At 44.2% G+C, this 71348-nt stretch overlaps 4 protein-coding genes across 9 annotated transcripts; all 4 read right to left on the reverse strand.

The window, feature by feature from the left end:
- Positions 1-3184: 3184 nt before the first annotated feature.
- Positions 3185-18218, reverse strand: nploc4 (NPL4 homolog, ubiquitin recognition factor). The gene is made up of 17 exons (XM_012820044.3): positions 17242-18218; positions 15764-15844; positions 13051-13151; positions 12413-12646; positions 12031-12079; positions 11815-11909; positions 11247-11370; positions 10792-10971; positions 10317-10403; positions 9106-9177; positions 8800-8926; positions 8365-8525; positions 7614-7685; positions 6544-6636; positions 5818-5934; positions 4010-4112; positions 3185-3660 (listed from the first exon to the last, which is right to left on the reverse strand). The coding sequence occupies exons 1-17, from the start codon at positions 17254-17256 to the stop codon at positions 3503-3505; spliced, it is 1869 nt and encodes a 622-aa protein (XP_012675498.2). The 5' UTR covers positions 17257-18218; the 3' UTR covers positions 3185-3502.
- A 77-nt stretch (positions 18219-18295) lies between these two features.
- Positions 18296-22681, reverse strand: pde6gb (phosphodiesterase 6G, cGMP-specific, rod, gamma, paralog b). The gene is made up of 4 exons (XM_012820024.3): positions 22576-22681; positions 21218-21413; positions 20814-20854; positions 18296-20557 (listed from the first exon to the last, which is right to left on the reverse strand). Exons 2-4 carry the CDS (start codon positions 21346-21348, stop codon positions 20481-20483), a joined length of 249 nt encoding a protein of 82 aa, XP_012675478.1. The 5' UTR covers positions 21349-21413; positions 22576-22681; the 3' UTR covers positions 18296-20480.
- A 19882-nt stretch (positions 22682-42563) lies between these two features.
- Positions 42564-53651, reverse strand: gprc5c (G protein-coupled receptor, class C, group 5, member C). 6 transcript variants are annotated; one of them, XM_031561306.2, is made up of 5 exons: positions 53137-53651; positions 47321-48385; positions 45404-45510; positions 44676-44798; positions 42564-43567 (listed from the first exon to the last, which is right to left on the reverse strand). In XM_031561306.2, the coding sequence occupies exons 2-5, from the start codon at positions 48378-48380 to the stop codon at positions 43535-43537; spliced, it is 1323 nt and encodes a 440-aa protein (XP_031417166.1). In that variant the 5' UTR covers positions 48381-48385; positions 53137-53651; the 3' UTR covers positions 42564-43534. The 6 variants fall into 6 exon arrangements, with proteins under 6 accessions (XP_031417166.1, XP_012675481.1, XP_042559195.1 ...); XM_012820027.3 differs by having other exon boundaries at positions 45410-45510; positions 53137-53587; XM_042703261.1 differs by lacking the exon at positions 53137-53651 and adding an exon at positions 48606-48675.
- A 5439-nt stretch (positions 53652-59090) lies between these two features.
- gpr142 (G protein-coupled receptor 142) lies at positions 59091-68331 on the reverse strand. Its single transcript, XM_012820032.3, has 3 exons — positions 67377-68331; positions 62378-62532; positions 59091-60930 (listed from the first exon to the last, which is right to left on the reverse strand). Exons 2-3 carry the CDS (start codon positions 62514-62516, stop codon positions 59960-59962), a joined length of 1110 nt encoding a protein of 369 aa, XP_012675486.1. The 5' UTR covers positions 62517-62532; positions 67377-68331; the 3' UTR covers positions 59091-59959.
- Positions 68332-71348: the final 3017 nt, after the last annotated feature.

Consider the following 71348-nt stretch of genomic DNA (forward strand, 5'->3'; position numbering starts at 1 on the left):
GAAGAGTGCAGAGAAAGGAGAGGGCAGGAGTGATCATATTGATGGCCTGGGCCCACATGTAGAATATAGAGTTACGGTGCGCTCACGTGGTCCCCAGGGGTCAGAAGTGTTTGATGTCCACGGTGCACACTTCCACATTGGAAATTCCAGAACTTCATCTGCTCAGCATCTGTGATCCCAGAAAAGTCCACCTGAAGAATAAGCTGCTCTCTCCCTCACTCACACACAGAAAGGCCCAACTTGGCAAAGTAATGTTATAAGGAACCATGTCAGCATCAGTAAATATGGGACTCAGAAGAGTAAAACTATGGATTCCAAGAGTTCACAGATTAATGAACTGGATTGGAACTGCATACATACACACTTTAACTGTAGTTAATATCTTGAGGGGAAAATTATTTTCTGGGTAAGGGGCTTTTGCTTTAACAGTTAAACAGCACCACCATCTTTTATGAACAACCTGAAGCTTTAATCCTTTTGAGAAAAAGAGAAAGGCAAAAATGACTATTGTGTTCATCAGTAGGCCTGAGGTCTGAGGAAAAGTTAATATGAACTCCATAATAAGTCCACACCCATCAAGAGCACACTAAACTATAGATTAGACTTTAGACTAACTTATACATATACTATAACCGTTTTGGGACTTCAAGCCCAAAAGTCACTGTAGGAGTACCGGTTTGAACTTTAAGCTTTTTGACAAAATAAATGTGAACATATCATTACTATTAACAAACAGTAGAGACGACGAGTCATTTGAAAGGTAACCATTTTTATTGTTTAATTGGTATTTCTGAAAATGCCAACCCAACCTACAGCATACAATTGTAAGGGTCTCTTTCAGCTCTGTGTCAGTAAGCAGTGCAGTCAGCTTGCATTTCACCGGAGGGGTGGGGTGGGGGTGGGGGGGGGGGGGGCACAGCTTCTTCTCCGCCCGAGTGGAGGGTGGGTGGGTGGGGGACACATGGTTGAGCAATTAACCTTTTTAAATGTAATGTCAGGAGAAAAAAAAAAAAGAAACACAATTTTGCTTTTTGCACCAGAATTACTCCCAAGCACTTCAAGTTAAATGCAGAATTCATAAATCTAGCATAATTTAGGACCCATGGTCACCACACCTTAGTGTAGAAGTTTCATTGCCCATTACCCTCGCTCCCTCGGAAATAAATAGAACAGAAGGTAGCTTTTCAGAACACCTGAGTGCTAAGTGAATGAGAACAGTTTTGACATCATGGAGTACTCAAAAGACTTGAGTCCAGAAGACGTCTCCTCCCCTAGATATACTCTATATGCACAGAGAGCTGCAGAAATGTAAACCAACATGTATGAAGTGGATCATAGGGGTTTGTCTACCAGGAGTTTATAACCTCTTTAGAATTGTTTGGATTCATTAGAATACATTTATGCATCATATGTATTTTTCCCCCCCCAATAATGCTTCCAAAAGCAGCCCTGTCCAAGACCTTCTTTTGAGTGTGGACATTCCACTCTAGTATAGTGCTGGAATGAAGTTTTGGAGGTTTGTAGTTGCTAAACTTCAAGGAAAAAAACAAGTGCCTGTCAAATTCTCAGACCAAAAAAAAAAACCCACACATCTACTTTAAACCTGGCATGCTCCCTTTCCCTTGATCCCTCCCTCCTTCCCTCTCCTTCTCGTTCTTTTCTTCCCTCACTCTCTCAGGTGCTGCACACATCAGCCTGCTGGAGAGCTAACCTCGCCAAAAAGACTTCAGTCTGGAGGCTTTGAGGAAGGTTCTCAAGAGGCAAAATGATGAATGTAAGCACATTCACCACACGACTCTCGCCCTACACACACACACACACACACACACACACACACACACTTCAACTGGACTGGCGCCAGGTAAAGGGAGAGAGGCAAGATAATGAGAGGGAGAAAAAAAAAAAAAAAAACAGTCAGAAATTGTGGAGTGAAGGAGAAGAAAGAAGTCCAAGGAAAAAAATGCTGTCTTGAATAGAACAGGTCAAAGCCAAAAGAAGTAGGGTAACTTTGGAATGCAAACACTTGTCTGATTCCCTTCTGTAAAGGTGAACCAGAGGTGAAAGTGCTGTGGGTCCACCATACCCAAAGATGAGTTCTGAATCCAAATCACAGAGCTGAGGTATCATGATTGAACATCATACCGGCAAGTTGTATGCAAGGCATTTAAACGTCAGCTGCGCTTTGGCAAACGACCTGTCAGGAGGGTACTGGAACATAGTGATGATTACAGGCCTTGCTTCATTTCCAGCACAATAACCTCTCTGTGCTTTTGAAGTTAGATGAGTGAAAGCTGAGACTCGATTGTGTACCAAAACCTTTACGGCCTTAAGTGCCCCAAACCCAAGATTCAAACAAATCAAATGCGCACACGTACACTTTTGGATTTGTCAAACCCTGGTGAAATCGAAATCCAAAAATGCCAGTGCCCACATGGGTGTCTAAATGGACAACTTTATCCATTCCAATTGTATTCCATTATTATGAAAGGGTCATGGGAAAGACTGACTTTTATGCTGTATGCTGTATGCTGATAGAGCTGGGCACCAGGAGGGCTTGAGTGACTATGCTACTTGGTGTGGCCCAAGTGTCACTGGATGCGTGTCATTTCTGTGTATTCATGTGTGTGTGTGTGTGTGTGTTGTAAAAACAACGCAATAAGTCCAGAAACCCCACTGCAATTTCACTAAGAAAAATAGTACTGGTTTCAATATCTTGTACGTATCTATTACACCGTACAAGAAAAAAGGAAAGCAAAACAATGACATGAAAAGAAAGTCATATGAAATTAAATTAACAGCGTCATTCCTCGACTCGTATGTACACAAATTTTAAGGCCGAGGGAGAGCTAGAGATTGGACCGATTTGAGAGTGTTAGTCCGGATTCAGGAGGTCTTGTTGTCCTGATGTTCAGAAGAGGAGGAGAAGGACGAGGAGGAGGAGAGGGAGAAGGGGGGAATGCGGGGCTGGGGGTTAGCAAGAGAGTCTCACCGAGGTACTTTACCTAAAAACATCCCTGCTGAACTGCAAGAGCTACGAGTACACAATCATTTTTTGTTTTGTTTTGTTTTTTATGAAGTGATCAAACACTGCACAGTGTCACCACCTGATGGTTGGCCGTTTCGATTGGGTGCTGCCGCGGTTACCACTCACCCCCAACGCTGTCCGTGAGATGGGGGGGGGGGGGGGGGGGGGTGTGTGGCTATTTGGGCCTACAGAAAGATAAGCGGTAAAGGGAGGATGGTAATAGGGGAGGTGGGGAGAAAGAGGCAGAAAGAGAGAGAAAGCGAGAGAGATAGATTTAGAGAAGGGAGGGCAGTGAGAGGAGAGATAGATAGAGATAGAGAGAGATAGAGAGAGAGAGAGAGAGAGAGAGAAAGAAAGAGGAATGAGGAGGCGGCCCACTCTGGCTCCTGATCTCAGGCGCGCGGTTAACGGCGTAGCGAGGACGGGACGTTGATGGCCCCCCCCCCCCCCCCCCCCCCCCCCCGGTGGTGGGGAGGCCTAACTGCGGGGCAGGCTGCACATCTCGCACAGCTCGGTGCCCGGCTGGTTCATGAAGGTGCAGTGCTGGCACGACCACATGGACGAGGACGAGGCCGGTGCTGACGGACCGCCCATGGCGTAGTCCAGAGAGCCCGACTGCTGCCCACCCACAGTGCCTGAAACACACCCACACACACTTTTAGGAACAGCTCCAAATCAAACTGGACATAAGACACATTCGTGAGACAAAGACAAATAGCCTCGCAGCCTTTTCCCTATTCTCAGCCACAGAGCTTACTTTGTTACACAACGATGGCCTTAGTTGGTCAAATATGGCCAGAGTAAATAATTTTCAAGAGTATTATATTGATGTATAATGTTACACTCAGCATATTATACACCAATCTGTGTCTGTGTAGTTTCCCGTCATTCAGATCTGATTCCATGTAGGCCTGCAATTTATCTTTTAACACAGTTCAGTTTGGACTACGGTCTCGGACTGTGTAAGACAGCAGAAGTACTCACTACAGAGCTGCTCGATGGTCGCCCACTGTTCAGATTTCTTCCATGTCTGTGCCAGCTCCTCGTTGGAGGTTTTCACAGCGTCCAGCAGGAGACCAATACTGTCCTGTAAAAAACAGACACACACAGAGGGATGAGAGAGAGGAAGGGAGGGCCAATAGAATGGTAGTCTCCAACATAAATAGGGAGAAGGAAAGTCCTGAGAGTCTCTTGAAGTCCTGTGGGGTCTGATATACATTATGTTTTATATTTTCGACAACAGTTTAAACCTGTTGGAACCTGGCTTAAGTGTGGGTGTCACATGAGAGGACTGGCTGAAAGAGATGTCATGAGGTCATATTTGGGGGGCCACATGAAAGTCTCATGAAATCATGCAGGGTCCGATGAACATCAACTTCCATGCCTGAGGACAACAGTTGAGATTTTTGTTTAGGAAATGTCAAAGTCAAGCCTGAACCCAAAACGCAATATCCCTGATCGTGTACAAACGCTGAAGACGGTGCCAAGCATTCTAACACCAAAATACAGACGCAATTCGTAAAAACTAAATCCCTATGTGGTTGTGTCCATTATGCAACTTGGACAAATAAGTTGTTGCCCGTTATTACACAACGAAGCCAAAGAGGCATAAGGGCCCTAAAGCCATCTATGCTCGACATCTGTAACACAGCAAAACAGCGCACAACAAACACACACAAACAGCGCTGGCAAACACACACAAAACAGCGTACAACAAACACACAGCAAAACAGCGCACAACAAACACAGACAAACAGCGCTGACAAAGAACTCCCTCATGACTCAAAGACGACTGTCCACCATCTGTGCTTCAGGAGAGAGCTCTTGGTTGTGCCTTTTTCCACAATGACAGCGGGTGAAATGTTACGCAATGTTTTGGACTTCCTCGATTAACATCCTTCATCAGAAACAGCACTAGAGGCTCTAGTTTATGAGCTAAAATGGCAACGCGTGTGCGCTGTTGCACAAAAAAATACAATGCTTCAGAGATAGGGGTTAAAGGTGTGGTGGTCACAGGCTCTAAGTGGGCAGAACCAGGCTGAAGGTAATTAGTGAAAGGCTAGGTTACATTAACATTACATTTAGCAGACGCTTTTGTCCAAAGCGACGTACAAGGGAGAAAGCAGACCAATCCCTTTAAACTGAATGCGTCAGATGACATTACAATGTAAGAAGATGGCAATATCACTTGCAAGAAATAAACCATACCGCTTCTAGTGAGACGACAATATGTCATTAGAAACAAACATTTGATTATTTTTCAAAAGCCAGCAAGGATGTGTATATACTTCGAGGATATCCGAGATAGATCAATTCCATTAACCCATAACACGGGTTTGCTTCAGTTTCTTGCTAATGATAGCGTGATCTTTTTTTTTTTTGTTGCCAGATCAGAATTGGGCAATGAATTGTTTTGCGAAATGTTCCCCCCTCAGAGAAGAAGGTGTCGCCACGCCTAAAATCCACGGCTCGGCAGAAGTTGCCAGAGGTTAAGACAAGCTGCCCGGGCAGAATAGGTGATTCCCCCCCCCCAAGTTTCACTGCTAGGGCCCCACATGTTCATTCAGGAAAGCTTATGAGGTTGGGGAGGAGGTGGTGCCATGTATCATGTGAAGACAAGGCCAGATGGCTGCAGCCCTCCACGTTTTCCACAATGGAGAACACGTGGCAACGATGAATTCCTGTCACGGTGTGATGAGCAAAAGTGTGAGTGTGAGAGAGAGAGAGAGAGAGAGTGTGAGTGTGAGCGAGAGAGAGTGAGTGTGAGTGTGTGTGTGTGTGTGAAAACTCACCCGTAAAGGCATAACCTCGTTAGTCACCAGGAAGAGAAGAATGTGGAAATCGGAGACTATGTCCAAGAACGACGAGGCTGAACACTGACCGAGGTACGTCGCCAAACTGTGGAAATCCTGCAGTCCCAAACACACACACACACACAGAAAACTCATCTTAATACGCCCAATAAAAACCAGATTGCTTTATAATCAGTCACACGCATAAAACATCAGTGCAAATCTGACACAGATGCACTTTCAAAAGCTTTTTTTTCAATGCCTGCATAACAAACTATGCATAACCACTTGAATACATGCCAACAATTCAGCTAAGAATTGGACAAACAACAGGACAAATAATGGTTTACTTTGGCTCTGAAGAGCATAGCTTGGGCTTAGCATTACCAAAGACACTTATGCTACAGCAAAGAACATCTGGTGCGAGACTGAGCTGTTATTGTAAATGTACCTTTTAAATGTAAAATGACCAGTTCAGCTCACTTTTACATAGTTTTTCAATGCAATTGTGAGTGAATCATTTTATATGTACTGTCTTCCATTCACTTTCACCAGTGGGTATCTTTGCACTGTTATGTGTCATGTTGATGTTGATGCGGACTGAACCTTCTATGGAAACACAGCTGTGAGAGAGAGAGTGCTGGTGCGTGGTGTGCACGGTGCCGGGCGTAACACAGCTGTGAGACAGAGAGTGCTGGTGCACGGTGTGCACGGTGCCGGGCTTACCTGCGTCTCTCCCAAGGCCTCTCGGTTCTCGATGGGGAAGCGCAGCGAGGAGGAGAACGTGTACTGTGGGTCCTTGGGGAATGTGGTGGTGATCTGAGGTCAAAGGGCAAAGGTCAGTAGGAAGAGAGAGAGAGAAGAGATCATGATACGTCTTCAACTGACTTATACCAGCTCACTAAGCTCTTAAACTTTACCTTCACATGGTATGTTTTACTGTCTTAAATGGCTACACTGTATACATGTCAACATACTGTTAAAAACATATTCCAGTAATCATGTTATCTTTATTGACATTAGCCTAAATACTCGCTGGGTACGTAGATCATTAATGAAGGCTGTGATTCATAGTTTGATGCACACATGCATAGATCATGTTACGTCCTGACTATTGATTCAAGATGACCAATTCACTTGATATGTATTACAAAATGAAACAGCATAAATGGACTGACACTGGCTAATGCTACCATAAAGTAAACAGCATAAGTCATTGACAAGGCCAAGTCCCTCAGCTTGTTTTTGGCAGTTCATTAAATGACAGCTATGGAGCACAGCCTGGCAATTGATGGCACTCTGGCACCAAATGGAGGTACATACTGCCAAAACACAGCAGAGCCTTTAATAACTGGCATGTAGTGGCCCTTCTGGGCAGACTCATTCATGCCCCGAGTGAATTCCTCATAAGTGAACAAACAAAATGTGCTGCTGTGCTGTTGTTGTTTCAGTCACAGAGATATGTGGACCTGTCCAAACACTCTTGTGTTGGGAGGCTTTGTTGAGAGAACAGTTTTGGGCATGCCACAGTACAAACTGCTGCATTCAAGTGCAAGGTCACAAATCAACAGGCAACATGTTGACAGTTTCAACTCTGGGGGCTATGGCAACCAAAAGAAAACAAGCCTCCAGCTACATGTGTTAGCGAATGAATGCACTCAATACAACTGAAGAGGACTGTATGGAAAAGGAACCATGATTGACTGCTCTTCATCCTTAATACATTTCCTTATCCTCCTAATTCATTTATTCTATTGTTTTTTTATTGTAAGTTGTATGTTTATTTGTTTACTCACGTCTATGATAAGGTACTCCACAGGTAGGGGACGGGCTAAATATGTGATGTCATTGCCAAACTTGTCTTTGTCCTGTGGAGAGAGAAAAAAGACCGAAATAAACAAACAGTTAGATAGCAGACAGACCAGGGAGACGGGAGAGCTCTTTGGCAGTCTCTCAGATGGTCACAGGTGTACTCCGGAGCCAAGAGTGCAGTGAAGCGGATGATTATGAACGGGGAACACTTGTGTGCGTGAGACGAGGGGGGAACGGGGGTGGGGGGCCTCACAAGAAGATCTAAGGACACTCTGTGGTGCCTGAACACTTGTAAACGGTTCTTGTCGCTTGAAACAAGCACTAGGCCAAAGGGCCAGCAGTCAGTGGAGACGAAAGGACAGGGTGAGAAGATAAGAGCTGTGTGCAGCACTGGCCAACATGTCCTACTCCAAACCCAAGATAGAAGTAACAACTAAACTGGGATAAGAGTGTCTCAAGGCCCTAAGGGCCTTCAATTTTGTCAATGTGTCAATTGAGTATAGAATCTGAGCTTAGTGATAAAAAATAGCATGGAATTGGAGATTTTTTTATACAATTCTGTAGCTTGTAGAGATTCTTGAGGACATATTTCTGAGCCTTGAGCATTTGAGTATATGTTTGCATAAATATATGCACCCGCTGCATGTACTTCATCCCTTGGGGAACTACAGGCACAGAGCTTAGCGTGCTGGCCTAATTTAGTATGAATACACGCGAGTATGCGAGAGAACGTACCTTATAGAAGACGTCAGGCACGTACTGCTCGGTGCTGGACTCTTTGGCGTAGCCGAGCTCGGGCGCGTCTCTGCAGGGCAGTAGGCACTCGTCCCGCACCAGGGCCATGCACTGGTTGGACACCTGGTAGCCCTCAAAGTGCACCTGGTTATCTGGACCACCTGGGACAGCAGCAAATGCACAGGTTAGCAAAATGCTAACAACACCAGGGTCATGGGTTCAACACCCAGGGAGAACACATGCTGATATCTCATTATTATATTAGTAAATGGAACACACATCTGCCATGTGACAATGTAAATGTAAAAAAAAAAATGTATCGGTAAAAACGTTCACTTTCAAATGAACTTAATTTTAATGTAAGCAGACTCAGCAGAGGCCAAAAGGGGCACTGGGGAACACAGCGAAGACAGTCATGAAGGGGAGGGCATTTACCTGTGGCTACTACTGTGAAAAACTTGGAGCCAAAATGGCCGTCGGGGGAGAGGCGGCAGGCGTTGGAGTGCTTGTTCTGGAAGTCTCCGCTTGTGATGCACTCCTCAGCACTCAGGAAGTACGAGTCCTGCAGAGGCGGGCCGAATCATTTGGTTAGACCAACTGAACAAACTGATGGCGGACAAAACTCCAGAAAACAAACACACATACATCTGTTCTGATAGTGAAGTGGCACACAAACTGTCCTCTGAAACTATTCCCAAACCAGTACACAATTCCACCCTAGTGGCTCTGTGGAGAACGTACTTTATTCCTGGTGTAGCGGACTGTTCCTTTTCTAGTGTCCTCCGACAGAAGGTCAGTGAAGATCCAGCCCACCTGAGGAGAACGCGGAGAAGAAGAAGAAGAAGAAGAAGGGGACCATCAGTGAGGAAACAAGCGTCTGCACAACCTGTTCCATGACACCAAATGTCACCTTCATCACTGCATATGACTGCAGACCTGATACACCCATCAACAACAACACCAGCGACCATACAGACGTAGAATGCAGATAAGGCTAAGCTAGAACAGCAGTAGCAAGGACAGACATGTGTTCAAGGGTGTGAGGTTACCCTGCCTGTTATCTACCACACACACACACACACACACACACACACACACACACAAATAGACACAAATAGACAGAGAGAGGGATTGCAGAAACCAGGAGTGAAGAGAAGGGAATGCTATAGACACACGCACAGACACACCGTCACACACAGACACATGTGGAGGTCATTTAAACTCCATATGGAGAAGAATTAACTCGGGGAATGTGCAGTTAGAGATTAGTGCTGCTGGGGGGGGGGGGGGGGGCACATGCAAGTAACAAACAACCAAAGCTGTTGGCCGGATTTCCTTCATGTCGCGCAGAAGCTTGACAGGGGCCCAAACACTGTCTCAGACAAAAAACGACACATGCTGAACTATGGGCCGACAGATGCTGACAGTGCTGTGTGTCTTGTACAATGAAATGGCCGGGTAAGCCAACAGCTGGGTCTTTATGTGAGGCTGCTTGACAATGGAGGCCTGCATGTGAACACAGAAAAGCCTTGGAACAGTGCTGTGGTTCAAATCAGAGACACAAGACAGGGATCCATAGTTCTGCATTCAACACACACATTTTCAATGTCGTTCCAATACACTACATTAATCTGGGCACGGGGGGGAATTATACTAAACGGGGTATAACACATACTTAAGGGGCCAGTAAACTGTTCTGAAATTGACGCAAAAGGTAGTGGTTCAGGTTATATCAACTCAGTCACGCATTGCTGACTAACACACACTCCATGAACAGCAGGTGATCGTGCAGTGTGTGTGTGTCTCTGTGTGTGTGTGTGTGTGCGGTACCTTGCACAGGCCCAGCACTAACACACACTCCATGAACAGCAGGTAATCGTGTGGTGTGTGTGTGTCTCTGTGTGTGTCTCTCTGTGTGTGTGTGTGTGTGTGTGTGTGTGTGTGTGTGGTACCTTGCACAGGCCCAGCTTAGCGGCGATCTCCTCCACGGCTGCGGCTTTGGGGTCCTCCATCAGCTCCAGGCTGTTCTGAGTGCCGATCTGGGCAAAAATGGTGGTGGTGAATAGATCTCAACACAATAGGGATAGAAAAAGGCAAAAAAGAAATGTAGATAATGCAATACTGGGTATCAGAGTCTGTCTTGTTTACTAGGCAAATGGTCATGGTCAGCCAGACTATTACAGCTGCCATGAACATATTTACTTGAACTGACTTCAAATGGTGCCTGCAGTGCACTTTGCTCTTCATTAACATGAAGATAGCGCCATCTAGTGCTACAAAAATGTTGCTACAGATAAAAGCGTGCCGACATGGGAACCTAGTCTGGATAAATATTTATCTACCCAGAAGAAACCGACCATTTTGTTCTGCTGAAAAACCAAAAGTTTCACTACTGCATTTCCCCCTTCGTAGTCCTCCTTCTCTCACCTGTGGGGGCTCGTAGATGGCTGCCACCTCGGCCCGGATGCCCAGGGGGATGTCCTTGTGCTCTGTGTACCTGCCGTACAGGTAGCCCATGCGCTGGCTGCCCGTCTTCCTCCAGAAGTCCAGGAAGCGATCAGCGGTGGTGTGGTTCTCAAACATGATGTTGTCCACGTGTCTGTATTTCTGCAATACAGTACAATCACTGAAGTTGTCAATTTACACAGGAAGCTTGGGATGAATGTGTAATGATTAAGCCTTACAGTCAAACCAATATAATCATAATGGTTGACAGAAAAGCAGCAACCGAACCTCGGTAATAACATGATGGCTGACCTAATGTAGTCTTACCACTTTATCAGACATCAAGAAAATATTCACTTCAATTTATCTGTGGCCAGCTTTTTCAAGCAAAGAAAAGTCAGTCTGAGCCAGCATTCAGTGAGGTGGTACACACTTACTTGTCTGTTGAGCGTGATGGCACTGGGCTGGCATTTAGTGCAGATGCCCTCGGGCCAGGGCGGGTGCCCATCGCAGCCTAATTTGATCTTACAGCTGATGTTCTCCAGTGCCACAAACTTGCCCCTGTGGAACAAGAGGAAAAGAAAATGGCACACAAACACACAACAATGAGTAACGTTTTATGCCTCACCGTTCCTAACCATTTATTGCTGATCTAATTCTTATTCTGTCGCAGATGGAAAGGTTAGTGAGTTCGATATAAATATGCAACAATCTACAAGTCTCAGCTCTCAAGCGAGTCAATAGCAGTAGGGAGAGCCTCAGCTATAACTCAAATACCCAGACGGAAAATCTATTAATAATTCATCAACTGCAAACTGGAGTGCAGAAATGTAAGAGATTGCATCACGACAACTCTCCAAATATGTACCCTGTGGTAACGTTTGAACACTTCAAAATCAGCCTCAGAGTACTTGGGAGGGTGACTACATATGTGTGACAGTCCCACTGTGTAGTGCCTTCCCGCTCCACAGAACAAGTGATTGGCCGACAGCGGCCGCCACTCACTTGTCAGCGCCGCCCGTGAGCTTGCGGATGTAGGCGTGGAATGACATGTGCTTGACCGGCGGGTCCAGGTGATTCAGGTAGTCCTCGTCAAAAGGCTAAAAGAGAAGGAAGGAGGAAGAAGAAAGAGAAAGAAAGAGAGAGAGAGATTAATTGATGCTCTGTTTACTGGGACAGAGGAAGAGGATGAAGATAAACTGATGATGAAGAGGAGCTTACCTCTAGCGGTACGCAATGTACACATTTGCCCATCGCACCATGCCGACAGCTGCAAGGACACAGAAGTAGTTGTTAACAATATAGTAAGACTATTGAAGACACGTGGCACAAGACAGAGAGAAGGACCTGCAACTGAGTTACAACTGAGTTGTGTGTGTGTGTGTGTGTGTGTGAAACGGAGAGAGTGTGAGAAAAGGCGTGTGTGTGTGTGTGTGTGTGTGTGTGTGTGTGTGAGAGAGAGAGAGAGAGAGTGTGTGAGAGTGTGAGAAACAGGGAGAGAGAGAGTGAGTGAGTGAGTGAGTGAAAGAGGGAAGGAAGAACTAAAACTGAAGAGAGAGAGAGAGAGAGAGAGAGAGAGAGAGAGAGAGAGAGACACACTCACAGCTGTGGGTCTTTGTTGCGGTAGATCTTGCCATCCTGTTTGGCCAGGATCTGGTCGATCTCGTCCTCGGGGATCTGTGGCGACGAGTGCGAACGCGACATGGAGGAGGAGGAAGAGGAGGATGAAGATGACGTGGAGGGGATCGAGAAGGACGAGAGTGGCGTCGCAACGTCCATCACCTCGCTGGACGATCCAGGGGAGGATGAGGGGTAGAGGTAGAGCATGTCGCCATGTCTACGGAGAGAGAGAGAGACAAGGATAGAGTGAGACAGGCAATATGGAACACCCATGAAACCCTTTTAAACACTTACACAAACCAGTATACACAGACTCGCACTTACACAAACACATAAACAGGTATACACAGACTCAAACAAACAGGTATACACAGACTCAAACTTACACAAACACATAAACAGATATACACAGACTCACACAAACAGGTATACACAGACTCAAACTTACACAAACACATAAAAAGGTATACACAGACTCACACAAACAGGTATACACAGACTCACACTTACACAAACACATAAACAGGTATACACAGACTCACACAAACAGGTATACACAGACTCAAACTTACACAAACACATAAACAGGTATACACAAGACTCAAACGAACTCAAACTCACTTGAGACTGAGGGCCTTGCTCTGGGACAGGATCTCGTCGGTCTTGTTGCGATTCAGGTATATGGAGAAACCATTGGAATTAAAGCCATACTCTTTGGCTACCTACAGTAAGGGTAAAGCACAAAAACACAACCAGTCACACTTTCAGCCATTGGACAGCTAAATCCAAAGAGAGACATTAAGTGAAAACACCTATATTCATCTGCGCTCGCCTGCTCTGGCAATTCAAACCCTCCACCTTGATGTCTTAAGCTCCTTTATCTACAAGTTGAGCTCTAGGGGTTCCTCATGTACGCAGCACTGCTGTGCCATCTCTTCACTAGGCTGTGCAAGGCGACAGCTTCAGTCAGCATCACACCCAGCGCAGGGAACACCGCCTGTCTGGTCCATGATGAAATATGGCTTTTAAATGGAAATGAGCTCATGAAGTTCAAAGACTCTTCTGAGAGAGAGAGAGAGAGAGAGAGAGAGAGAGCGAGCGAGTCTGACAACAGTCTGGGAATGTGGGAATATGAAACTGGTGGTGAATATCAATGATGACACCTGTAGTGCATCGGCGTGTGTGAGAGGCAAAATTGAAAGGAACAATCGCATTAAAAGTAAACACTGCGATGACAAAACAAGCCCCATCCAGGTGAGTTTCTGACAATCCTAGCCAAAGCAGAGCTAGCGCTGCGCGTCACTGCCAATCTGGACACAACGCCCCGCACAAGACAATGCACAAGAGAAAACAAAGGCAGCATCATGGTCGGTGAGCAACAGCTCCTGCATGTACAGAACAAGACTAAACAGACTTCTTTTTTTTAAGGTATTAAAGGCCAAACGGGGAGTGTGTCTGTGCAGCAGAGCTTCTGGAGTGCACAGCCCCATTACAAATCAGTACCGCATTTATTTCAGGACAGCAGTTTCTGGGATCCATTTAAAAAAAAGGCAGCGTAAGAGCAAATCACATCGACAGGATGCCCTTCAGTCAGTCAGGAGCACTAAAAGCAGTAGCAGCACACTGGCCTGGGTCTGCAATGGCTTTGATGGCTTTTCTAATGGCTCCACAGAATGGTATGGTTTATTACTAGAACTGACAACTGCAGCTGCAAACAAAGAGGTTGAAATGAAACATCACGGGGGAGGGCAGTCATCTCTGGAAAGGATCTGGCCCCTGTGTCAACACCATTTTGGGGGGGGGGGGGGGGGGGGGGGGGTCTGTTTCCAGAATCAGCTTGCTACTGCTACTGTGCTTCTCTGAACTGAACCCCAGTTGAACTCTTAGTGACGCCTCCTGCACGGAGCTCTGGTTCTCCATCTAAAGCAGGGGTGTACATTTTTAATGGCACTGCCGCAGTTTCTGGGCTTTTAAAGAGTTTGTTTATTCCTCCCCACCTCCGCCCCTTTCCTCCGGTCCGACCCACACTGTGAGGGAGCATTGAATCGGCGTGCAGTGCACATCAGTGCCACGCTGCAGGAAACGCCCAGAGAGAGGCAGAGAGAGGCGCACAGAGAGAGGCAGAGAGAGGCGCACAGAGAGAGAGAGAGAGAGAGAGAGAGAGAGAGAGAGAGAGAGAGAGAGAGAGAGAGAGAGAGAGGTTTGCTGGGGTGTGTTTGAATTGCTCTGCATCAGATTAAATAACACCAGAGTGCTGACAGCAAATGGTGTCTGCCTCAGCACTGGGGAGGGAAAGTAACTATGATGAGGAGTTATCAATCTATATCACTGGGAAAGGGGTGGGTGCAGGGTTAGAGAGGGGGGTGTGTGTGGTTTCCCAATGACTACCTGGCCGGCCTTCTGCTGCAGTGGGGCTATTTATAACACCCTGCTACCCTCCATCTCTTTGAAGCCGGCCTGTGCACAAAGCTCCACGCTGAGGCAAACGGAGTAACAGAGCAGTGACTCCTCTCCTCTCTCTCTCTTCCCATCTCTCTCTCTCTCTGTCTTTTGCACAGCCTCATCAATAAATCAGCAGTGAGCATCTTTCGCAATGAGAACCGAACGAGACGGACCCAAGGAGTGGAGTCGAATGTCAGGGGCTGAGTGGTTGGCCTCTGTGCTGTGAGTTGAGGTCAGGACTGTAGCCGACTTAGGCACATATAACAAGGTGAGGTGCTCTGGTGGTCCCCTAAACAAACCAGTGTTCAGCGCCAAAAATGTGGTCACCAAAAGCAAAATATGGGATACAGTATTATATGTTTTACAGTATTGTATTGCAGACATGCTGTGGCAAAAGCTTTTGGGCAAAATTGTGGAGCCAGACATGACATGATAAGGATGTGTGGGGATATTTGAGATTGCTGGGGGCCAACTCTGGCTATTCTTCCCCAAAAAGTGGTCAAAAAGGACCACATACCATCACGGTTTTCTGTTCAAGTACTTCGAACACTGCCTTTGCGTAGCTTCAGATGCACTAAAAAAGGATAATCATTCCCACCCACATGTACACCAAAGTCCCCCATAACTGACCCAGATGGATTAGGTAGCATACTTCAGGGTCTGTCAGACCACCATGTAGGTGTGTCTCCTCTGTACAACAAGTGACATTCTGAAAGCTTGACCTCTAGGCTGACTCTTGAAGTACTCTCGGACACACTGCAACAGGAGGAGCCTCCTTATCATGCACAGGTGTCTGAGAGGGATGGAGACCTGCACAGTGAATGGCAGTTGGAATGGAGTTGAGCAATGGACTGAGCAAGACAGCCCAGCAAATGAACTTTTACTGTGTTACCTTCTTGAGAAAAGCTGCAGCTGTCTCCCTTTTGGTGGCGCTGAGTTTCCTCATCCCGTCGGGGGACTGGATGCGGACAATCTGTGTGAAAGTCAGACATTAAATTCATTATAATCATTTTAGTGCTGTGAATGACAATGATAAATTATTTAGATGCCAGAATTATCCAAATAAAGTCTCTTCCACCCTTACTTTAACCCACATTGAAAAAGTAATCAATGTAAGATACGACAAAGAAAGGTTCATCTGACAGCAGAATGTATTAACAATACAAAGAGTAAGCTTTTCTTCAGTTCTCACTGACATAGCTGCGAAAAGGATGAGGGGGGATGTAGTTGCAGAATTTACATTTGTCGTTTACTTTGTATGCTGCGTGTCAAACTTGAGGATATATAGACATGACATGTGTTTACTTCTTTGCACATAAACTACTGCGGCAAATAGTTTTAGTGGAGAACTAGCCCGCTAATATTTCCGAGCAAGCCAAATGAATGCATAACTGTCAGATGACAGCTGACAAACAAAAACAAGTTTTAACATCATCCTTTTCGAGTAATTATGTTTACAGATAAAGTTTTCTATTTTTTTTTCTGATACGGACAGACTAAAAAAATTCCAAATAATGATGCTCCCGCTAGCCTATTTCAAGTTAGATTTGTTGAGGCCAAGTTGAGTAGACGTTATAAACAGACGGTGGCTGTAACTGCAGTTCTAATGTACAGTTAATTAAAGTTAATCTGCATCCGAAAATAAGAAGGCTAACGTTACGCTCGCCAAATTATCTTGAGGTTTCTTCGTGGCAGGCTACATGGGCTAAATAGCTACTAGATAGCTATCTGGATAGTGACAATCTAAAACATTGACGTTTACAGTTGACGCCAAATAGCTATCGTTATAATATTAGCTCTTGGTATTAAGTGTTCCCAGCTAGCAATTATAGTTAACGACAGTTAGTTGACTTAGTTAGCTAGGTAACGGCACCTGACGGCAACTATAAATTAAACACCCCATAGTAGCACAAAAAGCCGGGTGACATATTATTAGCAGACTAGAAAGGCCGTCTAAATTAGGTTAAAGTTACTAAGGTCCACTAAGTTACAAGCTAGCTAGCTAGCTATCTCTGGAGCTGTCAGTGAGTTTTCTTTGTCAACCATGTGTTTTGAAACAGGTCTCGCCTGTATGCGTGGCTGACTCAACAATATAACATATCCCTAGAGGAATCTTTAATCATGAAACTATGCCCTGACTCATGAATTGAGAGCCGAATCACAACTGGCGCATAGCTGCTCACAGTTTAGACAGGCCCTTAACTAACGTAAGCTGGCTAGTAAGCGAGCTGTCCTAGCTTGCTCCTGCCAAAAAAGCTAACTAGCTTGCTAGCTCCCCGGCTAAGAATTCTGCTGCCTCATCACTCGAGAGACTTCGTTGGTATTACATGTATATGAAATGTCAAGAAAACATAAAAGCTTATAACTCACAATGTTATCTGCCATATTGACCGGGCTTACGCTCCCGATGTGCTTCTTAATGAGACGAATGGGGCCACTATTTCGGCGTTTACTGTCTTTGACTTAGCTAACAACAGTCAACGAAATGAAAACTCCATCCCACGGCACGAAAATACTAGGTGCTACACTTTTATTGTTCCGTGTATATCAGGTATCGCACTTGTCTGTTCTACCTGAAACATTGCATTAGAATAGAAGGTTCCGCCATCAAATCAATAGAACGCCTGAGTTGGTGCTTTAAAGATATTTGGCTAGATATTTCACTAAAATTATAGAAGTAAGTAATTCAATAGATGCTAATGAAATATAAAACTGTTACTGCCACTTCAAGATAAAGCAACGTTAATGGGTTATCACAACCCAACAGTTCACTTCACTGTGTAGGAGAGATGACTCATCTACTGCTGAGAACAAAAATGAATGCAAGTATGTGTATTTTCCTGGTAAATGTTTCATTGTTGTAGAATATCTGTAATTGTTCTTATATTTGTTCTTTCAATAAAATTATTGAATAATTAGATGAATACTGTTATATGTATATAGCATCTGTCTGTTCACAGTTCAGTGTAAAACAATATCAAACAAAACCTGTAAAATAGAAGAAAACATTCATTAAGAAGATACAAAAAAGTTAACAAGTTTACAATTTGAAATATTCAGGCAAAAAAAATAAAATATTGACATCCTGTGGATGGCTGTCCTTAGATTCTGAGTGTGTAGTATAGTGTAGAGTGTAGTGTCTGAGAAACCTGAAAGAAAATGTGTTCTAAAGTGTAATCTGGAGCCAATCCAGGAAGTGCTTTGTAGGCAATCAGTAAAACCTTACGACTGATTAAAAACTATTTGAAATCCAACTTATGGAATCTAGGATATTGTTGTTGCAATATATATTTGAAATTAATTATGTATTCAGTAGTATGTAAGTCTTTTAAATCAAACAAACCAGCTTTTTTACTCAAAATTGTCATAATGTTGTATATGTAAACATGTTGTGCATCGTCAACAAAAAACCACACAGTTCTGGTTTTTTTCCCCTTTTTTTTGCATTTATTTGATCTCATCCTGTAGAGAACACCTGCCATGTACAATGATGAAATAACTATACATTTCAATCTTTCAGTAAATGTACTCGTATCTCTCTTGTTTACATAGCAATAACCAGTTGCAAGAGCTCTCTAACACTATATCAGAAAATTCCAGAAGAAAATTCTTTGTAATAATTTTACCTGGTATGAAAACCAGGACACTAGAGGACCAACTCACCATACATATTATGTGTGCAGTTGTGCAAAACAGCCATTGGACTTTGCATGGTGAGAGAGTTGTACAGTATGTACTCAGGAAGGACAACACTTTGCGGTCAGATGATTCTAAATAGTGAACCTATAATGAATACAAAGGCGTGAAATGACATCTAGATGAGAAGAATGACTGATGGAAGATGAGAAGAAGTAACACAAACACAGAACTCTATAGGATGAAATGGGCATGAAACAGGAATCACTGATGGAAGATGAGAAGATGTGAATATATGTGGGAAGTAACACAAACACAGAACTCTATATGATGAAATGGGCATGAAACAGGAATCACTGATAGAAGAAGTAACACAAACACAGAGCTGTATAGGATGAAATGGGCATCACAACACAAATGCAAACAAATCAACTCACACATTGAATGAGGCAAACAAAGAAACACACTGAGTTTCTTAGATGCATCAAGACTAAAATTATCTAGGGAAAAAAATCATGCAACCAACATCAAATTGGATATAGATCATGAATCATATTTTACAATGAGATTTACAAGGGCAATGAAAATGGAACTAGAATGTGTGATAAAAGAAAAGGATGACGATGGCGATGATAATGATGATGATGATGATTATACTACAAATTGAAAGGAAAAATTACGTTCAACATAAGAAAAATCAATGAAAAATAAGAAAGATGAATCAATAAAACTAGATAAGTGCAACGAAGTGGCTATGATGAAGATGAAGATGAACAGTGCACCACAAAGTGTTAAGAGGGGGTCCTCACTGTACTACTGTATTTCCCTTCAGCCCAACCCGAGTTAACCCAGCCCCCCAGACGTGCCTTTGCTACAAACAGGAGTGCCAAAACCCCAGACTACACTCACTGAAAATGGGGACGAGGAGAATCCGGTGGAGGATGCATGGAACTTCATGCCTCTCACATTCAAACCTCGTCCGCAAAACTTTTGGCCTATCCCTGAGAAAACATCTTTGTGACCATACACTGCGTGATGATTCTATGGAACATTTTTAAACAAGATAAGGGAGAAGTACATAGAAAGTTGAGATATTTGGAGGATTATACCAATGTTGATTTTTGTGTGTGATAGGGATAGAGGGAGAGGTTGAGGGAGGTAAAGAAATATATTTCATCTATAGTGTCAGACGCTCCACTCGGCAATGGTCAGCAGCATACCCTGTGAGCTCTACAGGACTCTGATCGTTTAGTTTTCTTTGGTCCGAAGCTCGGCTTAGGTGGAAGTGCCTCTGAGGTGACCACAGAGGCGCCGAGACGCATGAAATGAGAAGCCATGCATTTCATGGGTGCACCACTTGTTTAGTTTGTTCAAACTCATTTTGAGGCTGTTTGGCTTGCGTATGTTCTGTTCCAGAGGAAGAAGAGGGGTTGAAGAAGAAAAGAGAGGAGAGAAGAGAAGGAACGGAAAAGGACAAGACAGGACAGAAAAGCCTGCTAGAGGAATAGGTGGAGAGTGGAGAGTGGGGGACGGGGGGGGGGGGGACGGGGTACAGATTGTGCTGCCGTTCTACAGATACAGTGAAGAACTGACCAAACAGTAGTCACTCCCTAGTAGCAGCCGACCCTGAGCCGAGTCTGGCCCAGCTCAGGGCCAGATGTGTACCAGAGCGAGAGGCTATCTGGGGTAAAGAGGAAGAGCTGAGCCACTACCAATGAGCAGATGTCGAGTTTGAGCAATATCCTGCAGAAAAGGAAAAATTGAAACCCGAAAAAAAGAATAAGATATATTTTTTTGTGCACTTTTTTTCATTGGATTTTTCTATTTTTATAAACGTTGCCGTCTTGATGTATATTTGTATGAATCGATAGTTGCATGAGAGCGTTTTGGTCGGGTTGGAGCCCATAGCCAGGACTGAGGCAGTTGGTTTGGAGCACATGGTGGGCATGCTGGGAGATGGAGTGTGCCTGGCCTTAGATGATGCCGTATTGCGCCAGCTCGTGAAGCTCCAAATGGTTGAAGGCCTCCCATGGGCAGATGACAGTGATGTCTGTGGAGCAAAACCAATTAGATGAGATCTCAAATCTGCAAATCTCAAATACATAATCAGTTGTGTTCTTCCATTATCCATTTCCCCACTTATTCCATTCTAATGCACTTCTGAGCATGTTACAGTTTCCTTTTAGTGTGTACCTATTTGTTGTTTGTTTAAGAAGAGGTGTGAAACAACGTCTAATGACTAATATGAGAACAAAAAGGTTTGTCAATATGTTGGTTAAATGAAAACAAATAACTATTTTACTCACCAGTGCCTAAACCTTCCATTCCAGGGATATCATCTCCAAAGCTGTAAGGCGCAACAAAGATGACAATTCACGCTTAATATTGTCAGCACACTCTCCCACATGATATCAAAAGTGTCTGCATACAGCCTGATATACTACTAACAGTACGCATTGTTGTATGGGGTAACACACTAAAGGCTTAACCCAATGAGTAGACTTATGAGGTTTACATTCTGCTTTCAGTTCTCCAAGCATCCATAAATGTTATATAAATGTTATATAAATGTTAACACTAATCACAGAGCACCTCCTTCTTTTGACTTGAATGAGTGCCTCATTCCCTCGTTTTAACAATATGAGTGAATGCTATCCTGATATCCTATATTGATAGCAATAGGAATTTCCACACAGCGTGTCAGGCTTACCCCTGGATGCCCTTCTTTGGGGGCTTGCTCTTGAACTGACGGGTCTGCCTCTGCTTGAACTTGGGCGGTCCCTTGCGGGGTGTGGCGGGGCCACCGGTGACGCGGGTGGCCGACAGCTTTCCGGGGTCCATGGTTAGGGTGCCTTTGGTGGGGTTTAGTAAGGAGTCTCTGTGATGCTCTCACTCCCCGATGAAACCTGTGGACACCGTAAAAAAAGGGGAATGCAAAGAATTATTAGGGCACACCAGTAGATTCTGTCACAGCACTTCCGTGCTGCCTAGTGCTAAGAGGCCTTTTTAGTCTCTGAGGTGTGGGGTAGCTTTGCGGCCAACCAGCTAACATTTTACAGCACGGTACAAAGATCACCGCCATAAGATTTCCAAAGGGTCCTGGCCAACCTTGACTGTATGTACCTTCCTTCCATCTGGATAATACTGGTGAATGAACTGTGCGTGCCATGGTTTCAAACCATTGAAAACATGCATCAAAAAGGTCACCTATACTCCTCAGCAGCCTTGGTCCAGATGACCCCTGCCATTACTATTACTATTTGCCAATCAACCCAGTTGTGTAATCCGTTTCCAAGGAGCCACCAGGTATTTACATTTACAATCATACTCTGTTATAATTTAATGTCTGTCCCTCTTCTTCGTCGACAATGACAATATGGCTGAGGTGATGACCCATTTTTTTTTTGTAATCCCATGCTCAAGATAATAAATGCCCGATGCACTGATGGAGCCAATCCTCTCTGGAGATAATCCCATTAAAGCAAGGACACGATGAACATGCTGAGGCTGCAGAAAGCTTCCAAGGAGATTGGAAGGAGAGCCCAGAAGTGCCTTCCAAAATGACAGTGTATACATGTCAAGTGTAATGTGTATGTGAACAGAGAAGTTTGTAAGTGATTTGTGGTAAGTGAAAAATCACTTTTTTCAAATTGCCATTAGTTGAGTTCCAATTCCAATTTAGTTCAGTTGCATTTCAAATGTGTTACCACACCACTCATATTCATCATGTGGTTGAACTGAAATAAAGTTATATATAAAATACATAATGATTTAAAAGACATGTTATAACAACAACATCAATTTTACAACAAAATTAATAACAATAAGAATATCAAGAAGAACTAAGAAGATTTTTTTTCAGGCCCTCTCCTTGAAGAGAGAAAAGTGAAGAGATGTAGTCCTTTCTCACAGATTGGCAGTAGCATTACTGTTAGCATTACTGTTAGCACAATGGCCAATTCCTATGTTCACCAGTCCAAGTCCATTATAGCAAACCATGCTCAAAGACTTCAGCACAAACCTAGTTCAACCCTGTTGGAGCTAAGCAGTGATGGGATCCAGACTTACCGACTGTTTGGTTGACTGACAGCGGGTAGGCGCGGTTGCGCTCTCTCTCTTGCTAGCGCAGGTGAAGATGACTGGGGCCCATAGGGATGATGAAGCGCTTAAATACTCTCTGGCCCTCTGTAGATTTGGGAAGGGCCGCCTACCAACCCTGATCCCCTGTCATGGGTTAAGGGACTTTTAGGGAGGGGCTGGGGTGGAGGGGAAAGAAAGATGGAGGGAGGGAGGGCGGGGGGGGGGGGGGGGGGAACAGCTCTAGACAGGTCAATATCAGGGTTCTGAAGATAAAGTAAAGGTGTCCTTCACAATAGACTTCAGAAATGTGTCCTTACTGTATGGGAAATAGGAAGTGGTCCAAAGACAGTGGTGTCAGTCAAATGTCCACCCACAAAAATTAGGTTACCGTTTGGCTTGTAGTTGTTTATACTGAAATCAATATTATTGATCAAATGATTTCTTTGTCTTTTTTACTCTTGTACATTGTTCAGAATTCAAATGTTACTCCGAATCTTCTATTCTATTCTTGGGCTCTTTCCATCAACAATTTCTATGCTTATACAAATGCTCAGTCAGAGACTTTGTTTACATACAACATGAAGAAGAAGTCGCAGGTAAGATGACGCGGACCAACTGAAATTGTAGGCTGTGAAATTTTCAAGAATGCTCCACAATCTCTGGGGATTATGATTACATAAATAGATTATTCAAATGTGTCATAGATTACTGAAAGACATTCTAGAACAATTTCTCACTTATATTATTATAGTATTATCAGGTAAGGAAAGAAAGGTAGTGAACTGTCTGGAAACTACCCTTCTCTCTCTCTCTCTTTCTCATAGCTACTATTATGCAATGGCCTTATCTCCATCTGTTAAGGAGGTTACACCCTCAATCTTAAGCACCGTCAGAGATTGATTAGCTGCCATACTAAGTGTAATCCCACCTACAGCTGTGGTTATGACTTGGGCTGGGTGCTCAGCCACTAGGCGTTCAGAGGCTGGATTAGCACTACCACCCTCCGCTGCCCCTCACTCCACACATTCCCACCTCTCCCTCCTCCATGGTCCCAAATCAGTGCAGGGGGACATGGGACATGGCTCACTGACCAAAAACAATTACTCCAAAACACAACAGATTACGTGGGCCCATCTGATTAAGTAATCACATTCGGCAGGCCCACTGGCTGGATTATTCTGTCATCTGTGTGCTGTGTTTTTGTTTTTAATTGGCTGGTGTCTTACAAAGTGGTTCTGTGCTGATAACCAAGTCCTGCATTGTTGTGTAAACAAAAAATTGCATCTACCCTCAAATTCAAGTTGTGGTTTCTAAAACTGCAAACTCATTGTTTGGATTCCAACAGATATGTACATCTACATCTAAAAAGCGTATACAGTATAACATTATATCGTATTACTAAAATGTGTAACTCCAGTGATCTGTGGTGTTGAGCATGACAGCCAATTCACATTTCCTAAATAATTTACTGTTGGAGAATTTATGTCTCAATATGTCTTGTGATGTTAACTGTGATTGACTTAATCTTTAGACGTTCATTTCAGCTTACATTATTAACCAATGTTGTTTTGATTGCTTTAAGTAGCAGTAAGCAGTTTTGGTCAGAGACCAGCAATCTAACTGAAAAGGCATGCAAAAACCTTCCCCACCGAAAACCAACAACAGCCACTAATAAAAGGCTTGCTAGCACGCTTACTTAATTTCTTAACTTATTACTTAATGCTGTGAAAGCTTTTTTGTTATTCTATTTCAACACCACATAACTGCATAGTGCATACCCTAGGGTTAAAACGACGATGTTTACTTGTCCTCCGCATGACCATATACCATGAAAATGTATCTGAAGATGATACCACTACTAGTTGTTTATAAAACGTGCGTCAAAAAGTGGCAAATTGTAGCATACTGTCTCTTTAAGGACATACTATATGATTCACATAGGCACTGTAGTACTAGACTAGTATGTCATCCCATGTTTATATGATTAGACCTCACCATTATAAATTCGTGTCACCACTCATCTCTCTGCCTAAGACTAATGTCCCCGTTCACCTCTACCTCCTCCCACATTAATGCCTGTCTGTGGGCTGATTGGGGTTTGAAAGGCTGTGATTTGAATATGGGTCAATGCATTGTGAATGTCACATTTACTTATGGGGTTGATGCAGGCCCCCAGCAGGAGGTCACAGGACAAAACATGCCTTGCGTTCAGTCTGAGGTTAATGAAGCATGAGGCCTCCGCAGGCCTCACTCTAGAGTTCCCTCAGCCAGGGGGACTCAATCAATCACAAAGCACAATTAACTGGAGGGTGGGTATTCATATTGACACATGCAGACAGTGATCAGTGGATCCCATGAAGGATGTGAACTTCCTGCTTTAAAGTTGTGGCGTGTGATGTTGCTTTTGTGGGACACCAAAATCACAACAGTAATCTAACAGATACATTGTATATCAATGATATGGATAAGGGATGCTCGAGCTGAAAATGCAGAGAAGCAAACCAGATTCACACAAGAAAGAATGTGCACACACAGGGATACAATGTTTCTAAAAAGTCTATTTCTGAAAGGTTGCCATCAGTTCAGATCTTCATTGTTTGGACAAATCCGAAAAAGTCTGTGACCTCCCTACATCTGAGTTGGTGATGAGTTTGGATTTTGCTGTTATGTCTACTGCTGTAATGCATACATTAAAACAATGTATTGTTAGTTTGCACTGTTTATCACTGTGATAACTATGTCTACTATTCTAGGCCTAGTTGCACCAGTAACAGTTGCCCCGAAGTATTTGGAAACACATTAGATGTAGTTCAACGCAGGTGCATGACCATTGTAACAAGTTGTAGTTACATGCACCGAAACAACAATATGCTCCCACTGACAGCATGGCACAGTAGCCTTAGCATGGCACAGTAGCCTAATTAGTCTGGACATGGTGAAACCAGTGACGCCACTGTACGAGAACATCCATACCGAATCCATCTAAGACACTTCTGTTCATTCCCAAGCACGTCATTAGCCGGGCCGCCCCGTCACCGAAAAAACGGACACCTCATTTGTAATCCCCCTGAGTCAAAGCATAACTCTGCCCTCTGTTTGTGGTGCGGAATGCCTCACGAGTGATCAAGCTTAGCGCTGCTGACTCACTCTTGGTCACGGTCGCCACGGAAACCACGGTCCGTGCACCCATGCCGACTCACGTTCCGCGTTGCCTGGCAACACTCTGATGCCCTGCTCGGAAGCGTGCGGTGTGTGTGATTACTGGCACAGCATGAGGCCAGAGATGGAACATAGTGGCTTAAAAGCCTGCTGATGCAGACGAATACATTGTAGCTTGGGAATCAGAATCGTCCCATCACTTAAAAATGGATTATGAGTAAATTGTAAATATTAACTGAATGAGAGGTCAAGAAAGACACGGACATAAGGAGGGTTCCTGTATGGATCAAGGAGTTTGTGGTTATGCTTTACATAGGTTTAAACATTATTAAGTCCCTAAATTATTTATGAAGACTCTATTGCCACCCTGACTCTAACAGCTTAGTTTCACTGGGGAGGAAGAATCTCAGCAGTTTGTCTGGTCACAAACTTCTTATTGTTTTCAAATTGTTCAGTGGTCCTGCACCTGAACCAGTTTCAAGTGTAACCCTTGCAGTGCCCACAACAATAGTTCCAAGTAGTAGGAGCAAACAAAAGTTGAATCCCTGTCAAAGCAACAGTGCAGTAATTTACAACTTCTTGAGTTATATTTTATATACAACTAGTTTTGGTATCTTCAAATTAATTTTGATGGTATATGGTCATGTGAAGGACAGACAAACATACCTGTCGCTTCCACTAGCCCACTATTCAGTTCTGTGGTCCGGGTCAGAAACGTCACAAAAATGTGAACCCTTCACCGCACTACATTCAGAGTATGAATTGTGAAACTTTTCGTTTACACGGATATTAGACATTACAACACAGTTCAAAAAGTACACAATGTGTAAATGTTTCAACCCCCCAAACCATTACTTTTGCTTTCTTTGGAAGGGCGAGAGTCTTGAAACCCCACCACCATGACTACATTGCCAACTACATCACAAAAAGACACCAGTTAGCAAGCTAGTATGCTTTGCATATCTTTTAGGTACTTACTTTTAGATTAAAACAATTTACTGCTGTTTTAAATAAACAAGCGTAAAATAACCTGGTCAATTTGGTAAAAAAAACTCAATAGAACAGGTACAAAAGGATGACGCACGTAGGAAAAAATCCAGGTTGTGGATGGATCTGCGTAAAACTCTTTGCATCCTGTAGCTGCAACTCTAGTTAATCTGCCCTGACTCCTGATGGGGAGCGTCCAAAGTGCCAGGCCACATGTTGTCTTGTGCTTTGACCCCCTCTAGTGGTAGGAAAGAGTCTACAGTAGAAGGTCCCTTATAAACACTTACAGGGTTTATTTACCTATTTTTGCTCACAAGATTTCACACTGCGAGAATTCAAGTAAGACATACATAAAAATACTCATTCCATATACATATACAATAATGATAAATACAATTGTGCGTTCTGTACTAGAAAGTGTACATGATCAGTCAGTCAGTATGGAATTCTCCAAGTCACAGTATATTAAGGGAAAGGCAACTATATTACAATATTGTGATAATTGGTTTAATTTTTCATGTGAAACCTTACAACACCGAGCATTCAAACCAGTAATGCCAGCTAGTTTACCAGTTTATCAAGCATTGTAGCACTTTAATCATGTCTTGCTTTTTGTTCAGTGAGAAAAATTGGATTTGAGAGTGATTCTGAGAATATGTTGGCCTCATTTTTTATAATGGCACTCTTTTGCGGTTTGGCAGTTTTTGGGCAACAAACTACTGAGTTGAGGAAATGAATGATCACAGCTTGGGAGTGGTCAGGGTGCTTATCAGAGAGTGGGGCCTACTCCATCTGGAGCCTCTTTCTCTGAGCCAAAATGACCCACTTCAGTTCATCCTCACATTTAAACACAATCTTGCCATTATGCTGACCAGGGGAGTGTTCCAAGAATGTGGAGTAGTGAGAGCTAAACCTCCTAATAGAAGAGCCCTGTGGCTTTGTTTTGCTAGGAGAATGAAGCCATTGGGCTCTTCCACTAGGAGGTTTACCACTTGCTCTGAGTTAACTTAGCCAGGTTTGGCACTAAACCATTTTCTTGGAATACCCCCCAGGGCTCCACATTTAACAATAAATAACAAAAAGAACTATACAATGTGCAAATGTAACTATGTTAACACGGTTTTGCTAATAAACATATGACGCATAAATACCCAGTAGTGATTCATATTTGAACTAAGGGTAGACTATGATGACAGCACAGGTATCCTACTATGAGCCTCTTGTGATTACTGGTTGGTAAATGGTGCCTTAATGATCACTGGCTGTGAAACAGATGAATTACATCAATTTCATGGTTGATGCTAATCCACAGGGCTGCTGATATACAGATGACAGCAGTGTTAAAGTGCTGTTGTAAAGGTATTCCTCCCCAGTCTCCAAACCATGAGTGACCAATTCCACATTGTGACAGTCAGTTGTCTTCAGCGGTCTGTCCTCAGTTTTGCATGTTATGAAAACACAACATACACCGCACCACGTACACACACACACACACACACACACACACACACACAAAAAAAGGTCAATGCTTCTTCAGAAGCCTGATTTCCATTTTCAGATACGTTTTGAGGTTCTCATCTTGTATGTTCTCCTCAATGGCCGCGAGGGCCTTATCGCCTCCATCGTGGTAGTATTTGAGAAGCTGCTCCGCGTGCTCGATCCACACGCAGTTGTGGCAGCCGCTCATACAGCAGCAGGTGGGTGAAGGCGGCGGCCCAGGGTCCTCTGACTTCCCCGTTGTGCTCTGCGCAGTGTCTGGGCTTTTCCCGTCAGATGTAGTGCTTAAGGAAACCTGTGATTGAGTAGGTGAGGAAAGAAAGACCCGTCCACCAAAAGGTCTGTGGCGGTTACTGACATGATGCAGAAGTCTGACCCCAGTGGCTGGGAAGAGGAAGGGGAGAGTTTTTCCCAGATGGGTGGCAAGGCAGAGACTGCAGATCTAAACAAATAAAGGACGAATGAACAAACAAATAACCAACACTTGATACACACAGATAACGCGTGACAGTGTGCCTTTATGTACAGACAACGCAACGCAACTCAACACAACAGCACGACCAGGACACTGCTCTTACTTTCTAGCAGCATCTCACGTCAAAAATGCTATTGTTTTGGTTAATCTCTGTCAATCTCAAACCAAGTTGCCAGCCTTGATCAAACTAGCAAGCCATCACACAATTAACTATTTTGTAAGTTATATGTTACCATTCACTAGACTTGTCTTCCTATTTAAAATGTAATTATCAGCATTGTTAGCTAGTTGATACATTTCGAACAGAAAATAGTTCATTAGTCTCTTCTCTTTTTCGTCTTCTGTTGAGAGACCGTGGAGCTCAAGATTCTGTCCAAAGTAACAACAAACGATAAATCATTCATTTCTGTTAAAGTGACGTTAACTGTGCCTAGATAGCTGCTAAAAAGCTACCTGGCAAGTAACTAAAAAAACAACCTAGCAAACATTAGCTAAATTAGCTAGCCAGTTAGCTACTTGGTTACTAACCTTGTAGAAACATGACGTCGCTCCCACGACCTTTCCACTTAAAATGGACATCTTATTTATCTCAGCAGTTACTTACATATCTACACAGCAGTTATTTCCTAAATAGTTCTGTATTTTATCAATGGGACGGTGTTCTTTCAGCTGTCAAGGCTTAGCTCACAAGCGTTCGCTTTCAAGGAGGAATCCATGTTTGAAATTGACGTCATGTTTGCAAACACACCAGTATCCAATCAAAATGAAGAGACATTTGGAATGACACTCAAACCAGACTGCAGCAATATCGGCAAGGCAGGTGGGAGGTATTTGCAAGCCTGCAACGGTCAGCGTATCCGGTAGATGTCAGTGACAGCGTTACAAGAGAAGTATACAGTGTTAACAGATGGGTATGATTACCACACATCGCCTCCTTGCCAAGCTATTATTGATTCAATATCTTTCAGACAACAGAAGCGTAATAAATATAGAATTTGAAACATGACTGACCCAGTGTTCATCATCATCATTGTTTATTCAGGGAGAAATTGACTGAGCACAGGGCTCTTTTGCAGCAATGCCCTGATTGAGGCCACATAGTACAGAAGAACAATACATAAACAAACCACAACAAAACGAAACAGACAAAATAAATTTTAAAAAAAAACACACCAAACAACTCAGAAATTAAGCATAAAAAATAAATAAATAAAATAACATAAAGTAAAAAAATTAAATCAGAGAATCATTCAAAACAACAGCATTGAGGCACATCCTTATTATCTAAAAGGCTCTTAAATTGGTTGACAGACAAATACTTGGTTAATTTCAACTCCACTTGAATAGTGTTCCATTTATGGGAAGCAAAGAACTTAAAAGCTATTTTACCTATATTAGTTTTTGTAAGGGGGATTTCAAGGGAGATGAGGCTCTGTGACCGTGTATTATGACAGATGGATTTTAATTTTAAAAGTGACATGAGATAATTAGGCAGTTTTCCCACTAAGGCTTTATAAACAAATAAAAGACAGTGTTTTTCCCTCCTGTCTGCTAGAGGGGACCAACCAACATTCTTGTATAAGTTACAGTGGTGGGTCCTGAAAGCGTCTCCTGTAACAAAGCGAATAGCACTATGGTAAACAGAGTCCAGGAGTTTTAAGGTAGAGGGTGCAGCATTCACATAAGGTAGAGGGTGTTAAAGTGACCATTCATGAAAGTCTATTTCAGTAGCCTATATGTATAATTTTTTCACCAACTTGTTTTTCTACTACATCACAGAATAGGTCAGGGATTACCATGAACTTCAATAAAGGGGTTCAACTGACCCAGTTTATGGCTAATCCTGTACCACACAGTTAGCATTTAAGAAGAATTATAGCCTGAGAAACCAGGGCTCTCTCTGGTGAGTTAAACAGGACCATTATTTCCCAGTGGACAACAGGTCCTTTGAAGTTATGTATGCTATAGTCCAGTGGTTAGCCACTCTGTTAACCATGTTTTGTCTTTACTGAAGCATGAAGAGGAATGTTGAATTGAGTGGGTGGAAATAGGAACAACAGCAAGGTTGAGATTCCCCACAGTTCTTACTGAGTGTTTTGAGTGCTGGCTCCATGGAAACAAAACAGGGTGACATTGCCACCAGACACAGACCTCAGTCCAGTTTGTCTAGCATATGGGGTGTGCCGTGTCACAGCTTATCTAGGTATTCATGCATTTTTATAACTGATAGTCAGTAATAAAAGGCTAAGGTGCTGAAATGATGCCTCATCAGTGGCTTATAGTGATTCTGAATCAGTTGATACCATGTAAATACAGCTGAAACGCTGCTCACTTGCTTGTTTTTCAAATTTCTTTCTTCACTGTAAAAATATTTTGTACAAAATGCTTGGGAAGTGCTGAATAGAAAGTTATTATTACATTATTATTATTATTATCATAAGGTCAATAAGCCTACAAATAACTTGTGGTGATTACAGCATTCATATACAGTAGGTGTGTCTGTACACTCCCAAGATATGTGTTTGTCACCTACTGTAACTACTGATATCTACATGATAGCTCAACCAACTGTCAAGATGAGTCAAGAATTCCATCAGCTCAGGAAACGTCACCAATGGATCTTATCTGGGATACTTTTGTAGTGTTATGGGAGGGCTCCCTGATTATTCAATTCAATTCAATTGTATTTATATAGCGTCAATAACAATTGAAATAGTCACAAAACGCTGTACAGAGCCCAGAGCAAGCACAAAGGCAACAGTGGCAAGGAAAAACTGCCTTTTCACAGGAAGAAATCTTGGGCAGAACCCAGTTCATAAGGGGGAACCCATCTGCTTGGAGCCGGCAGGGGTAGAGAGATAGAAAAAAAATGGGTGGGGTGGGGGGGTGGGGCAGAAGACAAGGGAGGAGAGGAGTAGAAGCGAGAGTCACAGCAAGCAGATACATTCCTACACTCATCAGGGTTAGCATACATGCTGCATATATACATGCAAGATTACATGATACATACTAGATGGTATCTTCATGATACATTCCAGATTGATAATGGATAAAGATGGAGAGAGCCAGTATTCAAAGTGTTTGGCTGTAGAACAGCTAAATACCACACAGCGTGTTGATAATGCCAGAATGCAATTATAATGGTCATACAACATAATGAGGGTTGCAATGTACTCATGGGCTTCCTATTAATAGAATGGGCAGATGATTGTGAATATATTAGCAGAGAAATTGGAAGTTAGGCTGGCAATCCAAATATGTGTGTGATGCATTGTAGGCAATGAAAAGTAGAGCTTTTGACGTGATTGTTAGGTGGGAATGGGCAGGGCACAGCCACACCTTACAGTGGATAGTCTAAACTGAGAGGAGAGAAAGAAGATATGAGATAATGAGAGAATGGAAACAGGTATTGTAATAGATTGTCTAATATATGTATATGTAAACGTCATTATAATAGTGGACAACAATGGTCATGGCCATCAGCATTGGGCAAAAGTCTTACTATAGGGAGAGAGAAGAGACGAGTCCTACTATAGGGAGAGAGAAGAGAGACAAGTTCTACTATAGGGAGAGAGAAGAGAGACAAGTTAGTACACAATTTAAAAACGAAGCTACAGGAGGCTGACATCAGAGAGATGGGAGAGAAAGGAGGAGGGAGAAGTTGTACGACACATGAGAAGGGCAGTATAACTAAGGGATGGTGCATGCTGGTCCAACACCACCACAGCGATGGTCTGTAGCTGACTGTACCAATAACGACTGGCAGGCCAGTTGCTGAGAGGCGACAACAAAGGCAGCCCTTTCCACCAGAGGCTCTGTACTGAGTGCTGGACCTCCACACACCATTCCAAACTATGGGGAGTAATAAAGAGGAAGGTTTTAACAGAAAAAAAGGAAAGAAGATTATTCCAAAGGAGGGGGCCTGCCTTTGTGGGACGTCAGAAGGTCTATTTCATAAGAAGACCGTTTGACAATATTCTCAATTTCATAAAGGGAACACAATAAAAAAAGAAATATTTTGAACATTTACTTATTACTCAAAAGATTTTCGTTTTAAAGCATGTCTGATATGTTGTGAGCAAGTAAGTGAGTGTGTGTGTGTGTGTGTCTGTGTGTGTGTGTGTGTGTGTGTGTTTGTGTGTGTGTGTGTGTGTGCGTGTGTGTCATGTCAGTGAGTATATTGAGGCTGAAGAGCCTACATATTTGTCTATCAGTAAGTATGCCTGGCATGTTAAGTGTGTGTTATTGTTGAGGTCTCTCTCTCTCTCTCTCTCTCTCTCTCTCTCTCTCTGTGTATCAGTGTGTTTGTGTGTGTGTTTTTATAGCCAGTCCAGTCTCTGCAGACGCTTGGCCTCTGTCTGGATTGCATTTCTTTCACCACCTGTTCCCATGGAAACTGTGGATCCTGAGTTTACCGCACACAGGTATTTCCCAAGATGCTTCACTCCAGAGAGAGAGAGAGAGAGAGAGAGAGAGAGAGAGAGAGAGAGAGTGAGAGAGAGAGGGCCAGGTTCAATTCCACGTTCAAAAAAAGTGATGTTGTTTTTCCAAGCGATGGCCAGCTACAGTGAATTAAGTTCTTTAAATGTGTTAATCCTCATCTAAAGAGGGCTCTCATCTAGTACAATGGGCTGGGATCACTATCTGACAATGTCTGCACATTCCGATCATTGAGCTATGTGACCGTTCTCATCCAGCCAGATACAGTCCCATCGAGCGATACAGGCATACAGGCTTTTTCCGACTTGACTAAGTATGCTGTTAGTTTTACTCTGACGTCTGTTTACCTGCACAGCAATCACAATAGAAATGGTTTTCTGTTCAGTTTTCAAAAGGCTTTCTTTTACAGGTCATGGTGATGGATGAAACAACCTGGCCTTTCAAAAGTTGTGATAATGGCAGCCAACAGTTGGAACGCTGGAACTGATTTATCTCTTTGTCAAACCTTATACATATCAGCTTTTTTGACTTATGACAGGGGCTGGGCTTTCCCCTACCCCCCCCCCCCCCCCCACACACACACACACACACATACACACACACACTTACTGGGTGAGGCGACCATTTAGCTTTCTTTGTGTTTTGTCAGCTAATGCATGGGCCACTTCCTCTTCAGATGGACCTCATCCATTTGCCTCGACACCTTAGACAAACACCTGACCTATTCCCCATGTTCCCAAATTACAGCAGTGCCATTCTCTACAGCTGAGTCACCAGCCTCTCCCACTCCCACTCCCACCCTACTCTGGAAGTGTCCCAGTTCAATAATGCGCTGCTTTGACCAGCCTTGAGTGATTTCACACTCATTTCTCACATCAGCCTCAGGCTGGTTTCTACTCAAGGTTCCCTGGCTTTTCCTCGCCACTGTACCTTTGTACTTGTTCCAGGAGACTCAGGTGTTCTGATCTGGGACCTGCCTTCTGAGTTAATGACTACTGAATATAACTGAATTTAAATAATGTATGGCTGCTGGTGATAAATCACATAGAGATTGAGAGAGTAGTTTTCCTTACTATAGTCTTCAGTGCAGGTGTGAGTAGGCCTGTTGTCAGCTGTGTGTATAAGTGAGGTTGTGTATGTGTGTGTGTGTGTGTGTGTGTGTGTGTGTGTGTGTGTGTGTGTGTGTGTGTGTGTGTGTTTACCTTCTCTCAGCTGTGTGTATAAGTGAGGTTGTGTATGTGTGTGTGTGTGTGTGTGTGTTTGTGTGTGTGTGTGTGTGTGTGTGTGTGTGTGTGAAGGGTCACATCCCCCAAGCATTGGAGGCTGTCGGAGACGGGAACAGACGTTTGTTTGGAGTGTTCTTCAGATGCCCTTGGTCCTCAGAAAGACTCCCTCTATATAGTGTGGTGGAAAGGTATACCAACATGATGTAGCACAGGTTCAGCTTTGTGCTGAGCTCACAATGGCAGCTCTGTTCATCAGTTCATCCTCCCCTGGAGCAGCTGGAAGACAGCTTCAGAATGACACCTTTGTGACGGTCCATACCCTTCACCTGTCCACCCACAGGCAGTCCTGAAGGAAGGTGTGCCAAGGGCATAGGACAGACACCAGGATGTCACCTGAATCAGTGCCTTTTGTGTGATTTATGATTGCTCAAATGACAACACCTAGCATATGTTCAGCTCAAGTTTCATGAGTGTTTCAACAGTATTGCAGGTATACTAGTTGAAGTAAATTGTTTCCTTATTTTTACAGTGCATATAAGTCACTGTCAGAGAGCATGATATTTGCTAAGCATATGATGGGGCTTTATGCTCCTTAGTTGGTTTTGGTTTGAGGAGGTGTTTTGTGTAATGGTAAATGGCCTAATCCAACACACACACACTTAATCCCGTAGAGAACCATGTCCGGGAAACCAGGCAAACAAAGAAGAGAAACTATATGAGGCTGTTCCAATTAGTAGGGCATGAAGAGAGAGGGATGGGTGTCTCGGGGACGCTGTGGCCTTTCCCAAGACGATGCACGTAGAGCAGCATCCGTTCAATTACCCAGAGCTCATGGCTGAGTCATTACCAAGGATCTTAGCTGTTAGCACGCTATATGACAGACAAACAAATTGTCCTCTTTATTTTGGAACAACTGAAAGACAGAAGACAGAAACTTTTGACTTTGTTTGACTGTGAACACATTTAAACTTGATGATACATGGTCAGCATTATGCTTAAACATAGTGCAATTTAAATGGCCTCTCCTTCACCAACAACCACTGTCACAGAATGGTTTAGTTGTGTTGTCAGTTTTTTTCAAGCTCACTAACCTTTGGAATACAGTAAATAGCTCAACACACAGTATTTATGTGTTACTCAACTGGTAAACATCAAAGAGAGTTATACCTTTCAGCATTTGACTTGGAAGTGACTCAATGAATCTTTTAACATTTGTAAATGACGTCATTAACACCTCCGCCATACATACAGAGCATTTCCTATCTCCATTTTCATCACCTATTACACACCTCTGACCAGTTCACTTCAACTCCTCCTTCTTTTTTCCCAAGCATACTTTCATGATTTCAGAAATCTTTTTTTCAGAGACATTTTGTGACCTTTTCATAACTCCCAATTCTTCAGGTCAGTTTCAGTGTAGCTCCATTCAGTCGGTCGATTGTAGAGTGTACATATTGATGTCATTTATCATTTATGTAATAATCATGACATTGAAATGAGTTCCTGACATTCAAGTGGTCAGAATATTGGGATCATGCTCATTGAATGATTGCCCACACTAATTCTTTGGAAGCCACAAGGTCCCTAGCCATGTTGTTCCCCCTAAACATATCCCTTTGCCCTGTGCTGAGAACAGCCAGTGCTTTGTGAGCGTGAGAGGCTAACTATGGGCCGTGGCTCAGAGCACAGGGGGTTGGGCTCGTTAGTAAATCGGAGTGCTGTCCAGCCCAGGGTCATTGGTTACCACTCTAATTCCCAGCAGTGAGGAGCTAGCCAGGAAAACACTGGTTTGGAGTCAAAACAGCACTCAGGACTCACACCTCTACACTGTCACGCCTTCTTGTTATACACAAACCTGGAGAATGTTTTCTGGTGGGGACTTCATACTCCTTTAAATACAGGAAGTAGACCATCAGCTAAATGAGGAAAATACAGCATGACATAACTGGTAAACAGGGACGAGTGCTGAACTAATTGGAGTGTGTGTGTGTGTGTGTGTGTGGGGGGGGGGGGTTTCGTCCTGAATGGATGGATGGAGGCAGTATAAGAGTTGTATTCTTATGTGTATAGATTTCAGACAGATATGCTCCAATTAAGATGTCATGAATGAGGCCATGAGGATGGGTGTATCTAAGTGTATCTAGACTCTGTACTCTATTCATGGGTGCCAGAGAACACATAATATATGACTCCTTATGGAAGGAGGTCACCAGTGGGTCAAGTGTGTTTACACAGGAGGACTGCCACCCCTTCCCCCCCTCTGCACCACCCCCACAATGATGTGGCTACTGAGCTCAGCCCTGCTGTAAGTTATGTAAGGTAGGTTTTTGGTTAAAAAAAACAACAACAACAACAACAAAAACATCGTTTTTAGTGAGCTGCTCAAATTACTTGACAGACAAGATCACCATAGTCTACAATTGTTGATGGAGATAATTTGCAAACACTGTTAATTACTTAAGAATGTATGAATCATGTGCTTATGAAATGGCTTTTCTGTGTGTGCGTGTGTAACTTAGAATATTAGGTGCCACTTAGTCTGCATATGTACAAGAGCATGTTTAGACCAGAGGTGATAAGAAGGGTCGAACTGTGCTTCTTCCAATCTTGTGCAAAACTTCCATCCTTGCCTCGGACGTCAGAAATCCACCACGTGGTTATCCCTGCTGAACGCTAAACTTCTGTCTATATAAACCTTATGCAATGTGTTTGTCATTGCTTCACTTTCAGCCTTGTGCTGGGAGTGAGCCCGATTGCAATTGTTGTTTGTCTAATAAATATACTTATATGCAGCTCCGGAGTCCTGAGGTAACTAGGGTGAAATTTCACCTAACAATTGTAACCTGTGGTACACCATAAAAAGAAACCATGCCATGTTTGCTGCTCAAGTGAACAATTAGAGAGTCACTCTCTCCACAGACAAGCACCCGTTTCCCCTTCTCTGCGTTGTCCTCCCCCTTTTGACAAGCTCTCTGGTCCTGCCTGCACAGTTGCATGCCTACATATACAAGACAAACGCACATACATACACACACAGACACAGACACACACACACACACACACACACACACACACACACACACACACACACACACACACACACACACACACACACACACACATATAGAGGAGTTTAAAGATGCACTTTGAGCTGGAGGACTCCAGACCTGAGATGTTTATCTTGGCTGAGTAAGGGCCAGGGATGGTGAGATGTGAGGGCTGTTAATGTGAAGGGAAGCCATCGGGCCTCTGACTTGGCCCCGGTGGGTGTTTTTCCGTTTGCCATGGGGCCCTGAGGGTGCTGGTGGTAGAATGGGTTTAGTGGGGGGGGGGGGGGGGGGGGGGTTGTTGTTTTTCCGCTGGATAGAGAGGCTTTGACTGAAGGCCCCATGGTGCCAGAGAGCTCAGGATCAGGGCCAGATCAGAACTTGCTGGATGGAGTTCATCAGTCACAGAGATGACACACACACACACACACACTCTCACACACCTACACAGTGTACATACAGCACTTCTAAAGACACATACTTACAGAAGGGATGTGTGGCTACAAACAGAGCAACCCTTTTGTAATAACAAACCAGACATTCATAATTAGAGGTACAGTGTCACACAATGGGTGGATAAATCACCTTTCAGACAGCACTTCCTATGGGAAACCATACCACTGTGAATGGTCCTGCTTTGAAGAGTGTATGGAGCTCTGAACTAAACTTGTCTTGGTGGCTGACTATCTGAACTTAAAGTAGCATAACGGAACAATTGCTAATCGCTAACGATATGCTAGTGGCTAAAACTAACGAAATCTCTTGAAATGTGCTGACTTTGACATTATGACAAACTAGTTAGTCAACAACTGTCCTAACACAGTCAAACATCAAGCAAGTGCAACACAAGACAAAGCAAGACGGCAAATAAGCTACTTACTAGTTCGGCAGACAGTAGAAACCGGGCGGCTTCAGGCAAACCTACATTTAGCAGTAATATGCCTACGGACCCTGGTATAGCAATGGCACGGAGGCGATTCTCCATATTAAAAGTCATCGTAGCACCTCAATTTTTTTAAAGCTGTTATTTTAGGGTAAAACTGCTTATCCTAACCCTAATCCTGAAGTACAATTTCTGCATAATGCCACTTTAAAGGGGCCAAAGATTTGCTTCACTATTTTGGCTGTGGGTCTCAGACCATGTAGTCTGTGCTACCCTGCAGTAGTGAGAAATGGATGTTGACCACATTATGTACTTTTTATAAATCAGTAAGATTATTACAGTAAGTAACCACTGGTGTTCTCACACCATGATCAATAATCTTATCTATTTTTGTTTCTCTTTTTCCCTTTTCTATTTTGGAATACTTGCTGACCTCATTGAAGTCCCATGTTTGTACGGACAGCAGATGTATCCTGCAGTGTGTTGTTTATCTTTAAAGTAGACTTGTCCACTTAAATTAAAGTGCAGACTTTGCCTTATTTTTTACGTAACATGTGTTAACTGTCTTTCTAAGGCCAGTCATCTTTATTTATGTCTAACAGTGGCAAGAGGGTCAACCTTTCTGAGAGAGTTTTCAATAAAATACTTTTTTTAGGGCACCGCTGGCCTAGAAATGAAAGCACAAAAGAAGGCTTACTGCCTTACCTCCCTTCCCCTGCAACATGTATCATTGTCTAAGAAAGATGGGGAGAAGGGGAAGAGAGAGAGGAGAGAGAGAGAGAGAGAGAGAGAAAGAGAGAGAGAGAGAGAGAGAGAGAGAGAAAGAGAAAGAGAGAGAGAGAGAGAGAATATGTCCTATTTCAGATGTTATCAGAGAAGATCCCCGGGAGGTAGAGACTCATAGCCATAGCGTGACCTCTGTCTATGGACTAGGGGTGAGGTCATGAATCTCTCAGAATATATGTGAAGTTCATGTGTTTGTGTGTGTGTCAGAATCTTCTGAATGTACTGTGCTGTACTGTGTACAGCTGTTGCTCTACTTACATCGTCTAATTATCTTTGCATGCAGGTTTTAATTATATGCAATTAAAATGTACTGGCATTCAGTGGGGTGTGTTTTACAAGACTGTTTGTTTAATCTATTTCTTGATGTTTGTTGTTTGATCGTTTGTTTTGAGCTTATTGTCATGTCACGTTATTTCAGTCCTGTTGTTCAGACTTAGATAGAATTCTGGTCAACTTTGAGGACTTGGTGAGGAGCTGTAATCACTGGCATTTAAAGAGTAAAAGTTGTTGTTGACTCTTTAGATACTCTTTTTAAATGTAATCTTTGGTGAAATGGATAACTTTCAGTTCCTGAGCACCAAGACAAAGCAACCCATTGGATACTTCTTGAGTTTATATAGCTCAACTGGTAAAACAAGTATCAATGCTCATATCTCAGATAGAGAACACCTGTCCAATGTTACAGAAAACTGTATGTCTTTTTCCCCCCTGAGGTCATCACCTCAAGCTTTTCTCCAAATGTCACATGAAGCCATGACGTCTACATTGCAAACATGTGGTGATCCATTGGACACTTGTGTATCTATCGATATCATCCTCACTGGTTGTGTGAGCGTGGAATGCTCTGCAGTGGTTGTCTTTCAGTCCTGAAATACCAATCAGGTTCATTGATCACTCGCTTTTGTCTGGTCTACCAAAAAAAGCCATTAGTCAACTACAAACAATACAGAATGCAGCAGCGCGAGTCCTCACTAAAACAAGACGGAGAGCGCACATCACACCAGTATTAAAATCACTGCACTGGCTACCTGTTAGTTTTAGAATAGATTTCAAGGTTCTCCTACTAGTCTATAAATCACTCCATAGTCATGCACCTGAATATATAACAGACATGCTCTCAAGGTACACACCCAGTAGATCCCTGAGGTCCTCCGGCACTGAACTTCTAACAGTTCCAAAAGCCAGGACAAAGAGACATGGGGAAGCAGCTTTTAGTTTCTATGCCCCCAACCTTTGGAACACTCTGCCAGAATACCTAAGAATGGCCGAAACGGTTGAAACCTTTAAACATGCACTTAAGACATACCTCTTTGATCTCGCTTATCACTCACTGTAAAATGTATTTAACATTTATGGAACATTTATTTATTTACTTATTTCTGTCTCTTTTCAAGTATTTGTACCCCCCCCCCCCAGCAGCTGTCTCTTAGTTTGACGATAACTGTGCTGAGCAGTCCTTTATGGTGCCAGTGCGGTTAGTACGTCATTTCCTGTTCATTTATCTCTGGCAAAATCTGTGTCTTTTTATAAGTGTTTTGTAACTTGTAAAATGTATTTATTTAACATTAATGTAACATTTATACATTTATTTACTTATCTGTGTCTCTTTACAAGTGTTTGTAACCCCCCCCCCCCCCCCCAGCAGCTTAGTTTGACGATGACCGTGCTGAGTAGTCCTTTACGGTGCCAGTGCGGTTAGTACGTTTATTTTATTTTATTTATTTATCTCTTGAAAATCTGTGTGTTTTTTTACACGTGTTTGTAAACCCCCCCCCCCCCTTTTCTTTCCTACTGTGAGGCGCATTGTGTTACTTCCTTGTATGAAATGCGCCGTACAAATAAAGTTTGATTTGATTTGATTTGATTTGATTGATCATAGAGTCGCCGACCTACTTAAACGGAGAAAAACAAACAGAACATTTGTTTACGATAAACACTTCAAAACAGGGAGACCTTTTTTTAGTCTCTCCCACATCCCATGTGTGTGACAAATAATGTTCCATGTTCTGTCAAACATAAATCACAGCTAGATAAGACATAGTTCACCCTCTGAAGACATACCTGTTAACGCTTGTCCTGATAAGAATAAATAATGTGTGTATCCCAGAGTCAGTGTGGTAGGCCTGGTGATGCTATCTGAGGTGGCCAAACCTTGCTTAAATTATGCAAACAACTTTGTTTCCATTTGTGTCAATGCAGCTGAGATAGAAGGTTCCGGAAAAAGAACAATAGCCCTTCGGTGATAGAAAGAGTCAGCTCTGATGCTACCAAATTATGCAAATTCATGCAAGTATAATTTTTCCACTGAAAAGCATCCACTGGTATAACGAAACACTGGATCTTTTCATTGGCAATACATTCAGTTTGAGAATTTTCCCAAGCCTAACCAAACCCAATACCTGTGTACGCTATGAGGAACTATTTGTTTGTCACTATTTGGCACAGCTCACCATGCTGTGATCCCTCCTCGTACAGGCGAACATTATTGAAACATGCCTTTAGTCTTATCTATTCAAATGGACAAGACACTTGTACAGGTGACCTCTGTCATCTGTGTAATTGCAGGCAAAAAAAGGAGCACCGAAGATGACTCCTGCCGTCACATTACGAATGGCTTCTCTGTCTTGTGAGAAGCTGATTGTGCTGAATTCTTGGATATTTCATCATAATAATCAATCACTGTGGTCAATAATCAATCACACAATCAAGTGGACACGGAGAGCTTTATATGGATCACAGATAACTGAGAAGCACACAAAATACACAAAAGCCAAACAAAATACAGTCTCTTCAACAACATCTTTTCCCATTGCAAGCTGAATGAAAAGGGTGTGTCCAGAGTCTCAAATATTTCGTATTTATCTCCCACCCATCCCAGAATTCACTTATATTTGGTTGAGGATGTGAAATTAGATGTTTTTTTTCATGTGCAAGTCGCTTTTTTGTGTGTGCTTTAACCTTCGGAGGGCCTTCCGTGTGGAACTTTCTAGCTTCTGCCTGATTCACGGTATCCACCCCTCTGGGTGAAACGCTGTGATCTTATCAGGACATAGGATGCAAATAGTTAGTAGTCGACTGTGGAGGGGGTGTAATTTTCCATTCGGCGTACACTTCCCTTTTCTGGGGACCGTAACCTTAAGCAGATAGGGTGACTCTGGCGCGTGTCTGGCACGGGTCTGGCGCAGGTCCGGCAGGTCTAATGACCGAAGAGAAAAGAGGACACCACTTCACCTGATGTGCCATCGCCCTCGCCCTGACCCCTCGGCCAGACATTCCCAACAGACCATCAGAGCAGAGAAGAACAGAGAGAGCGGAGAGGGGGAGGGATGGAGCGAGAGAGACGGAGAGATAGAGAGATAGAGTGCTGTTAATGCTGTTGATGGGTATTTGTAGTTTTTCAAGTTTGAAAAAACTGGATATGGCAACATGAAACTCAAAGGCAACCCTTAAAATGAAAAAGGCAGATAACAAGCAACTTGTAAAAAGATGTTTTATTTTTCAATAAATTTAAAAGGAAATACAATATAGATCCTTCATGATCTTTTCAATCTTACTTCCATTTATATTAACTCTGGTGCAGAAATGTAGACATTTTTGAGTGAAATTATATATACATGATTGTGGATGGTTATACCAAGTTCTAATGATGTGTTAGCACAAGGTGAAACAATAGCTTGCTCATGCATGCAATTTCTTAGTAAACATCAGATCTACCTAAGTCTCAATATATACATATACGTAAGTGAAATGTCATTTTTAACATATTCCTTCAAACGATAATGAATATGGTCTGTTAAATAAGGTCAAGCAATAGCCAAACAAGCTTCAAATGCTTAGGTGTGTTACTGTATGATCCGCACATAGACCATGCCTCATGTAGCCTCTCAACATCCACAATGTTCTGTTGTTTGTGCTCCTGTTCTTTTAATGGCGGTTCTGTGTGTGTGAAGAGTGCGGGTGTTTCACATTTGTATCAGTGAGTGAGTGTTTGGACAGATTTGGACAGATTTGGACATTTTGACGCGTTATCACCAGAGGCTGGTATCTGTGGAAACGCTGAGCCGTTTTGCCAGCACCAGTGTTTGCGTGCTCTGTGAATAGCCAGGCTTATCTCTCAGAGTCCAGTGCCAGCCTGGTATTCTCAGGCCTGCAGGTTCATTCAGCGGACAGGTGTTTTGTCCTGTGTACTCAACCTGGTCTTGCTCTTAACTGCACCCCGCTCCATGGGACTCGACAGGGTGCTCAACAAAGGGATCGGCATTCCACGTCTTTGGGTGGAGATTGCTGAAATGGTTGAACATTGATCCGGTCACCACAAAAACAAAGTCTTGTCAGTCTTTCCATTCGTGGCCAAAACTCCTTGAAATAACAGCAGAATGCATTCTGAGGTTGTGGAAGAGAAAATGTCCATTAACAGTAGATCGCATGGCAGGTTCTGTGTGTGGATTTACCACTGGGCTTTCTTGTGTAAGCCATTACCCTGGAAAGAAGAATAATGCAAGAATATAAGATCAGGCTATCTACATGAATGCCATATAAGAGAAACATCTGTAACCTTTCATGGATTTAACATGGCTGATTGCATGCAGTTTACCAGAGTCATGTTCTCAAAGCTTCTAGGATCTAAGGAGCCCCTTGCAAAACTGTGTGGATGGTGAATGCTTTGTACATTATTTACTTCTTGTTATACATTATACGGTGGATGTATTGCACATTATCTTCTTCTTGTTATACATTATATGGTGAATGCATTGTACATTATCTTCTTCTTGCTATAAATTAGATGGTGCATGCATTGTATGAGATCTACTTATTGTCCCTATTTGGAAGTTCTGGTGGTGGTATTCATCTGTACTGCACTCTCCAGTTGGAAGGATTCACTAGTGCACAAGTCCCTGCTGTGAGAACATGTTCTTCTGATAAGTGACTGTGAGAAATCTACGGCTCACATGAGATTATCAGGCCAGTCGAAGAGGCAGAAAATAACTGAGGAAAGCACTGAGACTTGCCACAGACACATTCCAGGAATGAAATAAGATATACTGTGGAAGAATGAAGAGAGAGAGAAAGAGGGCAAGAAGAAGAGATGGAAAGTCCCTTGGGGGAAGAGATCGGGCAGAAGACTGAAAGTCAGAGAGAATTCAATAGGCTTTGAGGAGGGAGAGAGAAAGAATAAACATGAAACCGCAGTACATGCTGAAGGGCAGGAGAGATTTCCAAAGCTAAGTTCCAGAAAGTTAAAGATGGAGTTTATGATGATTCTTCATTACTATTCAGAGATGATGGATAACATTGTTGCAGTCTGGATGGGTATATTTTTTATAGCAATATAAAAAACAACTGCACCATATGAGTGACATCTGCATAATAGATATAAAGTTTATTGCCAATATTATGTGAGTGAAATTTTCATTGATCTTTTTTTGAGCTAAACTATTTAGCTATTCAGCTTTGCCAACTTGACTGCAAAAGGTCATCCATGTGGAGTGAATGGAGGAGGGAGAGTGAATAGTGGAAAGTGAAGCTGGGACAGATGACCAGGGGACAGTGGACGTGCTGGGGAGACAGAGGACGGCCTCTGGACCTACAGTGCTGGCCTGCCGCTGGTTGGCGGCCTCCTCCGTGTGGAGGGAGGGGCTGCTGCTGCTCCCATTCTGGGATGGGGGGGTGGCCGTGGCGCGGGGGATGTCATACGACTGCACCTCTGAATGCTAAGAGGGGAGGGGAGGGTGTAAGGGGGAACGGAGCACGCCGGAATGAGGATGTTAGGGTCAGAGAGGTGCAGACACACACACACACACACACACACACACACACACACACACACACGTACATCCAGACATACCTCCACCACCACCACACACATTCAAACACAGGTAGTAGTACACTTTCTCCAGCACATACACACCTGTACATATACAAACAGGCACAACCCCACACTCAGAAATAGAAGAGAATATCACACACACGTGTTTTTCTCAAGAAATACAAAACTGAATCATTGTCAAGATCATTGATAGTGGACTACATAATTTTGAATTTTGTTAGGTCTTTAATATTAACTGAATTTTAAAGGGGTAAATCGTGAAAGCCAGTTACAGACACACACACACACACACACACACACACACACACACACACACACACACAGGACCTTCTCCAAACATAAGAGGTACACTCACACACACACACACACACACACACACACACACACACACACACTCACACTCACACTCACACACACACACACACACACACACACACACACACACACACACACACACACACACACACACACACACAGAGTGAGACGTACACTCACAGTGCTGACTCCTTTGCTGATGAGGGCTAACTCAGTGGGCTGGTAGACTGAGCTGCGGAGCTGGCCGTTGTAGCCGCTGTAGGGGGACACTGGTTTGAGTCCTGTAAGACAGACACACAGACAACTGCATTTAACACAGGAGTAGAAGATCACAAATCAACAAAACTGCCAAATGTTAAATGTAGGCAACATAACAAATAGGAGTATAGAGGCCATGTGTCTTTTGGAGAGTGTGTATGCAGAATTTGCAGAGTATGCCATTATTGTCTTATGTTAAGTACAATGCTGTTTTGGTATCAATTCAATGTAAATTTAAAATGCTATTTATTGCTTAACCTGAGAAAAATAGCTTGGTCGTTGCGTACACTCGTGCAGCACAGAACAACCTGTCCTGGAGGATTTGTCTTGTACAGTAAGCATCCTTTTTACATGGCTCACTGAGCCGTTGGTCTGGGGGGACTGTAAACAGACCAGGCAGCAGAGTATACACACTCCGACCTGACGGTGGCTTTTCCGTCATAAAAAGCTGCCACTGGCCACTGGAGATTGCCAAGGACCCCGAGGGGGCCTGAAATGCCTGGTCCCTCTGTGAAATATCTACCCGCGATGATACTGTTGCCACGCCTCGGTCGCCACAGCGACGCGGCAACGCAAACACAAGAGGCAAGACCTCTGGTAGGGGTCTGGAGATGAGGCTCACTGTGTTGAACATGGTGTGTGTTTTACAGTTACAGTGGCCACCTCTTTCTCTGCACTAAATTGAATGCTATTGTTAATCTGGCTAAAGGGGGTTTGTAAAAATGGAATTAATTGGTATTATAAGTAAACCTCATCTTCTTTGTTAGCCCACTGCCCTAGATCAAATAATTTTCTTTTGTAGGAACCAGGTCAAAATGATATGCAGGTATGGCCACAATATTTAGATCTGGAGGAAATTGCTAATATACAGTACAGTTTTTGATTGCATCTGCTCAGTTCACTGATGGAGGCACACTGTGATGAACTCTCTATGTATTCTTCCATCAAAAGCATCTGGCAAATTCTTACATTCAAAATGTAACTGGCCAGAACTGCAATGAAACATGGAAGTGGGATTAACCTTTTCTGTGTGCATATGTATATTTGTTGATTTAATTGTGTGGCAGAGGCGGGCATCCAACCCCATCATCAAGGGCAGTGTGTGGCAGTGTGGGCAGAGAGAGGCACAGAGGAACGCAGTGTTCTGACTGGACTTCCAGCAGTCTGATCAGATACCGGCCCTTGAGTGCCTTTACAACATCAGCATATCAAATTCAGGAGGCTAAGCAGCGATACATGAAACCCACGCCTGGTTTTCAGGATGTTTTGGTGCCGTTTCTTTCTTTTTATTTTAAGCCCTCCCCTCCACCAAGTGTCCTGCACTGTCCTTTAAATGCAAGACTCAACAAACAAGGCCCCCAAATTCCTTGCGGTGGTTCGCTGTGTTTGGAGGGAGTGATTAGACTATTGGCACGAGAAGTGTTTTAATGTTTAGAGAGGTTGAGGGCTCCAAATAAGAATGTGAAGGTATTTTACTGAAAAGGAGGCCATTTAAATAATGATAAGACCATAGAGCACAGTTGAATGGTAAACAGGTGTGTCACAGCCAACACCATTGTGCTATCTTCAGTTGAAACTCTGCAGTTGCTTTCCGATGTTAGATGGTGAAATCTTCTCTAAAGAATGCAATCCAGGCCTGTGGTGTGGTATTCTCTATTTTTTTCCATTACAATATGGATATATATAGGTATGTACACAGCATGGTCTATAGAATGTCAAATTGTGGGACTACCTCCAAGGCATATCTCTGCACTCAAAGTTGAAATCTTTTCTTTAAAACTAGCCTAATGTTCTCACTGAAAATGAGAAAGCATGTGTGTGAGGAGCTGATACCTGAGTTAGGCTCATCCATGGAGAAGGCCTTGTTTTCCATGAACATGTTCTGCGAGCTCTGCTCCTTGAGTATGGTCTCGTAGCCTACGCCGCGGCTGGGGTAGAGGTCCTCCCGGAACCCGGGCTGGTCCTCGTCGTCGGTGCTGAGGCTGCACATCTCCGGGATGGTGTGGAGCAGCAGGAAGACCCAGGCATTGGCCACCAGGGCTATGGCCAGCGTGGGGTCGTCCCACATGGGGCCGCCTGTCCTGCCGTTCCCATAGACGTACATGGTGATCCACGCCACCCAAATGCACACGGACAGCAGGCCCGTGCAGAAGACGCATCCGGCGTCCTTGCGCCACTGCTTGTGCCGGCCGGCCAGAGCGGGCAGCGCCGCCACCACCGCAGCCAGGAGCAGGCACATGACGTAGATGAGGGCCATGGTGAAGTCCTGGTTGGCGATGTTGCACGGGATGGCACCGCTACTGCCGGTGGCGTTGGTCGGGTACCGCACCACCGTTATGATCAGCCACTCCGTGTTGATGATCACCTCCACCAGCCACAGCCCCAGAGCGCCCAGGCACAGCACCCAAGAGCGGGGTCCGCTGTCACGCCGGGCCAGCAGGTTGAGCCGGACGTCCTGCATGAGCAGGCAGGAGAAGCAGCCCGCGAACAGCACGCCAAACAGGAAGCGGCGCGAGGCACACGTGGAGAAGTCACGGCCCACCAGGAAGGCGAACGTCAGACAGAACAGGCCCAGTGTGCACACCAGGAAGCACATGTGTAGGCCCACCGAGCTGCGCCGCTTGGGGTCCGAAATGAAGGGTACGCTGGCAAGGAGGACGATGAAGAGGACCAGCGAGGCGACCACTCCAGCTGCGGCAAAGGCCTCCAGCACGATGCCCCACACGGCACTCAGGTCGCACAGGTTGTAGTAGAGGGAGTCCACGTTCGGGCCACAGCCCTGGGGCTGGCTGCCTAGGGTCTTGTTGGCAGCAATGGAGCCCGGGAGAGAAATAATGACAGCCAACGACAGCAGCAAGCGAACTCTTGGGAATGTAGGCTCTGTGGTCGCCATGGTTCCTAAATGCAAAAACACACACATGTACACACACAGGTACACACGAGAGAGGAGGAATGAGTTTAACCATGAAGAGGACACAGCTATATGTAGAGGACGTGGTGTTCAATGTCACCTTCCTCTGCAGAGTCACCAAACACATTCCTTAGAATAGACAGCTAAGTCAACAGAAAACAGAAGTGAAAAGACCAGCTCACAAAGTCACACTAAAGATACCCTTACCATAAATCAGTCATAGTCAGTACAAAGCCCTGCCCTGTCCCAATATTCGTGTTTGCCTCATAGGAGAAACCCAACCCCACTATAGGCTAGGGGCCATGGGCAGTGCAAGTACCCTTTGACGCTGGAATTTATCCCAGACATTTTGTAAATCATTGATCGATTTTTTTTGTCCTTGCTTGTTGATTTTGTGAAAAAGAGAGGTTTCGACAGCGTCACGGAAAATAGGGGAAATGTTGAAAAGAAAAAGAAATGCACTGACAATGCTCCATGGAAATGTAAGGTGTGAAAGCTGTTAAGGTGGTAGGACCATTCAGATATACAAACTCGCATGCAAACAAACTCTCTTCCTCCCATAAAAACACAATATACAATTCTCTCTCCTTACTAACTTACTACTCTCTCCTTACTAACACACGTACTATGACCATTACAATCATAACCAAATATAATATGTAAACAAATACGACACTCTTCCTCTACCAGCTATGGTGAGCATTCTGGTAATATGTAAACGAAGCTTGAAGACAAATATTGACTGATCACTGACATCCCGCTCATGTGTGCCTCAGCCCTATCAGTTGGAGTTGTGCTGATGTAAAAGGACTATTTCATAACCAAATCAAATAGGCCTGAGCCAGGTCACATGCTGCTGGAAGAGCAGGCTGCAGAAGTGAGGCCTATACACTTCCCTCGTCATCCATCCACAATAGCAGCCGTTCCTATTTCAATGGGTAGTTGTTGGGAAACCTTAATGGTGACATAAACCCTCGTCAAATATTCTCAGTTTGTAGATAATAGATTGACATACACAATAGTGTATTGTGCCGTGCAGCGGGAGTGATGGGTGTGTGATTGCCTGAATTTCCGTGTGTGCTTTTTCATATGATGTACTCCCAATGTTCTCCGCGTAGAATGTCTAATAATTCGATTTTAGCATTCTAATTTGGAGTGTTTTGTGTTTCCTCTCTTTGTTGATGTCTACATGTATTTTGAATTGAATTTTGCGATTAAGAGTCAGTGTGTTGCTATAAATACCCTAGTGTGATTTTCCTGCTGTTTTGTTGTCCGCCCTGAGCCTGTGAAATGTGTCCGCGTATGTAAGCCCGCTCCATTTGCCACTCTGTATCAGTATCTGAATGCTTGTGCCTTTGTGGAAATAAACGGCAAGAACGTCAAAGAAACACCTGACTCTACGGGATCTCTACATTGGTGTCAGTCTGTGGCATCCGAAGACGGCCACGCTCGAGAAGACGGGAGAATGGCTGGAGATGCCAGCACACCCGCACCAGCTGGTGGATGCACCTGTCTGAAGAATGACAGAACCAGCCCCCACCTCGACCGCTGACCAGCGAATTCCCATCACCATGACAGAGATGCCAAAACAGACAACCACAAAGTGGACAACCACAAAGCTGAGGCGCTTTAGTGGAGAGGGACTGCTGGAGGGGTCCAGGTGGCACTTGTATTGGAAGGGAAGGTGCTCCAAGACTAAAGCTCTCCAGTCTCAATGGCCCAGCTTTACCATGCAGAGCGGGCTGCTGTATCAACGCTGGCAAGCTCCTGGGGGTCTGCAGCTGCTGGTGCCTACCTGCCTGCATGCCTGGGTCCTCAGTTGGTCCATGGCCTGGTAGCGTCGGGCCACTTCGGCATCACCAAGACACTCCATCGGCTCCAGTCCCTGTTTTACTAGCCAGGCTGTGGGCTGGACGTGCAACTGCATGTCAATCGGTGAGATACCTGCACAGGAAAGAAGGGTCCGACCAGGCGCTCTCACTTCTGGAGGTGGGGTTGCCTATGAAGCAGGGCCTATTGCTGGGCCCATTTCCTGTCACCGACCAGGGGAACTGCTACATCTTGGTGGCCATGGACTGTTTTACAAAGTGGACAGAGGCGTACGCAGTCCCTGATGAGAGTTCCACGGTTGAATGTCTGATCAATGAAATGTTCTGCCACCTCTGTGCACCAGGGGTGGAACTTGGAGGCTGTCGTGTTTCCACGGCCTTTGAGGGAGGCTGCGGGGGGGGGCACAAGTTGGATGCTGCACGAGACTGGGGCTCATCAAAAGCGAGCCTATGACACTCTGTGTTGTGAGGAAGACTTCTTTGCTGGACAACAGGTATGGATTTATTGCCCCAAGAGAAAGAAGGGAGTGTCACTGAAGCTGTCGAGCCAGTGAGTTGGGCCGTGTACTGTTGTGTACATTACCAAGTCCTGTTGATGGTGTCGAGAAGGATCAGTTAGAATTTCGAGCACCATTTGGAAAAACTCCTCTCTCTAGCCATATAAGACATCTGGCAGTTCTGATATCTTCAGGTTCACACTATACCATGTCCGACATGTTATCTTTCTCTATCAATTATTGCATAGGGAGGTGTTTCGCTAACTTATGGATGTTTGTGGAGTTACTGATTAGGTCTTGTGAACCAAACTCACACACAAAACTATTCACGGCCTTAATGTCGTTCACCCTTTGGAATGCGAAAAGCAAATATAACACCACATCTAAGGACATATTAGCCAAACAAAAATCAATTCTGTATCTTCAAAGGTCATACTGAAATCCAACACCACACAGACAGCTATTGAGAACTGAACTGGACTGAACAATATGTTAAAAAAGGTTCTTTGGTATTACATAAATGTGCACCCTACACGGCTACACTGTGGTTTTGAGCAGGGATTCAACAGGGCCGTGGCTCAGCACATACGCTCTTAAATTTCATCAGGGGACGCTGAACCTCGCCACATCCATCTTCAACATTGTATACATTGTTTTATATATATATATGTCGCACACTTACCGGTCGTAATACTTCAAACAATGACTAAACACATTTTCATTCCTTTCTTTAGTTCTAATAACCCTAGATTATTTGCAGCCACTGTTATTTAGGCTAGCTGTCGAGTATATATAACGAATGAAACATCAGAAGTCACAGGGTTCCGCTTCGTACTGTCGGTGGATGACGCCAACAGCCACTTTACAGATCAACCTTTTCTTTTCTCAGTCAGATGGTGCAGAAGCCAGAGTGATAGATGGATGGCAAGGTGGATGGATGGCAAGGAGCGAAATAGGTCAGAAACTGATACGTAATTTTGTTTCATAATTGGATGCAAATGTGTCTTATATTCTGCGTAAACAACATAGGCTACATGGCGATTTTACTAAATATAGTTAAACGCCAAGGCGACATGGTATGTGACAGGTTGCATCAAATCTTCGCAAGCTAGCTAGCTGTTACGTTAAGATAGCTGGTAAGCTCAAGTTCAAGTTAAATTAAGTAAGAGTAACCCAATTTACATAATGGGTAGGAAATGCAAACTAGTTTCATCATTTCCTAGCTATTCATTAATGTCTATGTATATTTTCATGTTTTAGAATGTTAATGAATTCCCTTTAAATGTAATTATTAGACTGGTCCATCTATATGAATTAAATAGCACTAATATTATCTCCTTTGGGTGTAGCCTAACTCCACTATTCCTATGTCTGATACTGATACACAGGAGACTGCACTTACAGAAAGGTTTTGTCGTCATCAACTGTAGTTTTGCATACTGCCACGTTCAAAGCAGAGGGTTGTCAGCACCGGTCATAGCCTACCTTGTTGTTTATATATGTACAGTGTGCCAAATTATATGAATCATAGGCATACATTTGAACCTATTTAACATTGTTAAAATGATACTTCAAAATAAAAATGTGTGTGATATTTTATTGAAATGTAGGCCTGAAACCACAGAGCACCTCCACGTTACAAATCCCAATTTGACCCCTATTGACCCATATTTTATTCCCAATATGAATGAATGTGAATCTCATGGAAGTCTTTTTCATCTTTTACCCTTGAAGCAAATAGACCACGGAGATTTGTAAAGTGTAGGCCTTATTATTAGTTCACATGGCCAAAATGTAAGGATATATTTGCTTACAAAGACGTAGCCTATATGGACTATAAGGTGAGGAAATGGCAATATTTCCAGCTAAATTCCCTGGTGTATCCAAAAGTTCTCAGAATGTCTTGTTTAACTAAAGTTGACAACCGCTGGATCAAACCACATTGCGGAACAAGGAGCCCTGGCCAATGATATTTCAGTAGCCTACAGGCAGGACCTACTGTTCCTTATAAAATGATCTATCACCTGCGCAGGTGGAGAAGGAGAATCACAAGCAGACGATATTAATGAGATATAGGCCTACAGCTAACTAAAATGTAATTTAATGCAATTTAGATTAATTGTGCACAATACTACGGGCACAAGGTTGCTACAACAATTTAACCTCACAAGCAACGGAAAATGTACACCAAAAATGTAGAAAATGTGGTTGATGATGCCTTTCTAACCCTTAAAAACTACTCTTAGTCTGATCCTTCCAACGTGTCATAAAGTTTTAACTTTTAACTTGAGTATATACGCATTTTAAAACTGATTTTTATATTAGTATTTCAGTCACAAAATTGGCGACACAACCACGATTACACCGACCATGCTACCATTAATAGCCTACTTTCAAGCGGATGAAACGTACCTGATTAGTAGTGGTAGTTTGCAGGAGTGTTTTCTTTAATCCTCAATCTTCTATTATTAGAATTTCACCTGTTCCACATGTAGAAGAAAAATATTTTCGACATTCTGCATCCAACCTGACCAGCGGCGCGGTTTACAAGATTTTCTAGTAAGCAGAAGGGAAGGTAGGCTCTTGCTCACTATAGAAACAATGCTGCCTTTATGTAGTGTAGCGATAATCTAAAAGTAGGCTACTGCTGAATGCGCAGTCCTCCAGCGTTCACGACCGCGCTCCTCCTATGAGCTCAGACAAGTTTTCGAATGAAGCAAACCTCAGTTGATGCAGTGAAATTGGTCCCCTGCCTGAGAATGCTTACTCACCGCTATTCTCTCCCCCTCTCTCCTCCTCCCTCTCTCTTTCACCTGTGTGTGGAGGGCAGAGGAATCTGTGTGTGTGTTTGTGTGTGTGTGTGTGTGTTCGAGAGAGAGAAAGAGAGAGGACTTCACAGTGTTCGGAAGGGCATTGAGCACCACAGACCCCTGTCAGCAGTTGCGAGTCATAAAAAATAAAAAAATAAATCCCTCATTGTAACTGACTCTAACTTTGTTACACTTATCTCAGATCATCTCCACATGCATGTTCCCTTAAGACAATAAAGAACAACATGTTTTTCATTTCCATACCATTTCCATACTTTGATATTAGCCACCTGTAAACATATCGACAAAAAGATCAAAACAAAACTTTAAGTTTCGGTTAGTCTTTGAGGGCTAATATACAGGCCTAACCCAAACAAGGCATCACATCACAATCAATGACACAGGAAAGTTTGTTTAAAGATATGAAATGGACAGGTGGTCATATTGTCAGTAATGGCTTTAGAGAGGCACGGAGGAGAGCTTGTGCCTGGATTAAATGAGTGTAGAGAGACACCCAGTGGACGATCGAAATTCAGAGTTTTTCTTCCCCTCTGATTGATATCAGAAGGGATATCACGGTATTTTTTTCCCGATGTGGTTATTTGTGGCATAAGACTTTAAACCTACTAACCAGAGTTCAAAAGGGCTTTATAATAAAGCTTTGATGCAGTCTTATTGAGAAATAATGTATCTTACATAAGGACAAGCCAAGGAACAGACCATCTCAACAGTGTATACAATTCAATTTATATAAATCAGACAAGTACAAATAGAATTGCAGTGAATTATTGTACCATGCTACGACTTTTTCATTGAACACTTTTGTACCATGCTATGCCTCATTGCATTTACAAGTCATCCCAGTGTAACTCTTTTGGCACAATTTTTAATAGTATAATTTTTTTTGTAGTTTAGACTAACTGCCGTACACAAACTAAGTTCAAATCATGCTGTGTTGTCACTTTCTGAGTTCAGATCATCATACTGCCCCCTGGCATCATGATCCCCTCTGTGATGTCAACTAATGGGGCCTGTTATGACATGACCATCAGCACCTGTCCGGTGGTCCATGGAAACAGCAGAGGCAAGTTGAAGAAATGAACACATGTGGGCAACTGCCCTGGAGGGTGAGAAAAGGGAGATGCAACTGAACTATAGTTTCACACTTGTACTCCGCTTGTCCACACGTCAGGTCACACTTACGGAGGTGTGAAGGCCTGATGATTGGACATGCCACAAGGACGCCTGGGAAATCCAGATATCCCACCAGAAAACCACACACTGAGAAAAACGTAAATGGTAGAAGCGCATTGGCTATACATTCATCTAGTCATGGCTCCCCTGGTAGGCTAGTAGATATTAGACAGATTTACTTATGACTAGCTCTCCCGTCTATCCTTGAGGTTTGAAGAAACATAGCCAATATTCAACACATGCAAATTCACAACAATCAGAGATAAGGTCTAAATTATGGCCATATTTAAGGAAGTCAGTATCATTGACATATCAATTCACACGACTAGGTTTCAGCGTCAACGTGCAACCAAGTACCAAGACTTACTACAAATACGTCAGTCACGTCATCAGTGTAGGACATCTAATTGGCCGTTGAGTATGCATACACTGACAGTGCTACCACTTTTGAATGCACAAGAAATGAACATGCACATGCTATTTGCATTATTTATGTCGTGCATGAAGATGGTGAGCTGGGTGACTGTGTGTGTAAAATGCAAATGAGTGTAGCTGGCATGGTAGAGGGAAATGTTGCAAAGAAATATCAGACAAGAACTAGAATTGTACTAGTTTTAAGGGTACATTCTGGATTACACATAAACACATCAACTTCACATATATTCTTGTCCTTTGCTATAGACAGAGGTCATACTGGGCAAAAGCCCCACAGCAGTGGCTATGAGTCTCTCCCTTCCTGGGATCTTCTCTGATAACATCGATTTAACAACATATTCTCTCTCTGTCTCTCTCTCTCTCTCTCTCCTTCTCTCTCTCTCTCTCTTCCCCCTCTCCCCGTCTTCCTCAGATGATGATGAATGTTGCAGGGGAAGGAAGGTAAGGCAGTAAGCCTTTTTCTTGTGCTTTCATTTCTAGGCCAACGGTGCCCTAAAAAAAGAAAGTATTTTATTGATCTGGGATCTTCTCTGAAAACGTCTGAAATAGGACATATTTTCTCTTTCTCTCTCTGTGCGTTTTTCTCTCAGTTTGTCTCTTGTCTCTACAGTTCCAGTTCATGTTCATACCTGTCAAATCTCACGTTTATCCACGATACGGATTTTCAACATTTCTCATGTCTCACGTACGTGACACTGAATCTCACGGATTTCTCACTCCAAAAAGCCTCAGAATAATAATGAGTCCATTAGACTGCTGTGCAGTGCGTGTGAGAGACTGCCATATTCACACTGTGCAGCTCACTATGTCTGTGTAGCAGTTATAGGCTACAAGTCAACAACGCTTCAATATTCAGCATCACTGAACAACTTCTTATCTTGAGGCGAACCAGACCCGTTCACGAAATGCCTCGCAAATGTAACTATATGCTTGCAAGTGTTGTCTTTTGTGAGTGTGTGTGGGCTATGGGGATGGCTGATTTTCACGGATTACAATCACTGACCTCACAGATTTCAGTCATGTTAACTTCATGTGTTCCTATACTCCAGTTTCTAGTTTGGAGCCCCATATGGATTTGACTCCACAGTATGTCTCACCATTAAAGCTCTCATTTGATTTGCGTTTCTTTCTTCTCTTTCTCTGGCATTAAGAAGAATAGGGGTGGAGTACACGTTCTACCAGCAACCAGAGAACTTTGCTCAGTTCAGGGAGAAATGGTCTGTGAGGGAGGGGATAGTGACTTTAGTTAGTTACCATTAGTGACTTTTGGGAAGCTTGTTTTCAACTTGTGAAATAGACTGATTAGTTTCAATAGCTTTCATATGGTGTTTTGAATAAAAGGTTTAAAAAGTATAAAAAGCCTTTCTTTCTTTCTTTCTTTCTTTCACTGTCTGTCTGTTTTTTCTCTGCACCCCTCCCACCTTCCATATATATATCTTCCTCTGTGATGTGTTTGGTTTCCCACTCGTTCTCCTGATGGGCTCTTTATTTCCCCTCATCCATCTCTGTTTGTTTGACAGCTGGAGATGTCTTCAAAGGAAGGGACACCATCTGATAACATCTGCTGTGTAGCCTGCATGCTTCACTCTCTCTGCTGGATGAGTGTTTGTGCTCGGCCTCTCAGAGTCATTCGGAAGTGCAGGATCACCATAAGTAGAAGAGAAGGATAGATAGATGGATAAAGGGATGGATGGATGGATGGATGGATGGATGCAGAATAGTTTGTAGTTGACTCTGAAATAGATCTAAACCGGATTTGCTGTAGATCTGACGGATTCGTCAAATGTTGGAATGTGAGAATGTGTATGACTGTGCCAATGCCAATATTTCATACCCCCATTCCATATTTCTTTCAAATATGTTTGGATATACTGTATACTAACACTTGCACACAGTGATACTTTGCTTGGACCTAGGGTTATAAGACTGACCCTACTACATCATAAACCTATCATGGCAGAGGGTGTACCTTGCCATCATTTCAATCCAATCATGGAAGTCCTGTCCAGACCTGAGTAACAGGTTAACAGGTTAACAGTGTCATGTGAACATTATCAATGACTGTCAGGTCACTGGATAATCGAACGATGGAGGAGAGTACAAGCGTACCTACACATTATTTTTACAAAACTTAATGATCATGACACTTAACTACAGCAACATTTTTTGTTGTCTTCTTAGGGACATTATTGGGCAAGGAAAGACTGTTTCACAAAAACATACAATATGGGGGTATTTCAGATTATCTAGTGCGGCCATAACACTTTCAAATGGTGTACCGATTGTCCAAGCCAAAGAGAATCTTGGCGTGATGCCGTGAAAAGGAGTCCCACTGGTAGCAGTATTAATAACTTAGGCCAATGGTATGTAGTAGGGTCTTTTGAGAGGTTCAAATGACATAAACAGTGCATTACTTCAAAGGATAGCACTTTTATAGACAAGTAGAGGACATATTAAAGTTCTGTTTGGGGATAACTGCTCTCCCAGCTATAAACAGTTTTCAACAGAAACTCATGTTAAACAGACCCCGTTCGACCGCCATTTTAAAAACATGACACAGACATTACAATAACACATGAGCATCCAATTAAAATAGAAAAACACTGGAAGGCTTGTTTGTAAACGGAATGGCCAAAATTGTTGAACTGATAGGACATGAATTACGCACTGGAACAGTAAACTTCACTAAATCAGCCATTTTGGACAACAATGGCCATAAAAAGCGCTCTTTTTCCCATGATAAAAATAAAATGCCACGCATATCAGTCCAGTTCAATGTCAGGGGCAATAATCTGACTCTGATCTGATCACTGACAGTGGATGTCCTTGTCCTGCCTGGCCCCTAATCAAGAGTAATTAGGTTACTGTCTTGCCAAAAGTGAACTGTGCTCCAATCATCTGGTTAATTGTACTCTGATAATACATTTGATGGGAGTCATGGCAAAGGGCCCAGGGGACATCAGTTCTCATTACGAATTACTGTTCAATCAAGCTCCATTTATATTTACCTTCGCAAGTGAGTCAGGAAATTCACAGTAAATGCACCCATTCAATGTCACAGTGGCTGATGATGTTTTTTGTTTTTTTTCGCTGCTGAGGTAGTTTTACAGTAAGAGTAAGAATGCATATATCACATATGTTATACGACCTTGGCCTGTGACAATGGTGCGAATCAAATTCCTGACCTCAAATAATGTGTGCCATTTTATCCTCCCTCTTTTTTACCTCACATGCGATACAGACACTCTGTCCATCACTGTGTACTTCAGAGTCATGCAAAGTATTTACAAGTACTTATATTGTTTTCCTTCTGCTCTGTCTCAACACTCTTATGTCACGCAGTCACTTGGTGAAAGGTTTTGTTAATGGTTACTCATGCCTTTAAAAGCAGATCAAGCACATTAGAGCGACTCTCATTTTGGTAATTCACCAGATGGGAATGCATTGCTGGTGCACGGCGCTGGTTATGCCGACAGGCTGTCTACTGGTTCGTTTGTTTAGGAGAACATCATCCACAGGGGTCAGCGAGGGGAGAGCAGAGGCCATTGTTTGGACAGTAGGGTCCTCTCCCTCTCTCCCTCTGATCAGACATCAAGCCTCTCCTTCTTCCCCCCCCCCCCCCCCCCCCCCCTCTTGAAAGCCTCACTGAGTTGTGCTTCATGAAAAATAAACAACAGCTGCAGTTTGCTCATCGCTGTTCAAATGAAGAGCCCTCCTTTTTTTTTTTGCGCACGGATGGATGATGCTGGTGTGTGTGTGTGTGTGTGTGTAGGTGTGTGTGTGTGTGTGTGTGTGTGATGCTGATGGGCTTTCACTGACTCAGGTGAAACGGCCATTTGGTCATATCGCTGGCTAAAACCACTCTCAGCACCCATTTGTTCCTCATCTGCCTTCCCCACAGTAAGCCTCGGAGGAAACAGACAGCCGGGCCCTGACAGTGTGTATTTTAATGATTGGAAAATGACGGCCATATTGGCTTGCATTAAAAGACTGTGCTTGACAACATAGACTCCTAGCTAGGAGTGTGACAGTAGCTGAAGGTCTGCCCGTGAGCATGTGATGGTGTGACGTGACATGGTCCATGGAAGTAGTTGGCAATGACAATGAAATAAGAACAATGCCAGACTTGCCTACCAGTGTGCGCTGTTGCCACATCTAGGTATTAGATACAAAAATATGGTTAACATGATCAGTCTTGAATAAACACCATTCACGAACACAAAAAAAGCTAGAATTATTTACACCAAACACCACGTTTCTGTGGTGAAAAAATAAATACTGTATCATCTTATCATATCCCCTCGGAGGACAGCATAATAAATAACATGGATATGAATCGTCACCTTGGTAACATACCAAATAAAAATAATTATAACTCCTGTTGGTAGCACGTCGCTCTGTCTTCTGTTATAAGACCTGCATACCCATGTCATAAGCATATCATTGTAAATACAGTGCGCAGTGACGTAACAATGCAATCATTAACAGTAATTATCATGACAGATCTCAAAATGTTTGCTGCCATGAAAGCCTAGACACATGTGACAGGCTGAAATGGCTTTCAAAATTCAAAACGCTCTAATTACAGATAATGTTATCATGACATTGGAAATTGACTGTCATGATGACTCAAGGGAGTCCAGCTGTCATGATATGTCACTCTTATAACAGAGGGTTTAAAGTTAAGTGTTCTGTGATAACCTGTCCAAAAAAGTTGTCAACTGGCTAGTGGCAGAGGACTGTAAGTGCTGTGGCTGTTTTTCTTTTCCTCTAAATTTGGATTGGTCCCCTATGAGTCACATGACCTGGGCATCCACTCGCAGCGTGTGGGGGGCTTTGTCGCGCTGGGAACGCTTGGTGCCGTCGGACAGAGATGAGTTGGAGGCGTGGACGGCCACCTGCTGGTGCCGGAGGGCGTTGCGGGCGGCCATGGGCCCGCCCCGGAGCAGCAGCACGTCCCTGACGGCGGCCCGGAAGGGCTTGCTGACGAAGCAGTAGAGGAAGAAGTTGACAGCCGTGTTTAGCATGGCCAGCATGTTGGCCAGGTCGTAAGCAAGGTGCACGCGCCAGTCGAGGTGCACCGACGCCACGTACAGGTGGTAGATGATCACCGCGGTCCGCGGCGCCCACAGCACTGAGAAGACCGACGTGACAGCCAGCAGCATGGCTGTGGTCTTGCCCAGGAGGCGGTGGTGGTGTGGAGGTGCCGCCACTGCCGTCGACGATGAATGCCCGCACTCCTCCTGGCATCGGCGACGCCGCCGGAGCCGATGGATAATAAGCGAGTTGAGCACCAGGAAGATGCTGCAGGGCAGGAAGTAGATAATGGTCACGTGTGTCCAGATGAGAGCGCGGTCCAGCACGGTGGGTGGGTGGCTCGCCCGCCACAGGTCCGACCACCAGTAGAAAGGAACGCCGGACGCCAGCGCCAACACGAACACCGCGGCGATGATGCGCCGGGCCCGCGCCGGGTAACTGATCTGCCGGTGGAGCAGCGGGTGGCACAGCGCCACGTAGCGGTCCACGGTCAGCGGCACGGTGGCCCAGATGGACGCGTGGTTGGAGGCGAACTCCAGCACGCTGACGGAGTGCAGCAGCATCGCGGGCATGTCGCGGTGGAACACGGCCGTCTCCAGCAGGAAGCCCACGAAGATGATGAAGAGCTGGGAGAGGATGTCGGAGCTGGTCAGGGCCAGGAGGTACACGTAGAGGGCCTTCTTGGTGCGCGATGCCAGGCGGGACAGCGCCACCAGCGTCAGGATGTTCACTAGGGGAGGCAGAGGAAACAGGATGGGCAGAGCAAGAGAGCAAGAGAGAGAGAGAGAGAGAGAGAGAGAGATAGAGCAGGATGTAAGAGAGAGGAGAGAGGAGAGGATGAGAGACAACAGGAAATTGAACATGAACACCAGAGTGAAAACATTTTACAGGTCCGGGTTGTGAGAACTAAGTGTTTACTGAGGAGAAAAAAAGAGGCAAGATATAAGATGAAACATGTAAGATTAAATGTTAATATACAGAATAAAAGCATGCATGACCAGAGGGGGTGGCGGGGGCTATTATCTAAAAAAATAGTACAGCCAAATGTACAAACAGACACCGACACAAACAGCTTTAGACAGACTCAGGCATAAACACATAGATAGTGAGGGGCGATGGGAGAAGGACTGACAAAGAGATGTTATGTAAAACACTAGCAAACGACTGCTGGCTGTGGTCCAGAGTGTGATAGCACAGTTAAACCCTCCCTGAACTCAAACCCAATCTAAACTCCAGCTCCTGGGGACTCTCCCAACCTAAACCCATCCATGGAGGCTCTTACTTTGATTACCCTGAGCAAATCTCAAAGGTCACACTGAGGACTCAGATGAGGTGAACACGGACTCCTAATTAGTCCACCCCCACCCCCACCTCGCATTGCTAATTCCCCGGAATCAATAGTTAATCTGAGGCATCCCTATTCCCAATACACAACCAGGATTAAAAAACATGAAGGTCACTAGAAGAGACTACAGAGACTGCTAGGTAATCACCCTAATGGCTTTTTATTCTTCGGTGTGTGTGTGTGTGTGTGTGTGTGTGTGTGTGTGTGTGAGTTTGTTAGTCACAGGGACACAATGCGGTGGATGGCTGGGGGAACACTGGTGGTCACGTGACTGACCCATCAGTTCATGAAGACTGAACGACTCAAATATTGGCCGTGAACTGGACATGTCCTGTTTACAGCCCCCTACGCTATGTTGGGGGAGGGGGGGGGGGGGTGCTCTAAGAGATGGAGGACTGAAGTGATTTGTGTTGCTATTAGACCTAAGGCAAATGCTTGGCCAGATAATGAACCATTTGGATGTCGATTCCCTGTGTTCGATCACCTTAGTTGCCGTTCTCACACAAAGATATTGTAAGAAGCAGATTTAAGGCTGCCTTTAATCGCCAATTGATTTTTACCTTAAGCCAAAGGGTTGACCTACAAAGTTAAGCCATGCTGACCTCATGCATTAACATACACACACTTATTATGGTCACTGATTCTACTGGCCTGTTTCTATTACCACCTCTGACGTGCATTCATTACTGCTACGTGAACACTGTGCCGTCCATTATCCCTTACATAGCTAATAGACATATAATACTGCAATTTGATTCGAAATACTGCTATAACATACTTGAGCCTGCATTATACCCAACCCCAAAGCAATTTTTTTAGGATTTTCTCCTACCTGGTACTCCCACACACAAGAGGGCGCTGTAGTAGACGACAGGGATGTAGCCCAGGACGCACTCAGACCTCTGCCACTCTCCCTGGTTCTGGCCTTCCCTTTGGTGGGTCAGCACCGTCACATTGGGCCGGTGGATCATGACCTTTGAGTATGTCCTGCAGCAGGTAAAAGCAACATCTTTAGTTTGAGATTTCAGGAATAAGAATGCACAAGAATGCACAAGCACTAGTAAAATGTGGTATTTGTTGAGGAGGGTCATTCTGTCAGAAGTTGGATTTAAATAGTGTACTTGTCACTTGGCAAGACCATTTCTGTGAAAGTATGTTGTCACTGGATACGTTGCAGTTGATTTTTAAGCATCTTCGATCAGGAGGCTTGCCACCACATTGGATTTCATCGGTTAACCCAACCAGAAGCTTTTAAAGCAACTAAACACTCAGATATGCACAGAGAAGGTCTCAGCTGTCAAGGAAACAGCAAACCGTTCCTAAAATACTCCCAACCATGACGGCCTTGACCTACTCATTCCCAGATCATTGGGAAGCAGCAAAAGCCAAGGATTTCCATTTTATTGTGCCAGTAGAAATTTTAAACATGCTTGCTTTTGCTCCAAATCTATCATAATGAACATAAATGGCATCCCCTTGTAGCCCATGCATTTATACTTTTTGTAATGTTTCAGATTCAATGTTTCAGGGCAATTTTAGTTTAAAAAAAAACACCACCCCACATTGTACATAAAGGGCATCCTATTGAAACACCCCAGGTGCCGGGGCTCTGGGCAGTGCTCGCATGCCTTGCAGGTAACAGCCTGCGCTCAGGTAAGCCTTTGTCAGTAATGTGTCACAGATGGTGTCAGGTCAGTGCATTAGGGCTTGCAGACGGGCAAAGGCGAAAGGAGGTAAATGGCTTTAGGAGGGAGCCGTTTTGGAGAAGTGTGCTAATGGAGTTGAGTCAGGTAAGTGAGAGTTGTGAGCGGCACCAGTCGATTAGTGTCAAGCCGACAACACCAGATGGACAGAGAGAGAGAGAGAGAGAGAGATAGGGAAACAGGAAACGGTTCATTCAGCTCTCTTGACTGTCAGTGGTCTCCTTCCACTGGGTTTCAATTCCATCTCATTCATCTCAATCTTTCACCTGGATTCACCTCCCAACACCAAACACACACCCACATACAAACACACCCACACTTTCCAGAAGGTGAGCCGGAAAAAAACACAAGCCTTTGTCTGCCATTAAGGATGTTTGTTTGCTTTGAGAGACTTGACTAAAAGGCGGCCACACACCTAGGGAGTGAAACAAACATTTACTCCACAAGCTGTCGCATTATTAATGACAACCCAGCCTCAGAACATGTAGAAATTCTCCAAGAATCTGCAAAATCCTCAGAATATTGTTATGTTTGGAAGGGCCTTTGCAATATTTCCTCAGCGAGATGAGAGCTTGTGAGAACAGCTGTGAATAGGAGCTGCTCGGGCTGAACTGCAGCATCTGCAAAGACAATCCATTCACCTTATTCGCCTTCTGCCCTCTGTTTGAGTTATGGCTAACGGCGTGCAAAGAGTGATTGTGTGGTAAGCGAGCTAGCAGTGCGCGGCGCTCTTCTTGCTTAGCTATGCAGATTCACACTCAGCGCAACGATTGATCATAACAGCCATGATTGCTCTGCTGTCGCCTCATAATTACAGGGGCGTAATATTAGAAGGGGTGGTGTATGATGAAACGCTCAGAAGGAGTGTATTTACCGCTGTGCCGATTACTTTGCCATCTGCTTTAAATAATTGGAATTACATTTCAGTGCATTTGCCCGTCATCCCACAAACCTGTAGTCTGATGGAGTTAAATTAATACCGCAGTATATTTTCCCTCCCGTTTCAGGCCGAAATGTAAACAGGTTGTCAGCACTTTTGTAGTGCATTTTCAATTTTGTCGGTAACCAAAGGAGGAGATGGTCTTACGCGTTGCCTCATCTTGTTGTAAACGTCTGCCTTCGACCTTCCCTATAAATCAACATCTGCTCGATGCGTGGCAGTGGTCGAAACTGCGAAAGACTGACGGAGTGCTAGGCTATTTGTCCTGCACTCCAAAAGATGGGCATCCAATATGGCAGGATGTAAAGTATAACGGACATTATAGCCTTGTGTACCGACCCACAAGGGTAACATTACTCTTGTCGGGTCAGACTTAACAGTCGAGGAGGTACGCCTCCTAACACTAATTCCCATCGTTCCTCACCGACTCAGGATAATCTCACCATGATGCATGAGGTAACAAGATGTTTATTAAGTGCTCCTTCACAGCTGACCTGATGCAACGCAGGCAGCGGTGAAACCATCCATTTTTCATCTCCCCGCAACCCCTTCGAGACAGTTTGCTTAGGCAGTCGTGTTCAATGAGGCTTTATAAGTGTATAAATCCTGCTACGGCTGTCATTTTCCCCTTCTTTTTCTCCCTCTTCTTCCCTGGATTGCTGGGAAAGAACAGATCATTCTTCAAAGTCACCCCAGAAAGTGGTGGTAGGGGGATGGGGCAGGACTGCTGGCTTCTTTGCTTGCCTGTGGTGTGATCTGTGATCCCTGAGAATGCCGCTGCTTTTGACACGCTTACGTGCCCAAGAGCGTTTCCCACACTGGGATTGTCATTATGAACTAACCAAACAAAGACATTTTCATCTAGAATGAGTTGGTTCTCGGCTGATGCAACGTTGTGGTATCGACCACCTGATTATCTGTGATTTACTTTGACTTACTTTACTTTTTTACTTTCATTCTTTCAGTTCATCTGCCTGTTTGGAGGATGAGAAATGTTGAATCATCATAATCGTGTATTCAGTTTCAGCACGACAGAAAAAAGGTTATCTCTATGTCATTGATCCGGTGAGCGACCACCGATCAATAGCCTCACTCCAGGGGAGGAGAGGAGACTGCCTCGTTCCTGCTGCAATGCCTATGAAACACATCCATCATGGTCATCACAGGCTCTGGGGGGAAAAGCGTGGGATAAAGGCCAGACTGGAAGAGCCCAGAAAACTGAGCCCCCCACCCCTCACCCCCCATGCCCTTCCCCCATTCCCAAAGGATCAGGGGCCCGACAGAAATGATGTGCCCTGGAGATATTGCAGATGATGGGAGGTATAGTTTAGTTTCCTCTCAACCAGCCAGGGAAGGGGTGTTGAAGGCACAGCAAGCCTGATTATGTTGGCTTTCCCAAAGGGAGCGATCCGTTATCTTGAGAACGAGAGAAACTCTCCACAATGTGATGCATGGATTGCTCATAAAATAACGTCAACAGCAACGACCAACAACAACCCATTGGAATTTTCCCTGCCGACAGTTTTAATCACAGCATTTCACATCAAGTCCGGGAGGCTCTGTCTATTACACTAAGGGGAGTTTCTCCTCTCTCCTGACAGTTAAATCTGTCATTTCATGGCTTAGAACACACAAGTGGCCCCGGTGGAAAGGCAACACTGTTGGGTGTTGTGCCATGTTCAAGCCCGGATCTAATGACCCAAGTTAAACAGCTCTTGAATGGTGTGAATGGATTCACCTTACGTGCAGCTGAAATGAACTCTCTTTCTTTCGATCTCTTTCTCACTCACTCCTTCCCTTCCTCCCTCCCTCACTCTCTCTCTCTCTCTCTCTCTCTCTCACTCCCAATCAATCTTTCTCTCCCTTTTCTATAGTCTCTGTGCTCCACTGGCACCTTAATAATTCATGCCGTGATGGCGTACCTGAAACACCGGCAATGGGCTCAAGGACGAGGGTTCAGTGACTGTGTCCCTATCGCCGCAACTCTAGGAGATAGAGGAAGATAAAGCGGATGGCTTCAGCATTTTCCCGAGGGACACAGGGTGCTAGTTCTGATTACTGATCATTCAGCATCTTTTTTTAACTCACACTGTCACAAACACTATGGATTAGTTTCAGCGGTATCATCTGTTAGCAAGTCATGTAATGAACATTTTTTCTTCAGTGGTGGACTCATCCTCCTACTATGTTATCTCAAACTGGAATGTATTAATTAGTGGGGTCATAGGGAGATGGGGCCCCCCATACGAGTCGGGTTCAGCTCAGGGTTTCCTCCTTAGCAGGGAGTAGCAATTTCCTTATTGTTATATCCATGGGTCGCTTCCACTGAAGTCTCTTACAAAATAGGCTCTTCAGGGAAATTTCATTAAAACTTCAAAAAACGGCCCGAATTAAACGGGAACGTTTGAGCTGTGCTTGCAGTTGAAATCCTGGGAGACGTAACCTTCCAGATTTCACAAGTCAGCAAGCTGACCCCACAGAGTTTCCTGCTGTCCTCAACACACACACATTAATATGACATAACCCAGAAGGGAGGCGCGGCATCTTCAAGAACTGGTTTACTTGGACCACAAATCACTTGGACTGACACTCTCACAAATGAAATGCAATTGGGAAAATAATTAAAATAACAGGAAATAGGACATAGTTTGCTTTAAGCGGACGGGTTGCACATTGAGTCCTCTGAACTAAACTCTCCCGTAGGACAGTGTTATCTCTCCACCAACTTCTACTGCAAATTAAACTTGCATTGCACAAACACATGAAGTGACCATAGTTGAGTGTGAACATTGTCAAACAATTCTTGACTTCGCCACATGTACGTACAGTAGACATATCATGCCTGCCCAACCATTGCAGAAGTGGTCTACATTATCATGTTTAAATACACAGTAAGCTATGGATACATGTGCATATACCCACAACACAACTAAGCAGTCATTCATTGTGTTTCAGAGAAAATAATTAATGTATATTGCTATACAGGAAGAACATTTTCATGTATCTTAGTTTCTGTGTGTATGTGTGTGTGTAAATGTAGCAAATTAAACTCTGTGTGTGTGTGTGTGTGTGTGTGTGTGTGTGTGTGTGTGTGTGTGTGTGTGTGTGTGTGTGTGTGTGTGTGTGTGTGCATGTTTCTAAAGGCGCATATCCAAAAGTAGGGATGTGGGTGCAAGAAGGCTGCCTACCCCTCAGTGCCAGTGGCGTCTCCCCATCGGCGTGCCCAGTGCCCTTCTTCCCCGCGCTGGAGCCCCAGCCAGCACCGCCACAGCCCAGCAGATGCTCCCGAGAGGAGGAGGAGGAGGAGGAGGAGGAGAGGAGAGGGAGAAGAGGACTCTGAGCGGCATGCACATCACTGCGGCCAGTGTGACAGTGAGAGAAGAGGGAGAGGGGCATGGGAGCTTAGGGGAGGGAGAGAAAGAGAGAGAAAGAGAGAGAGAGAGAGAGAGAGAGCAAGAGAGACAGCAAGAGGAGGAGGCATAGGGGGAGGGAGCACTAAGGAGAGGGAGGGAATAAGAGAGGGACAGTGGCTGTAAATAGGTATATGAATGAGAAGGGGTGGGTGACGGAGGGAAGAGTCACAGAGAAAAAGAAAGGAAGAGAAAGATGGCGAGAGAGAGAGAGGACGAGAGAGAGGAGAGACTAAGCCCCACACGCAGCAAAAGGGTCGAACAGGTAACAAAAGGCCACACAGAGGCATTGAGTTACCTGTGCAGCATTGAGTTACCTGTGCAGCATTCCTGCCGTCTGCCGGGAGTGGGGGAGGGGGCCACGCTGCTCACCATCTCTGCCTTAACGAGGGCCCATGGGAGCGCTCAGCCTGTGAGCAGAATGCCAATGACACGCCAAATATAGCCCTTCTGACGCTCTGCCCACATGTTGCCGCACAGAGGTCAGGGCAGGGTGTGGGCAAGGGATGGTAGGAAGGCGACAGACTCCTAACAGAACTCGAGGTGCCAGAACACTAAAGGTTCTATAAGGGTTCTTTAAGGGTTTTTGACCCATCCGCACAGTCCAACTGATAATACTTGAAACCTCCTTTGTTATTTGTAAGGCCTGTTTTGCCGCATGTTAGCAGAAGAAATTTTTTCAGCCTTAAGTAACCATTTTTTCTCAACACAGTTTAAATTTCTGAAGGGCAATGAGGGAACTTTTTATGTTCCTGTGCAAGACGTCTAGAAAATAGCCAAGCATCTGGAGCTGCGCGCTGATTGCACAGTAGCAGTCACTGGTTATTTGCTGACATGATTAATTTATTGCTTGAAATGAAACAAGCAAATATGGACCATGTGTCTTATTACTTTCGGATTGGCGGCCGAGCTGGCAGACGCTACAGTTGAGCAACATACGTATCCAAATCCACACATGCTTTGCGTGTGCAGTCGTTGTGAGTTTCAGCATGAGGCATCCAGCTAATATGTCTCAAATGTGGACTCACAAGGGCTTTTGTGATGTAGCTATTTATGGCTTTGACACCTCTTTTTATTTTCATTAAATTCCAGTGTACGTTTATGTTGCTTGGTGCTAATACCTAATGCTTAAAACATGCGGTCTCACTTTACAGAGAGTAACATGATACCCGTGTATTTACATAATAAGCACACAAGCACACACTGTCCTCTGGGTCGTCAGGCGCTGTTAGTATTACCGGCACAGAGTATAACCGGGCTTACATGCTTGCAGAGGTCTACTGTATACTGTGCTGTGGTTGTGGTGTAAAGAATTACAGGTTTTATGGGAATCCAGGATACAAATGATATATGACATGGAGATTAAGAACACACACACACAGACACACAGACACACAGACACACACACAGACACACAGACAGACACACACACACACACACACAGACACACACACACACACACACACACACACACAGACACACACACACACACACACACACACACACACACACACACACACACACACACACTTGCTTATTCCATTTGCACAGTGTATTTATATACCATATCCATGTTTTCCATGTCTTACATGCACTCGTGTATGCATTGAATGAGGGTTTACAGCAGACTTGTCTTGTGGGGTGGTATGTGTGTGAGCGGTGGATAAATGGAGCCTATGTTTTTTGGTGGTGGTGAGAGAGGGACGGACGTGGCCGTGGTGGAGACCCTGATGTGGTGGAGACCCTGACGTGGTGGAGACCCTGACGTGGTGGAGACCCTGACGTGGTGGAGACCCTGGCGGCAGACCCGGGAGAGAAGGGCTGCTGCGATAAATGGCCCCTGCATCGACCTCTCGCCGCACAGGAGACCCAGCCGAGCAGAAAATCAACCTCGTTGATCACACTCCTGCAGCAGCCCCTGACATCAATCAACACCTCTGCACCAGCAACGGAACACAGTGTGTATGGATCTGTGTATGTGTGTGTATGTGTGGAAGGGTGTGTAGATGGGTGTGTGTGTGTGTGTGTGTGTGTGTGTGTGTGTGAGGGGCAGACTGTGTGTGTATGTTTATATAGTGTATGTGTGGGTGGAGGGCAGGAGAAAGAGCGAGAGAGAGTAGAGTATGGAAGTGGATTAGTGTGTGAGTAAGTGAGAGAGAGAGAGAGAGAGAGAGAGAGAGAGAGAGAGAGAGAGAAAGAGTCTTTTTCAGAGAACTACATTTTAATGTGGAAAAAATGGAGGATTTAGATGATGGATACGACAGGGAACCTTTTCTTTAATGAAAAGGATTATCCATAAACTCCCACCGCGGGATGTCTTCCAACCACCCGCTGACGACCCTGTGCCTATCCTATGTTACATCGTTACTGGCTTTGAAACTAATGACAATAAGCAGGTGTTTTACGGTCAGATCAGGCTCAGTATGTCACTTCTGACCTGCCGTACATCCCCATATCCGGCACCCCGCGATCGCCAACACCTCACCAGGTGTCCAAGTCATCAAACAAACAAGTCACTTCTCAGTCTTCCTCACTCGCGTGCCTGAGATACTTACCTCATGCTTAAACAAATCACGGCTCAACGAAAACAAACTGTGCGGGTCACCGTGACGCTCAAATTAGAGCGATATCCATTTTCACAGCTGGAGCTGGGGTCTGGTCTCTGCCTGGCAGGCCCCTGGAGGTCAGACCCATAATAGACGCCGGGGGCCGACACGCCATTGCCAAGGGATGTGTGTGGGGGGGAGGAGGGGAGGAGGGCGGCTCTCTGTGTTTTTCCATTTCTCACTTATCAGTGATGTGGGTTGGCGCTCGGACTGCTCCATATCTTCTTGGATCGGGTCCTGTTCAAACAGAAGGGTTCAGGAGCGAGGGAGGGAAGGGAGGGTGGAAGGGGAAGAGAGGAGGGAGAGGTGGAGAGGAGGAGGCAGGGAGAGAGGACGTGTGTGAGGTGGTGTGTGTGTAGCGTGTGTCCTCTTAAGTCTGTCATCTGTGCATTGTGTTTGGTTTGTGGTAGGGTTTGCTTGTGTGTGTGTGTGTGTGTGTGTGTGTGTGTGTGTGTGTGTGTGTGTGTGTGTGTGTGGGAGTGTGTGTGTGTGGGAGTGTGTGTGTGTGTGTATGTGTGTGTGTGTGTGTGTGTGTGTGTGTGTGTGTGTGTGTGTGTGCGCACCTGTAGATTTGCAGTGAATATATATCGTGTGTCTGTCATCATATGTGGTCCCGTGCTTGCGAATGTCACTGTGCTTGCATTTGTGTGTGTGTGTGTGTGTGTGTGTGTGTGTGTGTGTGTGTGTGTGTGTGTGTGTGTGTGTGTGTGTGTGTGTGTGTTTGTATGCATGACGTACCTTACATAAAGCCTCACACAAACATCTGGTTAAGTGTGACTGGACACCTCTCTTAGTTTCCGTATATAGCGCTGTTTTTAATTACTCTGCTCCGCTCGGTTAAACTGTCAGTTATCCAAACTGTTACAGAATCTTCAGAAATCCCCTTTCTCCCACGGGCTTCAAGGAGAACTGGCTGCACACATCATTTAGTGCTCGTGCTCAAAATACCACTGCAAAATTCCTCTGAAAATCATCAGCAAAAATTAAATGTGTCCGTTCCTAATTTACAGTGAAGAGCAAATACAATGCTATCGTTTTTTTTCTTGGCGTGAAGACAAGGACAAGGACGTTCATTACCACAATGGGAAAAAGCATGTAAGAGAAGATGGTAGTGGGGTTGCTATGAGTTATGATCATACTTTAT

The sequence above is a fragment of the Clupea harengus genome, chromosome 23 (assembly GCF_900700415.2).
Source record: "Clupea harengus chromosome 23, Ch_v2.0.2, whole genome shotgun sequence".
Classification (NCBI taxonomy): domain Eukaryota; kingdom Metazoa; phylum Chordata; class Actinopteri; order Clupeiformes; family Clupeidae; genus Clupea; species Clupea harengus.

Excerpts from the sequence above, each read along its gene's own strand:
- nploc4 (XM_012820044.3), bottom strand. Across the intron at positions 12,080-12,412 it reads CGCAACAAAGACCCACAGCT|CTGTCGGCATGGTGCGATGG; the intron begins GTGAGTGTGTCT and ends GTGTCCTTGCAG. Across the intron at positions 11,371-11,814 it reads CTCACGGGCGGCGCTGACAA|GGGCAAGTTTGTGGCACTGG; the intron begins GTGAGTGGCGGC and ends CTTGTTCCACAG.
- gpr142 (XM_012820032.3), bottom strand. The coding sequence starts at position 62,516 with ATGATCCACCGGCCCAATGTGACGGTGCTGACCCACCAAAGGGAAGGC. Across the intron at positions 60,931-62,377 it reads CTTGTGTGTGGGAGTACCAG|TGAACATCCTGACGCTGGTG; the intron begins GTAGGAGAAAAT and ends TGCCTCCCCTAG.
- pde6gb (XM_012820024.3), bottom strand. The coding sequence starts at position 21,348 with ATGGACCCCGGAAAGCTGTCGGCCACCCGCGTCACCGGTGGCCCCGCC. Across the intron at positions 20,855-21,217 it reads CCAAAGAAGGGCATCCAGGG|CTTTGGAGATGATATCCCTG; the intron begins GTAAGCCTGACA and ends TGCGCCTTACAG. Across the intron at positions 20,558-20,813 it reads AATGGAAGGTTTAGGCACTG|ACATCACTGTCATCTGCCCA; the intron begins GTGAGTAAAATA and ends TTTGCTCCACAG.
- gprc5c (XM_031561306.2), bottom strand. The coding sequence starts at position 48,380 with ATGGCGACCACAGAGCCTACATTCCCAAGAGTTCGCTTGCTGCTGTCG. Across the intron at positions 44,799-45,403 it reads AAGGAGTCAGCACTGTGAGT|CATTCAGAGGTGCAGTCGTA; the intron begins GTACGTCTCACT and ends CTCCCCTCTTAG. Across the intron at positions 43,568-44,675 it reads ACCAGCGGCAGGCCAGCACT|GGTAATGGCTTACACAAGAA; the intron begins GTAGGTCCAGAG and ends TCTTCTTTCCAG.